The 72,089-nt window shown below is 42.5% G+C and overlaps 2 protein-coding genes and 1 long non-coding RNA gene across 3 annotated transcripts in view; all 3 read right to left on the bottom strand.

Moving 5' to 3' along the window:
• LOC124265538 (glutamine synthetase-like) overlaps window positions 1–6,840 on the bottom strand; it is a 9,408-nt gene extending 2,568 nt beyond the window's left edge. Inside the window, exons 1-6 of the mRNA XM_046700324.1 lie at window positions 6,724–6,840; window positions 3,056–3,224; window positions 2,467–2,628; window positions 2,176–2,322; window positions 790–917; window positions 302–501 (exon numbers count right to left, since the gene is read on the bottom strand). Of these exons, the coding sequence (XP_046556280.1) occupies window positions 302–501; window positions 790–917; window positions 2,176–2,322; window positions 2,467–2,628; window positions 3,056–3,215 (797 nt within the window). The 5' untranslated portion in view covers window positions 3,216–3,224; window positions 6,724–6,840. The remainder of the gene's footprint in view (window positions 1–301; window positions 502–789; window positions 918–2,175; window positions 2,323–2,466; window positions 2,629–3,055; window positions 3,225–6,723) is intronic.
• Window positions 6,841–22,154: 15,314 nt separating this feature from the next.
• LOC124265537 (glutamine synthetase-like) lies at window positions 22,155–53,585 on the bottom strand. The gene is made up of 7 exons (XM_046700323.1): window positions 53,447–53,585; window positions 34,430–34,593; window positions 32,393–32,554; window positions 26,854–27,000; window positions 25,985–26,112; window positions 25,140–25,339; window positions 22,155–23,589 (listed from the first exon to the last, which is right to left on the bottom strand). Exons 2-7 carry the CDS (start codon window positions 34,590–34,592, stop codon window positions 23,301–23,303), a joined length of 1,089 nt encoding a protein of 362 aa, XP_046556279.1. The 5' UTR covers window position 34,593; window positions 53,447–53,585; the 3' UTR covers window positions 22,155–23,300.
• LOC124265539 lies at window positions 28,298–29,666 on the bottom strand. Its single transcript, XR_006895475.1, has 2 exons — window positions 29,316–29,666; window positions 28,298–28,803 (listed from the first exon to the last, which is right to left on the bottom strand). It is a non-coding gene; the product is annotated as an uncharacterized LOC124265539 (long non-coding RNA).
• Window positions 53,586–72,089: the final 18,504 nt, after the last annotated feature.

The following is a 72,089-nucleotide window of genomic DNA, read 5'->3' as shown; positions in this document are numbered from 1 at the left end:
AAATGGATTTTCAGATTTTGTGAACGCAAATTATGATTTTTTTATTTTATTTTGCAAAGCCCTCTTGAATTTGAACACGATTTTCAGAATATTTTAAAGATCATAGTGAATTCTACCACGAGATAACTCACTGATTATATCACTTTGAGGTATAACATTTCCGACTGAAACCTCTGTCGAAATAAACATTTTCACGCACGCGCACACGCGCTCGCAAACACATACGTAATCGTTCGTCCTTTACAAATAATGAATTCTCTTGTCGAAAATACTGTATCAATTTGTTTAATAGTATACATACTTGAGGCCGCCTTTGTTTCTCATGGACAGGGTGCTGTAGTTGGTGTGAGCGCCAGCGCCGTTCCAGTCGCCCTCCATGGGTTTCGGATCAAGGGTAACAACAACCCCAAACTCTTCTGCGACTCTGTGGAGGAGGTACCTGCCTACCCATAGGTGGTCTCCCATGGATATACCCTCACAGGGCCCCACTTGGAACTCCCACTGGAAAGTGGTGAAGCATGGGGGTTATTGGGATCGTAATTGCATAACCTCAACAGGGCCGCATGGCAATACCAGTGATAGGACATCGTGACTAGAGATTAACCTAAAACCTTAGGATTGGAAACCTTATTTGACTTCTTTTATTTGATTATGATATTAAGGGATGCAGACAAAACAGAATAGGGTGATCGTGTCGGTTTTTCGAAATATGTGATTCATTAGGGGAAACGTTCCGGCAATCATGAGGGTAAAAAGGGGTGGGTCGAGAACCGCTTTATGTTTACTGACCTGTCCAGGCATAACCTCCGCGTTACATCCGGCAATCTTGACTCCTGCATACAGACACGCCCTGTAGTGAGCCTCAACTACGTCACGGCCGTACACCTTGTTGGCTCCGACACCACAGTAGTAGGGACCTGGAAACAAGAGCGAGTGAGTCAGTGAGGTTTTACTCAGCCCTTAGCAATATTCTAACGATACCACGGGTACCACAAATGGGATTTACATATTGCACCCGTGTGGAGGTGGACACAAGCGGTTACAATGTATCAGAACTGAACCGTTCAGTTCACAAAGACAGGTCTACCACTGCAGACAGTTAATCTAAACTTGACCCATGTTCACGAACTGAAGGTGGTTTGTGAATTTATTTATATTCACGTTAGCTATATCCCTGCAATATCACGACAGTTTCAAATAAATTGAAGTCTGAACTTGGTAAACCCGAGGCTCAAAACATGTGCACGTTCATCACTCCACCATGAAAAACAACAACCTCACACACTGCAATGCTGATGCTATGGCAAACAGACAAGCATGCAGCACCGCAGGGCTGTTCTACTGAGGAAGCGCTTAGGGTGCTCGAGGTCTGTGTTCTCGTAGGTGAGGTGAAATTGGGTTTAACGTCGCGCTGGAGAATATTTCGCTCATATGACGACGTGCATGCGTGTGTATGTGTATGTGCAGCTGCTTGTACTAGCCCAGACTGAAGCTGGTTTTATAGTGCTAGCCCACTGAGATACCATGCCGCAGTGAAGCATGAATACCCCACTCAGACACAGTATACTGACTCCGAGCCGATCAGTCCTTGTTGTACCAATTAATGCCGAGCGCCAGGCAGGGACCAACAAGTACCATATTTTAACGACTTTTGGTATGACGCGGTCGGGGATCGAACCCGCGACCTTCCGCTCTCCGGGCGGACGCTCTAACCACTACACCACGGAGGCGGTCTGTTCCCCTAGGAGAGTCCAGGGTTGGGTACTGGTAACCTGTTGTTCATTTTGGAGACAAGGGTAGGTACAAAGGACGGGGCAGACATGGGTACTGGGGATGACTGACATGGGGTGCGGGGGACCTGTAATGGGGACCAGCAGAGTGAGTGAGTGAGTTTAGTTTTACGCCGCACTATTCCAGCTATATGGCGGCGGTCTGTAAATAATCGAGTCTGGACCAGACAATCCAGTGATCAACAGCATGAGCATCGATCTGCGCAACTGGGAACCGATGACATGTGTCAACCAAGTCAGCGAGCCTGACCACCCGATCCCGTTAGTCGCCTCTTAGGACAAGCATGGGTTACTGAAGATCAATATTCTAGCCCGGACCTTCACTGATGGGACCAGCAGAAATGCTGTACTGGGAAACTGTTCACTGGAATGCTGAGAGACTGACCTTGGGGACCAGGGAAGCCGTTCTTAGGCCAACCAAATGGGTGGCCATCATAGTCTAGCAGAGTGTATTCCTGCTCAATACCGAACCAGGGGTAATCCTGTAGCGCCCTCTCCATCGCCTGGTTACACGTCATGCGACGGTTGGTTTCTGAAACAGACACGGTGATAATTGAGAGTTGCAGCAAAGGGAGGCAACTCAGTACATCTATTTCATTTTCTTTTCGCCACTGGGAACGATACAAGACGTGGTTGCAAAGACATTTTGTTTCAGATAGTGGAAATATTCAATTACCTGCTGGCTTTTTGTTGTATTTGTAGACTTCACACAGCACCAATTTGTTCTTGCCGCGACGGAAGGGGTCTCTGAACAACGCCACCGGCGTGAGGTACATGTCGGAGTTGGACCCCTCAGCCTGATACGTGCTGGACCCATCGAAGTTCCACTCTGGGCAGTCTGAAGTACATCAAGTATAACCATTAACATGTGGGGATGGCGTGGGACAGATTTCAGACTAACATTTTGTTTCTTATATGAAACTTCTTTTTTTTTAAAAATCTTCTGTGTTTTATAATATAAAACAGAAATGCCGAAAATACTTTACTTTCAACTGATAATTAAAAAGTGCACACTTGCCAAAGAATCGAGGATCATATTTTATTTAAAGGTCACTATGCCAAACTAAACCGCTATTTCAATATGTCCATCGTATTTCAGCATGTATGTAGGACCTCGATGTCTGCTAAAGGAAGCAAGTCTAGATCTCCTCAGGTTCAGCCTGACTCTCCCATCTCACAGGGGCTCCTTTTCAATTTAAATGGGTTTACTTGTTTCTCTAAAAATTATATATATTCAGATACTAAGAGTTAGTCTACCGATCTACCTTTGGGAGATTTGGGTTCGTAGTCCAGTGTCCGGCACTTTGACCGGATGCCCTCCCCTGTGCCGTCTATCCATAAGTATTCTGCCATGACCCGGTCATCTGGCTGGTCAAGTTTGAGAAACTTTTCAAGAGTTTGCTTGTCGGTGAGTGATGTCGTCATCTTGGCTAGCTGGAACAATAGACAACGATTGATAAAGACTGGCTTCACCTCTTTCCTCAACAAGCCCTGTTAACAGCTCATCCCAAAATATTGACTTTGATTTCTCATATTAAAATAACCCATAAAAATCCGGGTTAGAATTGGTCTTCGGCAACCCATGCTTGTCGTAAGAGACGAATAACGGGATCGGGTGGTCAGGCTCGCTGACTTGGTTGACACATGTTATCGTATCCCAATTGCGTAGATCGATGCTCTTACTGCTAAACAATTGATTGTCTGGTCGAGACTCGATTATTTACAGACTGCCGCCATATAGCTTGAGTATTGCTGAGTGCGGCGTCAAACTACAAAGCAAAACATATTGGCATAAGCAGATATGCACGATAGCACGCAAATGCCATTGCCTGAAAAACACAAAACATTTTCCCATTTTTCTTGAGCGAATGACATGAATTTTAACACAGCTTTGAAAATATTCCAGTCAGATCACTTCCCTATTTCACCGAGTGACATCACGTGGTACACTCATCATGTTGAGTATGACATACGGTAATGTAATAATTATCCTCGTGTGTTTCGGTGAGATAAATACCGTTTTATTTCTGATATGTGATATTTGTGACAGATAAATAAACTTGGCTACTCATCTCTGTTATAACATCTTATCATCCTATATACTTCGGCGATAACCCAAAAGCTTGATGCTCGTGTATATATTACGCCTACATGCAGACTATATATATGCATTATGCATCGTCTGTAACGACCGTCAGCTGCCATGGTGCATGATGTCACGACAGTTCGTACATTCTGAGCGGCAATTCACTACTCAATCTCAGACTCAGACAACAGAGGCTCAATATTAAAAATTACATAGAAATAATACAGCAACTAAGTTAACAGCAGGTTTAGATACAGAGATACAAATCCCTATTAATTCCAAAAGAAGAACTATAGACTGTATGGAGCAAGCGCAGCGTACCTTGCGATCTTGATTTTTGCAATATTCCAGCATTATCAATGCGGGGGACACCAGAAATGGGCTCCACACATTGTACCCATGTGGGGAATCGAACCCGGGTCTTCGGCGTGACAAGCGAACACTTTAACCACTAGGCTACCACATCACCTCAGGCTCACACAAACTAGGATAAAACTATTAACCAGTACGAGGTTATATTCACTGAAAAAATACAGACATCAAAAACGGACATAACTTATACACAGATGCATAATTTTTTGTGTGGTTAAAACAAAGAAAAAGAAGGGCTGACCAAACCGAACACACCACAGGGTCATGTGACTGAGTATGGTTTTATGCCGCTTCTAGCAATATGCCAGCAATATTCCAGCAGTATCAAGTCGGGGGACCTCGGAACTGGGCCTCACATATTACGACCATGTTGGGAAACGAACCCGGATCTTTGGCGTGACGAGGGAACGCTGTAACCACTCGACCACCCCACCCAGTAACTTACACGTAATATTCTCCACTAACAAACTCGCACCTGTGTTGGCTTTATTCATTAGTTACCTGATCCAATTGCCAGGTATGATTCAATATGGCACAACCTGAATAATTACATTGACTGGAGCCCGGATTTTTCCACTGGAGATTTAGTGGTTTTGACATTTTAACTTGACATATTCTACATTGCAATCTAAACCAGACTTGTTTCACTCTAGCACGGCCTCGTTGGAGTCAGGTTCTGGTGTATCATCTTTGACACATATATACTATTGCAGCGCGAACTCGCATCTCGGTCACATAAAGTTCACCCTGTAGCAAACTTTAAGTGAACACACAAACCGAACCACGCGGTCGCCTCTCCGCGGTAGCGCACAACCACTATCCTTGATCGGGGCATGAACAAATATCGCTTTTACCTCGTCAGATTCGTCCTAAAGATCTGCTACCGCGAGCCCCAAACTAGCGTATATAATATAACGGCGGTTGTCCAGCTGTCAGGCACGATCAGCTGGTGTGCCTGGCGACCTTCACCTTCAGGAATCGATACTCCTTTGTGCACAGATTATGCTGAGTGCACACAGATCTGTGGAGCTTACATTAGGGGCAACCACTCGCAATGAAAAATACGTTTGCAATATATGCACGTCCTGCACGTGATTTCCGTATGTGCTTTGTACAACATCAGTTTGTCAAGCTGGGTAGTAATATACCGAAAGATACAGCTTTGACCAGAGATTATATATTATCTATTATATGGTCTCTGCTTTGACCGACATTGATTTCTAGAAATTACGCACCTGGGTTCATGTGTGATAACAACGGGTTCAAGGTTCTCCGCGACAGCAGGGTTATATGAGCGTTGAATAACACATGATTAGATCGGGTTTGAATTAAATCACGAAAACAAAAACTTTTGTACTGGATTTAATTTAGCTTCCCATACCAAGTTGCCTATCACAGAAGAAACAGGAGGTCGAGTTCACCTTTTCCGCGTGCGATGAGGTAATATTTTATATGGCAACACATTTTTGGTTACAGAACAATAACATTCACCCCTCACTCGTATTGCAACAAATATTCTACAGATAACTTGTCTTGTTTGGAAACAGGAAATTGTAAGATTTGTCAGATAACAGCTATTCTTGATTAACCCCCGGTGTACCAGTATTTAGATTTTTCAAAAGGAAGATAAAAGCACTTATTTATATTTTTGCGTGTGCGTTGGAATGCGTGTGCGTTCGAGTCCAGACGGATGTAGGTTTTACAGTGACTGCCAACTGAGAAATTATGTCACAGTTTAATATGAATATACCACACATTGCAAACCGAATGTCAGCCTACTTCTCCTTGTTCTATTCCTGTAATGACTAGCGTCAGGCAGGGTAAGAACAAGTACCATTTTTAACATCTTTATCGTATGACGTGGCCGAAGGATCGAATACGCCAGCTTGGGAGTGGGATGCCAGCCAGTACAGTTGAAGTAGGCGAAAAGTAATCAATGAGGATGAATTCCGTCCACATCCCATGCTTCAAAGTTTGCCCGTGTTAGGGCAACCTGCCTTTACATGGGCGATTTTTATTAATTCTTACATGAGTTTAAATATTTTTAAAAAATCGAGGAAGAGTCACGGGGTAACATTTTACAATCAATAGTGTTGCGTCATAATACCAGAGCTTGGGCAGGCCGTTGACGAGGGTGATGTAACAGTTGGAACAATAATTCACCTGAACTGTGGTTACAATAGAAACTGTCCATAAACACAATTCACTGATACATTCATTTGAATAATACATAAAAGTCGTAGAAAAAGAACCCTATACGTATATTTTTGCATTGTTTTCAACACACAGCGCTGTGTTGGCCGATCTGTCAAACGCCGACTGCGCGAACAGCTCGACTCTACGGTTTGGTCCAGGTTGAATCAGCAATCAGCTGTTCGCGAACAAAGCTTACAATCATCACCCACCATTGAGGTAACACTGAAGCTTAGTCTATGAATAATTATATCACGTCGGTCATAATATAAGTGTACTTACCTCTGCATATGCGATATTCCCCTGTGATAGTTTGCTGGACAGTAGGCCGCAGTACTATGCCTTGTCGATCGACCCAAGCATTTTTATTTCCTTCACCTCGCAGTAATAGCATTTCATTGGTCAGCGTCCGAGAGAGACGTTTGATTGGCTGGCTAAATTTAGCCGCGTGTCTCGATCATGTGACACTGTCTCTGTGGCTTTCCGAAGCACTGCGATTCTCGGTGAGTTCGGATAGTTTGTAGGTCACATTGACACACATAGGCTTCACGCACTTGACAAGTGAGAGAACATGTTTTTTTAACACTTAACTTTGTTGTAGTAGCACAATATTGAAAATGAGCTTGTTCTAAATTACCTGTTTGTGTAAGAGTGCCGTAAAATGTAAAATGACACCAGAATTTTAATGCCCTCTTGTGTTCATTTAGAAAAGACACGGGACTATCCTTGTCAAGTCCAAGGCCACTTAGCTTCCTCCACCATACCTTAAACGAGGGGTGAAACTGAGAGGTGAAATTGCGATTGAATTTATTTAATACTTTATCTTTATCTGAGTGCATGTTTTGTTTGTATTGTTTGTTGTTTAAAGCCACAATACAGCTAGATCACGACGGTTGAGTGAGTGTGGTTTTACGCCGCTTTTATAGTCCGTTTGGCTCAAAAGCGGACCGATGAATTGCAATCTAACTCGAAAACTCATAAAAATATAATACTCAATGAAACGCTGATCATAATCAAAACATCAGACCAACTCTGTGATTTGTTTGCAGAATTTATGTTCTAAAGTTTAAAAAGTTGTTTAACAAACTATCATTAAAATTTTGACACAGTTCACCATTTGTTACGAGGGAGGAGTGCAGAGAAAGGGGCAGCCAGGTGTTAGAGAAGCACGTGCACAAGTGCCAACAACGTTATTGATTCATTAACCTGTGCTGTGCCGTCTCCATCCTTTCTCGCACACCTGGCTGTCCCTTTCTCTGCACTCGTCCCTCGTAACATATAGTGAATTGTGTCGATATTTTAATGATAGTTTGTTAAACAACTTTTTAATTTTTAGGACATAAATTCTGCAAAAACCTCACAGAGTTGGTCTGAGGTTTTGATTATGATCAGTGTTTCATTGAGTATTTTATGTTCATTAGTCTTCGAGTTAGATTGCAATTCATCGGTCCGCTTTTGAGCCAAACGGACTATAGCAATGTTCCAGCAAAATAACAGCGTGGGACACCAGAAATGGGCTTCAAGCAATGCGCCCATGTGGCGAATCGAATCCTTGTCTACAGAGTGACCTAGTTAAATGTAAGATATTCCAGCATTGTTGGTGATTGGCATTGTCAGGAATACAGCGTTACATGTCGCTTGTCAACTTTAAGTATTTTTTCTATGCTGTGACTCACTCACTCACTCACTCACTCACTCACTCACTATGCCCTCTAGACTAATGCTCAGTCCCAGAATATATATAATTTTGATAGTAACAAATAAACCCATATAAACTGAAATGAACCCCCGGGAGACCAGAGATTCAGAACCTGAGGAAATCTAGACTTGCTTCATTTAGGGCTTTAACATTGCAGGGAGGGCTAGGCTGTAGGGAAAATATTGTGGTTCAGGGACTGTGAGACAGACTAAAATGCCCTCCAGCTTTGGCTTGAATTGGAGTGAACTGTTTGAAGGTCGAGGACACGTTGTAGTGCATATGGACTGACCCAATATACCACCTACACCGCCATTGACATTAGAGCCGTCTATCAGCCAGTGTGTGCATGCAGTTGCTCAACATGTACTGTAGCTCACATGCAAATATTAATACTGTCTGACCCACATGTATGTTGTTGCTATAAATGGACAAAACTATACACATCAATGCAGAACGCTCAGTGTAATGTGAAATTCAATTAGCGCCCATTTTGATTTAATCAGACTCTAGAAATCTTCACCTGAATGACGAACTAATATTTAAAAAAAGTATTTCTTTGATTTTCTTTTTTTCCGGCCTGGTTGGCTTAAATATCTGCCTGAGATTTTTAAAATGTAAATATGTCATCATCAGAAGCAAGTGTTTAGCGATCAGTTAAACTGCAGGAGTTTTCCATTTGTCTGATGTACTGGATTTAGTGAGTGAGGTAGATTTTACGCCGCTTTTAGCATTAATCCATCAATATCGCTTCGAAGTGTGTGTCAATGAGTATGGTAACAGATAGTCTCCCATACAAACCCTGAACCAAATATAGCCAAGAAAACCCATGCATGTCTAAAATATGTGGCAAGACCAGATTACCAGTTTCAGGCTGAAAATGAAGTCTATCCCCCTCCTTTTCATTATATTTTATGATTATTTTTTCTGAACTGTTTTTCTTTTCTTCTGTAAATATGTTCATTTCATAGACTTGATATTAGTCTAGGTAGCAGGCTGGCTTAAAGAAATTTTCCTGAAGTATCGTCGAGGGGTGGAAGTACCTAGTTGTATCGAGTGACCTTCACGCCAAAGATCTCAGAACTGGGCCACACTGACTTAATGAAAAGGTCATTGTAAAAAATCGGTCACAACATACGTGTGTAGCTCCAGTATGTGGTGTCTGTATCACCTGTGTCGTGAGACCGGTGTCTTTCTACATCAGCAACCAAGTGATGTTCCAGAAGGGTGATACCCGTACCTACTACGATGACTCGGGTGGCCTCTTTTCCGCTATTCTCATCGTTAGTTTATAATTCGAAATCATCCTACTCTGAAAAATATGCACCTCTAAAAATATACACCAACAAATTTAATTTAAAATACTTGGTGTGTACATACTGTACAAATTGGTTCGATCCTGGGGTGCATTAAATGATGATACTTGTTGTTACCCTGGCTCTAGGAATTGACGGGATAAAACACGGACTGGTAGTTCGGAATTAGTTTACCGTTGAATGGGTTATTCATGTTAAGGGGTGGCGGGTAGCCTAGTGGTTAAACCGTCCGCTCGTCACGCCGAAGACCCGGGTTCGATTCCCCGCATGAGTACAATGTGTGAAGCCCATTTCTGGTGTCCCCGCTGTGATATTGCTGGAATACTGCTAAAGGCGGCGTAAAACAAACTCACTCACTCACTATTCATGTTAAACTGCGACATGGTATCTCAGTGGGCAAGCACGAGTGAGTGAGTGAGTGATTTTAGTTTTACGCCGCACTAAGCAATATTCCAGCTGTATATGGCGGCGGTCTGTAAATAATCGAGTCTGGACCAGACAATCCAGTGATCAACAGCATGAGCATCGATCTGCGCAATTGGGGACCGATGACATGTGTCAACCAAGTCAGCGAGCCTGACCACCCGATCCCGTTAGTCGCCTCTTACGACAAGCATGGGTTACTGAAGATCAATACTCTAACCAGGACCTTCACGGGTGGGCAAGCACGATAAACCAGATGAAGTCTGGTTAACTGAGCGAGTGAGTGAGTGAGATAAAGGTTCACGTAGCATCAACATTATTTCACCCACATGTCGATAAGACCAAGTTCACAGGTAAACTGACACTAACTGCTTAAATCCACACAATTTTAGGATGGCTCGATCAGTCAGTTTAATCTGAAGGCCACAAAACCAAACAGTTGAGAAAATGCTACATAAATAGATCTTATTGGTTCACCCATGAGTGAATTTGGTTTTACGCCGCTTTTAGCAATATTCCAGCAATATCAGAGCGGGAGCACCAGAAATGGGCTTCACACATTGAACCCATGTGGGGAATCGAACCCGGTAGACGAGATAAAGCTTTAACCACACCGCTACCCCACCGCCCCACGTATGTCTTTGTCCTCATCGGTAACATTATCAATGTGGGGCGGTGGGGTAGCCAAGTGGTCAAAGCTTTTTCTCGTCACGTCGAAGACCCGGGTTCGATTCCCCCTATAGGTACAATGTGTGGAGCCCATTTCTGGTGTTCCCCGCCGTGATATTGGTGGAATATTGCTAAAAGCGGCGTAAAACAACACTCACACTCACTCACTCACTTTGCATATACTACTGAAAAGAACACGAAGAACGTCTAATTCATTCATGCTATGATTAGTTATCATGCCATAATTCTGCGGAGGAAGTACAGTATTGTTTTGTTAAAATTCAATGCATATATTTGTCACAAAACACCACTCGATAAAGTAAACAGCTTATTTGTTACATTTATTCAATATACTTGGGAATTTACCGACCGTTTCAGACTCGGTCTATGTATTGCCTGAGCTAAATGTTCGTATATGGTTTGGGTGCAAATGAAAATTGTATCATCTGTAAACATCTTTATATTTTCCATATCTTTTTACCCTTTGTTGACGAATTCTGTCTCCGCGGCTCTTTAAATCTAAACTGACGTACAAAAGAAAGTATACATTTGTAAGTCACAATAAAAACACGTTTCAAAATAATTTAAGTTTTGTTTAAAAGTGATAATCCAAAAACAGGTGTTTACTTTCTTTTGTGCGTCAGTTTATTTGTACTATAAACTAATATTCAAACAGATGTTCACATATAATGTGTACATTTCACATGTCGTCGACAAGGTCAGACAGTGCGAGAATGTTGAGAAATGTCCTTCTGCTGCCATTTCGAATCAAAGACTCCAAGACTATTAAAGACGCGTGATTTGTGTAGTGTCTATGATTAAACAACATGACGCTGGCCCAAGGACACAGTTGTCAGACACTACACTCGTGTCAAGGCAACAGTACTTTCCATTATTTATGGAACGCGCGTGTTTACAATGTACTTTATCTTTGACCAGAAAGGGTGGAGACACTTTCCGGTAAGTTTAAAGTCCATGTCCAAGTTACCTACTTACCACGCCTTGGCGCTGATCCAGACAAACTTATCTCCATTTTATATACTGTAAGGAAGTTTCCGTACCACGTGAGGGTCATGTCATTTGAAACGGGAAACAGAATATATTGGGTGAGTGAGTTTAGTTTTACGCTGCACTCAGCAATATTCCAGCTACCATAGTGTTTAGCGGTCTGTAAATAATCGTGTTTAGACCAGACAATACAGTGTTCAACAGCATGAGCATCGATCTGCGCAACTGGGATACGGTGACATGTGTCAATCAAGTCAGCGAGCCTGACCACCCGATCCCGTTAGTCGCCTCTTATGACAAGCATTGGTTACTGAAGATCAGTTCTAACCCGGACCTTCACGGGTATATTGGAATTATCTTGCTTATGTAAATGCATAGATGTTGGTTTGCTCAATGTTAGAGTGAGTGAGTTGGGTTTTACTCCGCTTTCAGCAACATTCTCGTAATATCACTACAGGGGACACCCGAAATGGGCTTCACATCTTGTACCCATGAGGCGAAACCGGGTCACAGAATGACGAGCGGACGCGTTAAACGCCCCACCGCTCGATTAAGCACCGCAATACGCTGCGTGGAGTTGCGTCCCTTTGGCACGCTAGGAACCTATGATTGTTGGTTCGTATCACAGTTCATTTCTATCATTTATCTAGGTTTGTCAGCACTAAACCTGTACTCGGAGAGATCGGACAACTGAATCAGTTAGTGGCAGTGAGAGCGGTTGGATGGATTGGTTGCTTGGTTGGTGTATTGTTTTACGCCGCACTCACCAATATTCCAGCTATATGGCGGTGGTCTGTAAATAATCGAGTCTGGACCAGACAATCCAGTGATCAACAATATTAGCATCGATCTACGCAATTGGGATACGATGACAAGTGTCATCCAGGTCGGCGAGCCTGACCACCCGATCCCGTTAGTCGCCGTCGGAAGCAGAGGATGAGAATAACTAGTAAAGGTGTGGTTGTGAAGCCGATCCTTTCAAAAGAATTCCGTACACGTGCCCAGATAGACCTGACAGATGTGCAGTCTTTGAGACAAGTGGATAATGAATTATCATGATCACCTGTGTTCTACTGAGTGTAACTGACCAGTCCTTTAGTAACCAACAAGACATGTTTGTTGATCAAACTGACCATGTATCTTCATTAATAAAGTGAACAAGCAAACATATCGTTTATATTGCATTCTTGATCAGACCTTGATTTCAGTAAATATATATAATGAATCAGTGTAGATTTCAGTAAATATAGTATGTATATTTCCTGAAATCTTCAGTAAATATACATAATTTATGACGGAATCACTGATGATACATAATCACTGAAAAAAATCAGTAAATATAATAATTGCGGGTGAACATTGCAAAGAACAGGGTTGTTATGATAAGTATAAACCCGTGAAGATCCGGATTTAAATTTTACTTCAGCAACCCATGCTTTTCTTAAGAGTCGACTAACGGGATCGGGTGGGTGATGCATGCGAACATATCCCATTTGAGTAGATCGATGTTATAATGTGTCAATCACTGGATTGTCTGGTCCACACTCGATTATATATAGATCTTCATATACTAGTAGCTGGATATTGCTGAGTGCGGCGTTAAACAACATGAAAAGAAGAAAAGGCCAAGCGTGGAACTCACACAACGTCAGCACGCTCGCAAAGCCGGGGGAGGAGATAGGGAGATTTTACGTCCGCATCAGTGTATGAGCACCAATTTGAGCCGCCGAATGCAAGCTTTCTTCAATAATTCATTTGCTGGAAATCTATGTAGTGTCACTACCCGTCCTTCTATCTCCTTTCCTCCATAGTTGGAGCAGACGGTGCAGTTATGTCGCTGTTTCGTGTTCGTTCCGTTCAGAACTTATTGGGGTCTATACGATGATAATACGATGATATCGGGTTTGATTTAAACATATTTATTCAAGAGAATGGATTGGGTACAAGTTATGCCAACTTAGTGAAACCCTCTTCTATCGGGTAAAGTATTTACCGTTAGTTCAATATCAACATTTCAAGGTGATTTCAGTAACATATAGGACAAGATTTGTCACTCTTAATCTGAACAAAATTCACGAAGATATGGGGTAGAATTGGTCTTCAGCAACCTATGCTTGTTGTAAGAGGCGTCTAACGGGATGGGGTAATCAGAATGTCTGCCTTGGTTGACACATATGTCATCGAGTCCCATCTGTGTAGATCGATGTTCATTATGTCAATCACTGGATTGTCTAGTCCAGACTCGTTTATTTGCAGATGGCCTTCACATGGCTGTTAAAGTACCAAATAAACACACATTCCAATCCGAAAAGAGGCGTTTCATGGCAGGAATTTCAAGGTAACTGAAACAGTACCGAAATGTTCTCTTTATCGGTCGCCTGCATATCCGATGTGCACTGTCAAAACTATGGAACCCAAGAAGGGACATTGGAATCAGTTGCTTTCGCCAAAACTGTAGACTTCCAGGAGGGAGTTTGGCATCATATAGTATGCTGCGGTGATATCTTAGCTTAAACAATCAATCCATGGACTTAAATTTTCACATTGATTTTATTTGTTCTGGAAAGACGACGTTGTCCTTTTTAGAATTCCATACAAAATGCTTGACGTCAAGAATGTATCTTTCGTTGTCTTTTGTATCTCAGGGGCGGATACAGCTTTTTGAGAAAGGAGGGGGTGCACACTATTGAGAAAAGGAGGGGTGCTCATTTCACTTTCACCCGAGTTTCAATGGTCATTTAACAAACTTTCAGCACCAAAGGGGCGGTGCGCACCCCTGCAAAACACCCCCACCCCCCACGGACCCGCCTATGTATCTACATTTATTTTTGGGGCGGTGAGGGATCCTAGTGGTTACGGCGTTCGCTCGTTATGCGGAAGTCCCCGGTTCGATTCTCTACATGGGTACAATGTGTGAAGCTCATTCCTGGTGTCCCCCCGTCGTGATGTTGCTGGAATATTGCTCAAAGCTGAGTAAAACCATACACACTCACTCTACATTATTTTTGAAAGAATTTGGTATTTGTCTAATATTTGCTCTCACCAATAACTCAATTAACTGTATTCATCAACTACAAGTGTACAGTGCAAGCATGGATACCAGATATCACAGGATTTACACCTGGCGCCAGGTACAGCTGAGCCTTCAGCTGTAGGTACGCTGGCTAGATCACATATTGTACGGGTATGGAACTCGAACTTCGACATAAAGAGGCATGGCTTTAACCAATGGGCTATCCCCTACTCATGTGTACGTAAAGCCACACATGTAACGAGTGCACAGGGAAGTTGTGCTGTCATTTCGGAGCACACGCAAACAAATATAGCCAAGTCATGATGGCGTCCTTTAAAGGGAGACAACTCCGTGCGTCTTCTTTCATAAAGCGAGCACAGATAGTCTTCGCTGATGTCGCTTGCGTTCCTCGTGAAAGCCTTCATCACTTAGTGGCCGCTATATTGTATAGCCTGTTTGCGGTGAAAACGTACCGATGAATTTCACTTTAAACAAAAAAGTAAATCAAATAAAGTGAAAATAAGATTGCGGATCCTCATAATTTTTACCTTGCGATTTGAAAATTTAAATCTCAGAATTTTATTCAACTTGGGATGAAAGTTGTTTAACAAACGATCATAGTTTCAAATCGGTATTATTGGTTTGTATTACAAGGGGGTATGCACATAAAATGAAACACCGAGATCAAGTAGGGTTGGTCTAAGTTAACGCTCATCACGTACCGCACGTGCATTTGTTTCACTGTTCCAACTACTGCGCTTACCCCCTTGTAATACAAACCAATATAAGTGATGTGAAACTATGATCGTTTGTTAAACAACTTTTTTCATAAGTTGAATAAAAATCTAAGATTTTAAATGTTCAATTGGCAAGGTAGAATTATGACGATTCGCAATCTTATTTTCACTTTATTCGATTTACATTTTTGTTTAAAGTGCAATTCACCGGTACGTTTTCACTGCAAACAGACTATAGGAGTACTCTGTGTTCTAATGCTGTTCGATCTAAGAACAAATATGTCTGACAGAGGGCCATCGTCAATCGATAGCGTAGCAAAAGGTATGGCTGACCAATACACTTGTCTCAACGTCTTTTGGTATAATCGGGTTTGGGATCGAATCAAAAACTTTCCAACCTCCTGACAGATACTGTGTCTATTTGAGCACCTGGGTAATGGGCCTGGTCATGCTATTGTGTTCCGGTTCGTGTGATTACCCTACGTTGTTATCGCCCAACCGAGGCCTAGACTAATGCTTAGTCTGAGAATATATTTTAAACAAGCAACTCTAATTCATTTGACAAATTTAGGGGTCCAGTGGACGGGATATTCTAAACCTGGGGTAATTCTAGACTTGCTTCATTTAGGTGTTTGAGTACGGACAAGGCTTAGCGTAAGGGAAAACAGTTTGGTTCAGGACTGTGACACAGACTAGCTGAGAGAGGAAGTGAGGTTTTACGCCGCTTTTAGCAATATTCCACCAATATCACGGCGGGGGACACCAGCAATGGGCTTCACACATTGTACCCTAATGGGGGGATTCGAACCCGGGTCCTCGGCGTGACGAGCGAACGCTTTAACCGCTAGGCTACCCAACCGCCCCAGTATTGAATGCGTTAAGATGTATGTGTGATAGTTGCGGGCAGCCGTACGCAGCTGAATTATGACAATTGCGACCAGTGCATCCGTTAAGTATATCCGAAGAGGTGTTGCTGGAATTCTGCATTCATTCAAACCGTCTAGGATAGAGGGTTTCAGGTCACACTGATTATCCCTGTTCGAGGAAGTGGTGTGCAGGAGATATTTTGTCATAGCGTATACTTATGTGACGTAATCATCGTCACGTGGAGAACGCCTTAACCTCTTGGCTATTCCCCTTGGCTATTCCACCGCCCCCGGAGTAGCGGAGGTCCAGTCATGGGACATTCATCCTTCATGGTATATGTTGGTGTGGCTAATCCGTCCCATTATCCCTCTGGGTCAGAGTTTACGTTTATTGTTTCAGGATTTAAACTGAGTCGAAAAATTGCGTGTTTCTAGCGAATAGTTCTGACACAGACCCTGTTCATTAAGTGGGATACGATGACATGTGTCAACCAAGTCAGCGAGCTTGACGACCCAATCCTGTTAGTCAGCGAGCTTGACGACCCAATCCTGTTAGTCGCCTCTTACAACAAGCATGTGCTGCTGAAGACCAATTCTAACCCTGATCTTCACAGGTAATTTAGTTAAGCTGTATGTTAGGCTGTAATGAATTTGAAACAACGCCGAGCGGTAATCCAGCTCGACATTGATGACACAGCATGTTTCTCCATTCTACCTTGAACAAACCTGTCCACTTAAACTAATATATTTCGAGTGAAGCGGTATTGTTTGCATTAAATGTGCTTGGTGGGTTGTCTCGCCCAGTAAAGTATGCACCGACAATGACCTTCCTGGTTGCTTTTCTTGCAGTATAAACTTAAACATTCATGAATAATTATAGAGTACTAAGCCACAAGGTCGTTTATATACTCTCCCCAAAAAGAAACGCATACAGGAATTTCAGCTGTATTTTTATGTTTATTATGAAACATCTTGTAGGCTTTATGAGTCAATGAAATATAGCGAAATTGCACACTGGGAATGCAGACTTATCCGTCTTTGGCACCAACTCGAGGAAAGTCAGTTTGAGTGTCACATGGAGACGTGTGGTGGCGCTGAAGTCAATACCTCGTGTGACCACCGTGGGCATCCCGAACTGCACGGCATCGCCTCGGCATCGAACGAATAAGTCTCAGAATCTCGTGTTTCCCAATCGCAGCCCATTCTGCCTGTAGTGCCTGTGCGAGTTGCTGAAGTGTCTGTGGCTGAGGGTTACGGCGTCGCACCCGTCTGTCCAGAGCATCCCACAGATGTTCGATCGGGTTTAAGTCCGGTGATCTTGAGGGCCAGGGGAGCACATTGATGTTGTGGTTCTGGAGGAAGTCTCTAGTGTGACGTGCTGTGTGGGGCCTGGCATTGTCCTGTTGAAACAACTCCCTCTCGCGATCAATGATTTGAAGGAGGTGTGGGCGTAGGATTTCGTCACAGTACCGTTGAGCTGTCAGGTTGCCCTGGATCATCACCAAATCACTTCTCCTATGGCAGGTGATCGCTCCCCACATCATAACACTTTCCCGGCCGAATCTGTCCACCTGGGGAACGCAAGCGTCGGCGAAACGTTCACGTCGACGCCTGTACGACCGTATTCTTCCATCGCGTCGTTCCAATAGAAATCGTGATTCATCACTGAACCAGATTCTACGCCAATTTGGTAGGTTCCAGGCCTGAACGTTGGTGCACCATTGAACTCGATGTCGACGATGTTGTTGTCGAAGCACAGGGCCAAAATGTGGTGTTCTGGCACGTAAACCAGCCTCTCTGAACCTGTTCCTGACGGTCTGTGCAGAAAGCCTCCTCAATCCGGGTATTTGTCGAGCGGTACTGGTCGCCGTAGCTGTTCGATGACGCAGGTGATGTACCCGGATGTAGCGATCCTGCGCCGCAGTGGTCGCTCGAGATCGCCCACTACGAGGGGCATCTGCTACCGCATTCTGCCGGCGATATCTCTCCCAGAGCCGTGAAATGGTGTTTTGGTGAACATTCATGCGTCGGGCAACTGCACGTTGAGACTGGTCAGCTTCAAGCAAACCAATGGCGATATGACGGTTGGCTTCACTTAGACGTGGCATTTTGCGTTCGTCAACAATATTCCAAATACAGTGAATAATCGACAGACAGCGATCAACCTTTTATACCCATCATTGAGACTATCTGATCCCCAACTTTCACGTGCATTGCATGTGAATTGTGTATTCTGTGACACTACACGCCGAAATTGAAAATCATGCTGTTAAATACGGGTATTTTACGGATGGTGCGTTTTGTTGTGATGTTTCGAAACATAAACACCATAGGAATCATAAACAGAGCAAAACCTTTTGTAAAATGAATCACGTTTTAATTCATTGCTACATGAAATTGCTATTTTCATGATGCGTTTCTTTCTTGGGAGAGTATATTACCATCTTGCAAAACCTTTTCGTTTGCCAACATATGCAGGACCCTGATAAGAATCCAACTAAGTAAGTTTTCTTTGTTTAACGCATGCAGTTTTCCAGCTATATGCCGGCGTTCTGATCCAGTCCAGGTCCTTGATTGTCCAATCCAGTGGTTGATAACATGAGCATCGATCTACGATACTGTGACATGTGTCAGCGAGCCTGACCACCCGATCCCGTTAGTCGCCTCGACAAACATGGGTTTCTGAAGACCAGTTCTAACTTGAATCTTCACGGGTGTGTTGTAACGTACGTGTGGTTAGTTGTATTCTGCACGTGACGAAGATGATGTCACATAGATACACGTTATTAGTGTGACCTGAAACCCGCTATCGTAGACAGTTTGAATGAAAGTAGAATTCCAGCAACACCACTTCGGATATACTTAACGGATGCACTAGTCGCAATTGTCATAATTCAGTTGCCTACGGCTGGCCGCAACTATCACACATACGTCTTAACGCATTCAATACTGGGGAGGTTGGGTAGCCTAGCGGTTAAAGCGTTCGCTCGTCACGCCGAGGACCCGGGTTCGATTCCCACCTGGGTACTGAATGTGTGAAGCCCATTTTTGGTGTCTCCCGAAATGATATTGGTGGAATATTGCTAAAAGCGGCGTAAAACCACACTCACTCACTCTCACTTACGAGCGTGAAACTGATTTACGTGAATCAGGTGATTCAGTATGAATCATCTCTCTAAAGTAATAAAATAACTATATTACTGCCAGATTCAGGTGCTTTTCGAACATTAGCCTCGTCTGGCTGCTTTGATCACTGTTGCGAGATGTCATAAAACTTTCCTAAACCTGGTGTTGTTGTAAACTGACTGACTGACTGACTGAGTTTGGTTTTACGCCGCTTTTAGCAATATTCCAGCAATATCACGGCGGGGGACACCAGAAATGGGCTTCACTCATTGTACCCATGTGGGGATTCGAACCCGGGTCTTCGGCGTGACGAGCCAACGCTTTAACCACTAGACTACACCACCGCCCCTTGTTGTAAACAACTATTCCACGAGTCTATTCGACATGAGCGTAATGGCATTAGAGAGACACACGCATCTCTTCACAAGTATAGAGAGCATTTTGTCAGAATTTCAGAGACATTTGATGGTGTTATTCGCACCACAGGTATAATTATTGTTTGACCTTAAAATGTTTTAACATTTGGGGGGCATTGAAGCGTCGTCTTTTATCCCAAATATGTGAATATCTTGGATGACTGTGAATGGGAACTTCACGATTGATGGGCTCAATATACAAAGACGTTTTGTAATCACAATACAACCCATGCAGATAAACACATTCGGGACACATTAACCTGCCTATACTGCGACAAACTCGACAGTCAGTATATGTCAATACTAACCTATCTGGGTAAGCCTGAGTTACACAAGGTAGCTCTTAGTACGTCCTGCCCCGTTGTAAATCGGGCTCAAACGGGATAAAACGTGTAACTTTTGTAAAAATTGCCCGTTCACCCTGTGTGGACAACGTTTTCAAGCAGTTTAATCCGGTCCTTAGGTTATATCCATTCTGAACTAGACCTATCTCGTTCTTAATACGCACAACCCCGTTCTAACTCATTATTAACTCGACCAACTTGTTTCGCACTCATTCCGTTCTTGTGCGTGCAATCACGTCCTGGTCCGATTTCTATAAGTACCCAGTACGTTCTTGTCCATTCTCATTCCCATTCCCGTCCTGTTTTAAGGTGGAAACATCGACATCACCATGCCTACAAGGAAGAAGAATGATGGACCAAGAAAGACAGGTCGTTTTAATGAAGGGGGTGATGCGTTCAAGAAGTTCATCAAACATGGGCAATGGCGGATCCAGTGGGGGGTGGGGGTGGTTTCGGGGTCTTTCCCCCCCCCCCGAAAATGACTTATGACCCCATTGAAGATATTGTGTGCGTTGGCGGAGCCCACTTTCAAAATTCCTGGATCCGCCCATGATGGGTGGGATGATTCTCAAGACATTGTAGAAGACTCATGATCATCAAGGCGGAGCTCCTCCATCAGTTAATGATAACGTCCCACAGCTTTTCGCCTCTCAGGTTTAAGCCAGTTCTTCATCTAACACGTTCTTGTTACCCTCTACCCTAAATGACGAACTAGTTAAAAACGCCTGTATTTATACCCTACTTCGTCATATCGTATTGCACACGGCGTTGATAAACTAGTGGTTGATAGCTTAAGCACCAACGAACGCTGACATATAATCAAGACATTGAAACCTTCCGAGCTCTTTAGAAACACGCGTCGTCTTGAGGACATGGTGTAACCCGGAATCTTCACGGAGTACCAGATCCAAAAGGCGTGAGTGAGTGAGTGAGCTGGTTTTCACGCCAGTTGTAGCAACATTCCAGCAACATCACGGCGGGGGACACCAGAAACAGGCTTCAAACATTGTACCCATATAGGGAATTGAACCCGGTCTTCGGTGTGAGGCGCGAACGCCTTGACCACTTGGCTACCCCTGTCCACTGTGGACTAGGAATACCATGCGTGATGAAAATCCACTGGTGTGTCAACACAAGGAAAGAGCAGCATGACTTTAATTAAGTTCAATGTCAGAAAAACCCTGAAGTTTAAGAATCAACTATAACAATTAATACAATAAAATGCTGAATCAACATCTCATTAGAATCCAACAATCCGTGCAAGTATAGGTCACCACCTCATTCAGACCAATCTAACCCCAAATATCCCTACCTTGACCTTTACTGAAAGGTCACTGGGACAAAGCAGAGGAACGTGACGGTTGTATAAATCTTTAACAACGTAGGTCAATATTCGAGTAAGGCATTCCCTGATATCGGTTTATCTTAATCTCTTCGTGATATATACACATCGTTTCTTTGTTAACCATGGGGCATGTTTTGGTGAATGATATACACGGTGTATGTACATAGAAGCTTTGCTGACATGCACTGTTTGATTGTACTGGTGTGCGGACATCACACGATGTAAAGTTGTCAGTTACAGGTAGTTTTATTTTTAGAATCTTTTCATGGAACAGGTAGGATCGTGTTTTCACGCCAGCACGGATCGTCCTCTTGACATGTGAAGGTTTCACATAGACACAGGCGGGCCACTCAGGAGCGATTTGCTTCAACCCGCAACCTGAATCAACGATTACAAAGTTTATCGAAAATATTTGTTTTTTAAATTATTAAACGTTCACGTTCATGGAAGGTCAGATGAAAGTTTTGTTCTAGAGAAAGGATGACAAGAGACATATTTGAAAGTGGCTGTATAAGATCCGAGTTATGACGTCGATCTCAAAATAATCAAGAGATAATCAGACATCCAGTGATCAACAGCATGAGCATCGATCTACGCAACTTGGATACGATGACATGTGTCAACCAAGTCAGCGAGCCTGACCACCCGATCCCGTTAGTCGCCTCTTTCGACAAGCATGAGTTGCTGAAGACCAATTCTAACCCGGATCTTCACGGGTACCATTGGGGTGAAACCAGACATAACAAGACGTGTGTAATTAGTTCAAATTTAATAAGACTTCACCATGTTAAAATAGTTTATTTTTTTTAAACATATATTTCATATAACGTGTCTAAAATATGAGGACAGATATATCAGTCTATAAACATCGAGACATTTAACCGGGTCTCGGGAACATATATCATTCATCATGTAACATAATATGTACATTGCGGTAAAAACTATGGCAGATTAGGTGTTTTGTTGTCGTTCTGTAAACCTGTGTTATTCTACTTGCATAGACACGACATATTCAAAAAGACACATGACAATTACCGTATATTGTTACGATATCTACATCAACATTAAACCTCATCTGCAAGCCTGGCGCCATGATGGTTAATGTTTTGCCCCGGATGTAAGACGGATGACCTTTGAAAAGTATTACAGTTTCATGAAGACTTAATGTGAAAGGAAAGCCCAAACCGGGTTTGAGAGATCAATGAGTCCGATCATGTGAAAAAACAGGATATTGTTTTGGTCTCCTGAAGTCAAAATCTTGACGTGCAGTTCAAGGTCACCTGTGACGTCAGTCTCAATTGGCAGCTATATCGAACTCAAAGCTTTTAAAGTAATATAACGCGACTGAATAAGATGATGCATGAAATATCAAGTTTGAGCGGATAGTGCATTGTTTCAGTGTGGACAGAACAATGTGTTCCACGTTTTCAAGGACAGATCGATATACATAAAATGACGCATGTCTGAATTTAAATATGAATTATCAAAGAAACAACATATAAATGTTAATCTAATGTTGACAACCACCTACTACACTCAAGTGAGAGTTTGGTGTCACCCGTTGAACAGCATTTCAGCTTTATCGCGATGAACCATCTCAATGAGACAAGAGCTCTAAGCGATGTAGACGTTTTAACGTTTATCACTTACTGAAACCCATGAGAGTTGGATGTCGACAAACAAAGGATTATAATCTCGGCGAATTAGGATTCGAACCCACGCCTAACATATAACTGCAGGGCTTCAGGAACGTACATTGTCACCCAACACCTCCGTTTTCTAACCACTTGTTCTACGCCTTAATATTTAAAGGAAAATTAAAGAAAGGCTACATATATTTTTAAAAAGGGAATAGTCTCTAGTCTAAAGGTGCTGTCAGATGACGATATCAGGTCCACTATCACTCGTCCAACACTGTTGTTCTAACGATGACCTCAGTGACGGAGTAGGGGTCACAGTTGGACGATGGGCGTCTGTCTTCGAGGTAACCCTTTTTGTCTTCCGCCACCTGGCGGGGAATACGGATACTTGCTCCTCGGTTAGCGACACCTGCCGAGAAGTCGTGAATGGATGAAGTCTCGTGGTGTCCCGTGAGACGTCTCTCGTTGTCCTTGCCTTCCTTTGGGTCATAGGCCTTTATGTGGCGGACGTGTTTCTTTGAGAGTTTGTCGATGGCTTCCTCAATAGCTCTGAAAGATTCAATGTTTGAAATTACTTCGACGTCTGCGCTCATGTCTTACCGTCTGCAAAGGTAACTGACACATCAATGTCGTCTGCCTACTTTGACGTTAACCATCTTAACAGCTTAAAGGCACAATGCCACACATTTTCGACAATATCTTGGCCTATACATTATATTTGGACATTTGCACTCATTTTAGCTTACTATTGATGCAATAAAAGACATATTATCTCTTACGACTTGCCTGAAACCGATAATTGAAACTTCGAGGCGAACAGCTTCTAAACAGAGGCCATGTATGGAATGTAAACAATTGCTCCGTACATCGAGAACTGTAGCACGCGGTGTTGTCGGTGTTTGCCGAGCTGGTTTCAATCACATATTCGATTTCAAACAGGATGTTCGTAAAGAGCGCTCCAAGGGACATTACTCTATGGGGTTCGCTTAAAAAAATGTTCGGCGGGAATCTAAATACGTAATTGTGGGGGGAATAATTTATATGGTAGCTTCCCTGAGGGCTGATAGTATTATTCAGATAAATGCATTATTTATTTTTAGAGTGGTGTGGTGTGACATAGTGCCTTTAAGCGTCTATAAACATATTTCGTCAACTGTCTGCAATACATTTACAGCAACAGTTACCACGTTTCACGTCTACATGAACATATTATGTCGACTGTTTCCAACGTCTCCAACAACGCTTATAGTCTACACCAACGTCTACAATTTACCACGGTCAGTGTCTTCACCAAGTTACGTCTACGTTAACACATTCTGTCTGTCTACAACTTACTATACTATTCACACTTTGCTAAGGATCAAATCATGGGTTCAACAGAAAACTATGATGTGGTGTCTAATTTTGTTTCAATATCTAAGTTTATTACAAGCATGGATCCTAGGTTTCAGTATGTCATTGCATCTTGTGTATCCCATACTTGCTATTGACATGTGTTGTGTACTTGTCAGTGACTCGTTCCATGATTTGCAAAATGGCTGACTGGTGCCATGAAAACCATTTTTTATGGTTACTCATGTATCAGGTGCATAAGGTTAGATTAAAGTGACTGTTTGCCTATTTAAAGAGGGGTTACCATATTATAATTTATTCAGATTTAAATGGATACAATTTCAAGTTATGAATCTACGTTTAAGTAAAGTTGTGAATTTTTGACATCCTAAGCAAAGTGTGAGTAGTATAGTTCACCATCTCCCACGTTAACTGAGAGGTGTCTAAACGGGATCAGGTGGTCAGGCTCGCGCTCTTGGTTGATGCATGTCATCGCGGATCGTATCCAAATTGCATGGATCTATACCCATGATGTCAGTCACTGGATTGTCTGGTCCAGACTAGATTATTTACAGACTGCCGTTATATATAGCGGGAAAATTGCTGAGGGCGGCGTTAAACTGTATTAGAAAAACATGTTATTGTCTTCAAAAATGGCTTCCGTTTCCGTTACCCAAGTTTTGCAGTTGACATCAATGTTTAGAGACTAATGGGTACACACCGACGTTTACCGTCTACCACTGTGTGTACTGTCTAAGTGAACTCACTGAATGCCTCCATCTTCTCTCATTGCCTTCGTGCTGTAGTTGGTGTGAGCGCCTGCACCGTTCCAGTCGCCGCTCATTGGCTTAGGGTCAAAGGTCACAACGATTCCGAACTCTTCCGCCACTCTGTGGAGGAGGTACCTGGCCACCCAGAGATGGTCACCCATGGCGATACCTTCAGTGGGTCCGACTTGGAACTCCCACTGAAATACAGTAAAAAGAACTTAGTTTTGACGTACAAGGTTTTGTGATTATGTAACGTGCTCTTGACCTATTACAAGATGGCGGAGAGACCCACGTGGTCAGTTACCCGTTTGCTGGTACGTCATGTTCTGAACTGAGTACCAGCATCAACGTCAACAACACTGCCCTTGCAACTTCCCGGCGTCCAGTTCAGAGCGTAACGTACCAGGAAACAACTAACCTAGCTATTACAGCTTTGCACACTCCATCTTGACATAGGTCTTCCCAAATTAGAGTAAGTTAGATGTCAGGCAAATTGTCACAGGTTGACATCACTCAAAATACAGAAAAATATTCCAGTTTAGACTAAACTGCGTAGTTCAAAAGAATTCCAAAGGGAAGGTGCTTTGACTTGCCATTACTGTTTTCATTAACCTTTATTCTGTCACTCTATTGGCATTCCTCTTCAAGCCCACTTTTATACTTTTAGTTGTATTTCTACCACTGACAGCAAAATATTACCGCAAAATAAACAAACCACATTTTGCTTTATTTCACCTTTGTCCACTCTTTTCTCTTCATACCTGGGCTAGTCTAGTACCTCCGCCGTGATATTGCTGGAATATTGCTGAACGCGGCGTAAAACTAAACTCACTCACGCATACCTGGGCTGGCATGACCTCGGCGTTACAACCGGCAATGTCTATCCCCGCATACAGACACGCCCTGTAGTGAGCCTCGACGATATCGCGGCCGTACACCTTGTCGCAGCCCACGCCGCAGTAGTAGGGACCTGCATTGCAAAGTGCAACGTTGTTTAGAAAGGTATGTACACATCAGGGAGTGTATCTAGGATCACACTGTATCTATCTGGGTCTCTACCACAAGGTCACCTGCTGTTACACAAAGCCTAAATGTCGTTAGGATTGAGTTTACTTTTTTGTTTGCTGTCGCACGCAGCAATATTCCAGCTATATGGCGGCGGTTTGGAAATAATCGAGTCTGGACCAGACAATCCAGTGATCAACAACATGATACAAACTTCAAAGCAGTTGGGATACGATAACATGTGTCAAGCAAGTGAGTGCTCCTGACCACCAGATCCCGCTGGTCACCTCTTACGACAAGCATGTGTAGCTGATGACCAATTATAATCCGGATCTTCACGGGTTGTTGTATACAATACAATTTGTAATCATTAATTACGATGCACGTATGTATCTCACTGTCTTCATTTACTTAACTCAAGGTGCTCAGTTAAACTATTTTTTGAAGAAGATCATGTCGTATAAGGAATAATATATGATATATAATATTTTATTAGTAATTACCTTTTACCAATTCCCCAGAAATGAGTACAGATGTAATGAGGTACCACTCACCAACAGATTCTACTCGGTAATTTGGCACCAATGACCCCTTTTTCCAGTAACCACCTTTGACCAAGTCCTCCAGGGAAGATGCCTATTCTACCGAAATTGAGGTACTGGTTGATTACATATAGCTAGGAATAGCATACAATAGTGTCACCTACCCTGGGGTCCAGGGAATCCATTCTTCGGCCAGCCAAACGGATGTCCATCTGTGTCCAGTAGCGTATATTCCTGCTCAATGCCGAACCAAGGGTGCGAGGACTTCGCCTTCTCCATGACGGCAAGACAGGAATGACGACGGTTTGTTTCTGAGGAAAACAGGGTAAAGGTCTGAGGCATTTAAAAACAACAACAACTTGACCAGTTGAAGGCACCTGTGTTCTTAGTTTAAGGCAACAATTTTATGGGCTGAGGGCACAATGTTCCTGGTTTAAGGCAACAATTTGACCAGCTGAGGACACAATGTTACTAGTTTAAGGCAACAATTTGATGAGGTGAGGGCACAATGTTACTAGTTTAAGGCAACAATTTGATGAGGTGAGGACACAATGTTACTAGTTTAAGGCAACAATTTGATGAGGTGAGGGCACAATGTTACTAGTTTAAGGCAACAATTTGTCCAGCTGAGGGCACAATGTTGCTAGTTTAAGGCAACAATTTGACCAGCTGAGGGCACAATGTTACTAGTTTAAGGCAACAATTTGACCAGCTGAGGGTACAATGTTCCTACTTGAGGCACCCATGAAACCAGCTGCAGAATATGGTAACAACAGTTACAAGGCAACATTGCGACTCGAATAAGGCAACCATTTAACATTTAGCATCACGAATGCCATTATTTACGACTTAACCTCAATATAACCATGGAGATAATTCACTGAAATCTGGCAGTACTGGCCAAAGCCTCGACTTTTATGACAATTAACATATTCAATCTTAGAAAATCGTATAATTTTCACATAAATTGCAGTTCCAGGTACTCAACCGTGATGGGTACCCGGTGGGATAAGTCATATGACTTGTAACCTTCAAGCGCATCACAGGTAGCTTGGGATAACCGGGGTAAGGATGTCTTAGCGCCTTGGGCATGCATAAAGTATGTTGAAACAGGCCCTTTCTTAGTCTGTCTCACAGTCCCTGAACCATATTATTTTCCCTACAGCCTAGCCCTCCATGCAGTGCTAAAGCCCTAATGAAGCAAGTCTAGATATCCCCAGGTTCTGAATCTCTGGTCTGCCTTGGACTCCTTTTCAATTTAAATGGGTTTATTTGTTGCAATCAATATTATATATTCAGAGACTAAGCGTACTAGCCCTTTATAAATAGCCATTATTGTTATTTTTATTATCATTATTATAACCTAACTACTTCGGTTGCACATATCGACTGGAGTTCGGATGTAGTCTGACCCTGAGCTGACTTCAGACGCCGGTTCATGTCAACCACAGCGGCGTGGCCACCACAGCGTGACCACGGACGACATCACATACACTCTCTAAACCGAGACCTTAAGCCAATAAATCTTATCTACTTGACACCTGGCAATCAATGTAGCCTTTATTACTGTTTTATTTGCAACAATTTTTGTAGTTCAAGGCTTATTTCACGCGATCACAATCTTACTGATTATCATTTCTATGAGTCGTCTCGTGACCTGGAGCTATGGATAGTTACTGTCTACTCGGCCATGAAGTGTATCAAGACCGACATTGAGGGACGTAACAGGGGTGCCCACACGGAGAGATGGGTTGTAATCACATCCTGCACTATTTCCTTTGCTTAACTAAAACAACGAATGATCAATAACCGTGGTACACTATGCCGTGGCATCCAGTGGACCGTAGCTCCGTAGTCCGACATAACGCCAGACTACTACAAGTAGATTGAGTGAGTGAGTTGGGTTTACGTCGCTTTTAGCAATGGTCCGGCAATATCACGGCGGGGGAGACCAGAAATGGGCTTCACGAATTGTACCCATGTGGGGAATCGAACCCTTGTCTTTAGTGTGATCTAGTCAAATGTAAGATATTCCAGAATTGTTGGTGATTGGCATTGTCAGGAATCAAGCGTTACATGTCGCTTGTCAACTTCACGTCGCTTTAACCACTAACCTACCCCACCGCCCCTACTACAAGTAGACTATCATCTACTCTCTGTAATGTCCATATTTTACAGAAAAATCAGTTCATAAATTGTCTTCACAAAAGTTAACGAAAAAGAGCCAAGAGATGTTTTTAGCAATCTAGAAGTGGCACATATTCTACACTCGCATGGTTTGTATTGGGTATATTTGTATGACAGACGAAAGTCAGTGTATGAAATAATCCAAAAACCCAGCCAGATTTCATAGCTGGTAACTTCAAAATGTTACCAGCCCAAAATGGATTTAACCAGACCAGACACCAAGATAAAGTGACTTTACTCAGGTGTATGGACCAAGCTGTAAATTTAGACCGTCCGTCAGAAATCTAGACCGTCTCGGGCGGTCGGACGGGCCTTATTTCATACACTGATGCCACAGTACAAACTCACTGTTGCATCCACGTCGCTGTACTATGGTATTGAACGAGGCAAGTTACGACAGCTGACGTGGTTCAACACGTCTCTCACGACATTCCAACACTACCCGGATGAAGGCCATGAACTGGCTACGTATTTGCCGCAGCATCACAGTTCATTGTAATAAAGATGTCAACCAGTACGCACGAACCGGTTTCCATGCCGTGTTGCTATTTATTGAATACAGGACAAGGCAATTTTATACCTTTTCAAATAGTTCTCGAGATAATTGCAGTACCAAATGATATTTTCAAATGAGCACCGAATGGTTGCTTTTGAAGGATTGGTGGCATTGTATCGCGGCTATTAAATGTCTGGTCACAAGGAGGGTGCAGCAGATGTGTGCGTTTGTTTGTTGTTTAACGCCGCACTCAGCAATAGTTCCTCTATACAGCGGCGGTCTGTAAATAATCGAGTCTGGACCAGACAATCCAGTGATCAACAGCATCGATCTACACAATTAGGATACGAAGGCATGTGTGAACAAATTCAGCGAGCCTGACCACCCGATCCCGTTAGTCATCTCTTACGACAGTGGTGGGTTGCTGAAGACCAGTTGTAACCCGGATCTTCATCGGTGCAGCAGGTAACAAGTCAAAGGTCAAGCTATTACGTCAGGGCTCGACGAGACACTATCAAGCATAGGAACATATGCAAACGGCTCTTACTCCAGGCATGGTACACCCAGTCCCACTACACCTTGGTCGGCCCAGGTACCCCAAGTACTGAGGACAAACTCACTGACAAATAAACGTCAATGCCAGACAATAACCAGTCTCGACTATCTGTTTATTAAGTTTACGTGGCGGGTGAGTGACTGAGTTTTATGCCGCTTTTAGCAATATTCTAGCAATATCACGGCGGAGGACACTAGAAATGGGCTCCACACGAACCCGGATCTTCGGCGTGATGAGAGAACGCTTTAACCACTGGGCTACCCAACCACCCTAACACAGCAAAGATCTAATCTCACTCTGCAACCACTGGGCCACCACCCTAACACAACAAAGATCTAATCTCACTCTGCAAGCTGACTCTTGCGTAAGCACACAGGTGTTTGATCACTACGATCAGCTACTAAACTTTCCAGCACATTACAAAATAGCTCATAAACCAGACATAAGGTTAAATATTCACGAGTTTATCACACATCTAACCGGTCTAAACGACATCTTGCGTAAGCGGTTCTATACAAACCACGTGTCACTCGTTCCGTGTCATGTGACTTACGTCAGTTCTGAAAATTCGCCTTTTGTTGATATAAACGGCCATGTTGTAGATAAACGGTTAGATTTTCCAGAATCACACATACATACCCGCTGTATGTTGTACTAAATGAATGGAAACGTTTTAAGAAACTATCATTAAAATTTTGACACAGTTCACTATTTGTTACGAGGGAGGAGTGCAGAGAAAGGGACAGACAGGTGTGCGAGAAAGGATGGAGACGGCACAGCACAGGCTAATGAATCAATAACTTGGTGGGCACTTGTGCACGTGCTTCTCTAACACCTGGCTGTCCCTTTCTCTGCACTCCTCCCTCGTAACAAATAGTGAACTGTGTCAAAATTTTAATGATAGTTTCTTAAAGAACTGTTCTGGTGGAGTCCGGAAAATTTTCAAATATAAGAAAGCTGTTGGGTATTAGTAAATGATAAACATGTGTACTATTTATATTTATGTGGCAATTTTGTACAATGATAAAATTTGCAATTCATCGGTCCGTTTCTGACTCAAACGGACTGTAGACTGTTAAAAGCAACTCCTGGCAATCAGCACTAGCAGGGGTCTTCGTATCACAGAATGCATCTCAATACGTTTTCATTATTCTCTATCTAAGTACAGCATTAATTGTTTCTGAGGATTTATTTGTTCTTATTGTGCCTTCTCCCGCATAAATGTGCGAGACTAAAATGGTTTTGCGATCATAACACGACTGGACTGAAAACCCTGCATCCACACGAATCTTGGTCATTGGCGTAACTTGCTTTGCGAAGCATGTCCACCCAAATACGTGACTATTACTTACACAACACAGTACACTTGAGTGAGTGAGTTAGGTTTTACGCCGCTTTTAGCAATATTCCAGCAATATCACAGCGGGGGACACCAGAAATGGGCTTCACACATTGTACCCATGTGGGGAATTGAACCCGGGTCTTCGGCGTGACAAGCGAACGGTTTAACCACAAGGCCACCCCACCGCCCCTATCACAGTAAAGTTGACTGTGGTTGAACAGTATTCCAGTCACATTACGGCTTGTCAGATTAATATGGGTTAGGTTTGGTTGTTGTTCAACGCTGCGCTCAGCAATATTCCAGCTTTATGGCGGCGGTCTGTAAATAATCAAGTGACATTACACTACATTACATTACGGTGACAAATTACAACAGATGTCCGTTTAAACTTGCCTGTAGAGTGTTCCATCATTTCAATCAGTGAGTGAGTTTAGTTTTACGCCGCACTCCAGTTATATGGCGGCGGTCTGTAAATAATCGAATCTGGACCAGACAATCCAGTGATCAACAGCATCATCATCGATCTACACAATTGGGATGCGATGACATGTGTCAACCAAGTCAGCGAGCCTGACCACCCGATCCCGTTAGTCGCCTGTTACGGCAAGTATGGGTTACTGAAGATCAATTCTTCACGCGTCAGCTTAACGTGGGAGGAAAGCTTGAATTGGTGCATATCTTTGACGTTTAACACTTGGAGAAATCTAAGAGCATAGTATGGTACAGACGAACCTTGAAACATAATTCGGGATTCGAACCCACAACTATATTGACGTGATCAGCGAGTGCGACCAATATTTGGTGACGGACTGACTGACTGAGTTTGGTTTTACGCCGCTTTAAGCAATATTCCAGCAACATCACGGCGGGGGACACCAGAAATGGGCTTCACTCATTGTACCCATGTGGGGATTCGAACCCGGGTCTTCGGCATGACGAACCAACGCTTTAACCACCAGACGACCCCACCGCCCCCAATATCTAGTGGCGAAAGAAACAATTATAAGGGTTTCACACAGTATATACAGATATGGAGACTCGAACCGGGTCTTAGGAGTGAGGAGCTAGCACCACTGGGCTAGTCCTGCGTTAATTACGACGACGACGACGACGACCACGTACCAGCAGGCAGCATGTTATACTTGTACACGTCGCATAACACCAGCTTGTTCTTGCCGCGGCGGAAGGGGTCCCTGAACAGCGCCACTGGCTTGACGTACATGTCGGAGTTCGAGCCTTCAGCTTGGTAGGTGCTGGAGCCATCGTAGTTCCAGATTGGGCAGTCTGCAATGTATGAATACAAATACTTTGCCAGGTTTGTTTGTTTCTTGTTTAAAGCCACACTCAGCAATATTCCAGCTATACGGTCTGTAAATAATGGAGTCAGGACCAGACAATCCAGTGATTGATGTCATAAGCATCGATCGGCGAGTCTGACCACCCGATCCAGTTAGTCGCCTCGTACGACAAGCATGGGCTCCTGAAGATCAATTCTAACCCAGATTTTCACGGGTATTGCATGGTTGATCAAATTCGAAGCCTAATGGGTATATTAAACACAGTTGTTTTGGCAAGACCCTGAATCAAGCTACAGTTGCCTTGTATCAACGTGAAAACATCACCACAGGTGACACTGTCAAGCCTTATTGTTTGGAGAGTTACTTGTTATGATCATCACGTAGCGTATTCATACTGTGATTATATATTACCAGTGCCAGTCATATCTGACCAGCGTCTGCATTACACGATCAGCACGTGTACTGCATGATAAACAAGTAGGCCTATATTGTGTGATCAGCACGTGTACTGCATGATAAACAAGTATATTGCGTGATAAGCACGTGTACTGCATGATAAACAAGTATATTGCGTGATAAGCACATGTAGTGGATGTTCCACATGTGTTGAAAGTGGGTCTCTTCTGGTCAGTAAGTGTAGGTATGGGTTTGCTGTAACATCAGCAAGAGTATGTATTATAAGTGTACTGTTTGTGTATTGTACCTTTATTGTGTTCGACACGTGTATTGTGTTCAGTAATTGTATTGTATGTCTATTGTGTTCGACATCTGTATTATATGTGTATTGTGTTCAGTAAGTGTATTGCATGTCTATTGTGTTCGACATCTGTATTATATGTGTATTGTGTTCAGTAAGTGTATAGCATGTCTATTGTGATTGATACGTGTATTTCATGTCTATTGTGTTCGACATCTGTATTATATGTCTGTTGTGTTCATTAAGTGTATTGCATGTCTATTGTGTTCGACATGTGTATTATATGTGTATTGTGTTCAGTAAGTGTATTGCATGTCTATTTTGTTTGACGTGTATTATATGTGTATTGAGTTCAGTAGGTGTATTTTATGTCTATTGTGTTCGTCGTGTGTATTATATGTGTATTGTGTTCAGTAAGTGTATTGCATGCCTATTGTGTTCGACATCTGTATTATATGTGTATTGTGTTTAGTAAGTGTATTGCATGAGTATTGTGTTTGACACGTGTATTGTATGTCTATTGTGTTCAGTAAATGTATTGTATGTCTATTGTGTTTGACACGTGTATTGTATGTGTATTGTGTTCAGTAAGTGTATTGCATGTCTATTTTGTTTGACACGTGTATTATATGTGTATTGTGTTCAGTAAGTGTATTGTGTGTGTATTGTATTCAGTAAGTATATTGTATGTCTATTGTGCTCGACACGTGTATTGTATGTGCATTGCTTGTATATTGTGTTCATTAGGTGTATTGTATGTCTACTGAGTTCGACATGTGAATTGTGAGTGTATTGCATGTGTACTTTGCTCGTATACAGTATGTGCATTGTATGGTCAACAAGTGTAATGTTTGCATATTGTGTTCAGAACGTTATTGAAGGGTTGACAAGTATATTGTATGCGGATTATGTTCAGCACGTGAAATATGTATTATATGTTCGTGGAGTTGGACTTTACGTCACATCGGCATTATTCCAGACATGTAGTGACGACATCATATATGTTCGAGGAGTGTATTGTATGTGTGTACTGTATGCTCAATACATACTGTATGTGTATCGTTTGATCAACGAGTGTAATACATGTATACTATATGCGTATTGTATGGTCGACGAGTGTATAATATGTGTATCATATGGTCAACACGCGTGTTGCACGCCTACCTTCCGGGCACTTGGGTTCTGAATCGAGGGTCCTGCACTTGGTCCTGATGCCCTCCCCTGTCCCGTCTATCCAGATGTACTCCGCCTGGACCAAGTCAGCAGGTTGTTCCAGATCCAGGAACTTGGCCAACACAGCCTTGTTGGTCCCATATTTGTCGGCCATTCTGTTGGAAGTGACGTCCACCGTGCCTAATTATAGTTTCCACTTCTGCCATTCTCCATCATGTAGACATACAGGAAGTGACGTCATACACCGTGCCTAATTATACGCGCGGAAAAGTCCCATGGTTCCATACTTTAATTATATCGCGAAATGGTTCCACTACATTGTCCATGGATGAAAGTCCCATGTAGACATACAGGAAGTGACCACTCATACATGGATGAAAGTCATGCATACATGCTTAATTATATCATGCTTAATTATATCGCGAAATGGTTCCACTACGCCAGATTGTCCATGGATGAAAGTCCCATGTAGACACACTCGACTAACATCTCTCGATTATCAAGTGATGTGAAGAATTATTCATAGAACGTGATGATTCATTTGTCATCTATACATATATTGTGCTCCTCGGCTTGTTTTAAACCACCAGCATCGCGATCCGTTAAGTTTGTATATTGAAATAACCGTTAGTAACCGTTTATGTTTTCTGGCTAATAACTGATACATAGTTCATTTACATCACTGAATATTCCCAAATGACTCCGAGTAGATCAGATCATCGTCCGTGCACGATGTTATTTCTGCCGAAGTTACTGGCGTGTGAAGGTAGACGAATACATTTATGCAATCACATGTACACCTGGTGTATTGTATATGGTTTACACTGAATTGAGACTTGTATTTTTCTTGTTCGCGTCAGCGTGAGTTTCTGGCAATATTCCAGCAATTTGAAATATTGAATTGTCTAATGTCTTTATAATAATTACGCAAATTAATACAGGATTTATATAATTTTCTGAATGATCTCGTTTGGTCATTTTATGATATTGTAAAAAGAGCTCTGTACATAGCGATTTCTGCGTCTAAACATTATAATTATATCAGTGTACTTAGTATAAAATATATCCTGGAATGCTCGCTAAGCCTACACAGACGAGAACGGCAAGTGACCTGAATCACCCGAGGTACGTAAACAGGATTAGGCGGAACTGCTATCATACAGGTATATCACAGTTTTCTCGTCGCAGTATGGCAACAGGTACCAACATTTTCAGCCGGTGTTGCAAGATGTCTGGCTTCTGAGATATTCAGTTGCAATGATTTCAGTATTGTGACGAGTGAACGCTTTAAAACTTGACTACCGGAACGACCTACTGTCTACCAACCAAAACTAAGATTTGCCTTGTAACCAAACGTTAGGACTGCGCAATATAACCGGTTTACAGGTATTTACCGGTTCAGACCACACTCCGGCACAGCGATGACTTAACATAACATCACTGCCACAGGCTAATTTGCGTATCACGTGACCGGACTTTTCTCTTGTTTGTAGTCAAACGCGCATATTCATAATAAGAAGAGACTGGACTCACGAAAGCTTTTCGACGCTCTCTTCATAACGTTTTACATTGTTACATATATATTCTTCCACAACAGCGACAGTAAGGTCTATGACAGTAAATATTTAGATATCAAAGTGGCTGCATCGTTTGCTCTCCATCAGCTTCGATGACAGCACGTGGAGCCGTACAACCTATGTAAACAAAGGATCGCTACGCAAATCGAAATAGTGTTACATGTTTTAGGATATTTTCTCAGTGAAACTAAACCATTCTATTAAAGATGTTTAGTTAGATGTGTAGACTCGTCAAAAATAAAACAGTTAAAGTAATCTGTACATTATATTGAATGGACATTGCAAGATGTGACGAATCGTCACATTTTTCTGGCCTGTGGCAGAGATACTATGCTGGCTTGCCGCATGGAACTCTGGGTAGGAGAGTGGGTTCAGACATGAAAACGATACGTATTGCGATACGCTGATCGAAAACCGGTATTTTGACATGCATTCGGAAAAGTTCGTAACACTCGGAAATCTTCGGATATTTTCTTGTTTCATTTGTGCCAAATATTATTCACATTTTTATTTTATCATGATTAAAATTTGTTATTAAAGCTTAATCAAGCATAGTGATTTTGTTGTGTTTTTGCTCTATAAATCAAACAGTAACTCGATTATAAGTACTTTTCTGTTTAAAAATACTTCATGCAATATATTGCAATGCATATCGCAATACATGCTTTCGCATCGCAATATATCGCAATATGAAAATTCTCTGCAATACCCACCCCTACCAAACATATACCTTAAAGTGGCACTAAATATGCTCAGCCAAACAGAAGATACTCAAGTGTCCCAACATGACAACAGTTACCATACACACGGCTGGTGTGTTGATGTTCTGTTTTGACGTTGTGTCGTAAGCTCCGATGAAGTGCGTGAACTGGTGCTGGAGTCCGTGACCTAATTACTTAGTTCAGCGCCCTGATTTTAGTCATTACGTTCTCGGTTTATGGGCGTAATCAGTGCGTGGCGGTAACGCGCAGGTCATGCTCGTGCAACACACATGATCTGGTCTATTATTAATCATCTGCGAACATTGACCGGCAAAAGAACGATTATTAACCCTTGCTGGTACAAGGAGAGGGAAACACAATGTCGGTCATTTTGAACAGGGATGAGTAAACAAGCCTTTAAACCATCCCACGGTAACTTGTTCAAGACACTGACGGCGGGGAGCGGGAGACTACAGCGGAGGTCGAGTGATTTGTTTATTTGTTTGTCGTTTAACGCCGCAATATAGTGTCGAGTGATTACAACGGAAATGGGGTGACTACAACGGGGATGCGATGACTGCAACTGAAAGCGGGTGACTGCAACGTTCATCGGATGACTACAACGTGGAAAGGGCGACTACAACGGAGAGCGGTTTTTTACAACGTGTATCGGGTGATTAGTCCTGACTACAACGGGGATGGGTCGACTACAACGGGGATGGGTCGACTACAAAGAGGATGGGTCAACTACAACGAGGATGGGTCAGCTACAACGAGGATGGGTCAGGACTACAACGGGGATGGGTCGACTACAACGGGGATGGGTGGACTACAACGGGGATGGGTGACTACAACGGGGATTGGGTGACTACAACGGGGATGGGGTGACTACAACGTGGATGGGGTGACTACATCGGTGATTGAGTGACTACAACGGGGAGCGGGGATGGGTCGACTCCAACGGGGATGGGTGGACTACAACGGGGATGGGTGACGACTACAATGGGGATGGGGTGACTACAACGGGGATGGGGTGACTACAACGTGGATGGGGTGACTACATCGGTGATTGAGTGACTACAACGGGGAGCGGGGATGGGTCGACTCCAACGGTTATAGGGTGACTCCAACGGTTATAGGGTGACTCCAACGGAGATGGGTCGACTCTAACCGTTATAGGGTGACTCGAACGGGATGGGTCGACTCCAAAGGTTATAGGGTGAATGCAACAGGGATGCGGTGATTACAACGGCGTGTGATGACTACAACGGGGGTGTAATGACTACAACAGGTTTCGGGTGACTGCAACGAGGGTCGGTGACTACAGCAGAGAACGGTTGACAGGGAGAAGGAGGTTCATGAACAGTGTTACTAGCGGCCTATAAATATTAGTAAAACAGAGTTTCATTTTGAAAAGAAAGTCCCTTTTGACATGGAACATTTCAAGTTGAAAAGGTCAAAGGCTTATTGACGATTGTTGTTGACCGGAATTATTTACGTAAAGGTCAAATGAGTTGTTTATGAGTTGCCAGCTGGGCAGGTCATTTATGGAGGTCATGAGAAGGGTCGGCTCTCTCCTTCATGAAACAAGCACAAACATGCTTCTAAATGCCAACTGTTGCAATCGGCCACCAGCTGTCTGAGCAGCGGCATGGATTGACATAGGTAAGTACACATATATATAAGGCTTGAATGGAAGCCATATAGAGGGTAAGTCGTTATTCAGAATTAATACGATGAATTAGAAAAATATAATACCAGCTTTCGTCATCTGTATAAACATTACATGTTAACGAATTCCGACTTCCTATGAACAACCTATCTGTAGAACAACCACCCACTCCTCATACAGTCAACCCCTCTTCTCTATAAACACCCACGCTCTTCAACCAACCCATCTCCCCTACAACCACTCCACTGCAACCAACCCATCTCCCCTACAACCACTCCATCTCGTCTACAACCACCCCACTGCAACCAACCCTTCTCCCCTACAACCACCCCACTGCATCCAACCCCTCTCCCCTACAACCACACCACTGGAACCAACCCCTCTCCCCTACAACCACAGCACTGGAACCAACCCCTCTCCCCTACAACCACACCACTGCAACCAACCCATCTCCCCTACAACCACCCCACTGCAACCAACCCCTCTCCCCTACAACCACACCACTGGAACCAACCCCTCTCCCCTACAACCACCCCACTGCAACCAACCCATCTCCCCTAACCACACCACTGCCACTGCAACCAACCCATCTCTCCTACAACCACACCACTGCTACCAACCCATCTCTCCTTCAACCACACCACTGCAACCAACCCATCTCTCCTTCAACCACACCACTGCAACCAACCCATCTCTCCTTCAACCACACCACTGCAACCAACCCATCTCTCCTACAACCACCCCCTCTACCCTACCCTACAACTCCCACCCCAACAACAAGTCCCCGTTTCCCCCAATATCCAGCGCCTCTCAGCTACAAGCAACACCCCTACAACCACCCACACAACCCCCACCCCTTACCCTATAATTACATCCCCAACACAAAATTCCGTAAATCTTGCCATGTAAGGAAATGACATCACCCAACATTTCCATCCACAATTGTTGAATCTCATGTCATGTGTGTTCACAATGGATATATATTCTCTTGTATATTTAACATGCACCACTGAGAAAATGACCGCGGCCTGTGCGGGTCAGATGACCCAGTGATTGTTATTGTGAACGGTCGGGGTGCAATTACACGCACCATGTCGCCGTGCATATACTAGCCTATCCATTTGGGTGCCGTTGTACACAGCAACGTAAACAATTCGACTGTCGTAATTCAATATTAAGGTATGGGCGTCACCTTGGCACTAAGATCGCTTTGTACAACGGCACCCACACCTAGCATACCATTCCAGCTGGGAATCCAAATAGGGTGTTTCTAATGTATGTTGTTTTACGCCTCACACAGCAATATTCCAGCTATATGGCGGCGGTCTGTACATAATCGAGTCTGGACCAGACAATCCAGTGATCAACAGCATGAGCATCGATCTACGCAACTGGGATACGATGACATGTGTCAAACCAGTCAGCAAACCTGACCATCCGATTCCAGTTATATGGCGGCGGTCTGTACATAATCGAGTCTGGCTGTTCACAGCATGAGCATGGGTTGACTGAAACCAGTCACCACCTGACCACCCGATCACCCTGTTACAAGCATGCGTTACTGAAGACCAGTTCTAACCCGGATCTTCGCGGGTACCACAGGGGTGAAACCAGGAATGACAAGACGTGTGTATTTGGTTCAAAACCAACAGCTATTCTCCAGTGATGAACTGTGTGACGTCAGATCCAGGACACTGCTAACGGCGGTATTCAGGCGCCAGCGTGTCAACATCGTTGTTGCTGGTTTTACATAGCAAGAAAACAAGGCCATCCATGCAATGTTGCTAAGTTATGAAACTGAAAACAGCAGGACTATACTCGTAATATCGATGTAATCTGAATGTATCACACGAAACCAGCTATAAAACCAGCCAGTTTATATTCTCCGCGCCAGTAAACATACAATTTTCCTGTCACACTGTCACACACCCACCCAACATGTATTCCGGCACTTCCCCCCGCCCCCACCCTCCCCTAGCACTACCCCCAGGTTATCAACAGGGGTGCATGTAGACAACTAGTAAGACAGGTTTTCAGGTGGTCGTTTAACCCGAGCCTATGTTCACATCCTTACAACCTGATATATTTAGCTATATCATCAATTATATATTCTTTTATTCCTCCAAAGGAGAGTACAAGGACATGGCGAAAGAATATTTACATAGATTTACAGTTAGATTTGGATGTTTTAAGCACTTTGCTATGCACTACAGAAAATAGAGGTGAAGATAGAAAAGTCTTTTATGACACTCCTGGCGTATAGTTGGCTGGTTTCTGCATCGGTCTGCATTGGTGGGTTGCACGACAGCAGGCATGCAACAATGTCTACATCTGGCTTCTCGTGAAGGCATACGCTGATCTCAAGGGGCCCAACACAACTGATGTCAGACCACAGGGTATCCCTCAGGCTGGTAGCTGGCTCACATTGACATACACCATGAGTCAGGAGGTCTGCACATACTCTGTCACACAGTTTGCACACCCCTGTGTCTCTCCCTGGTCTCCATGAAGCACATTTTCTGATGATGGATACTGCTGCTCTCTTCAGTTCAGGATAGTCTTTGGAGATCAGCCAAGCTGTATGAGGTCGCAGTGTTGGGTGGATGGTCTTGAAGTGTTGAAGGTCAGGGTCAGAGTTGAGACGTGTGTTCCAGTTGGTGATCTCTGTGTTGTGAACTGCTGTCTTTACCTCTCTTTTCCATTTCTGTTGTTTTTTCGAATAGGCCTGAATTTAGAATATGTGCCAATAGTTTATGTTTTCCGAGGATTCTGTAAATGTCTGGGATGAAACCAGCACTGGGTCTTCCGCAGTTATGTTTGTGTAAATACAACCTGGTCCTGAGGATCTGGCGTGGTAGGAGATGCTTCTTGTTATTACACAGCTGTCCAAGAAAGAGGAGCTTCTTAACATCAATATGTGCTTCCAGTGAAGTCCAGCTTTTCACACACACAGACACACACATACAAACTCGCCGATCAACACATGTAGGTCCACATAGCCCACACATTAGAACACGTGACAATGAGTTCCGATAACCATTGGAATTGAACACGTCGATATCACAACAGCATATCAAAGATTAAATCTATTTGAGAACATGCTAACCACTGTGTCAAGACAGAAATTGTTGTCGTTTAATGCCGAATGTCTTCAGCTGACGAACAGCGGTATTCAGTACTATTTCAGGGTGGTTCCGAGTGACTGACTGGCACATTTTAGTTTGTTTTACGTCGCTTTCAGCAATATTCCAGCAATATCACGGCGGGGGACACCAGACATGGGCTTCTCACACTGTACCCATGTGGGGAATCGAACCCGGGTTTCATCGTGACGAGCGAATGGTTCGACCACTAGGCTACCTCACCACCCATCAAGATGGTTCCGTTGACAGTTTGTGTCAGCAGGCTGATTTCCACTAGTAAATCCAAGATTCGTTTCGGTTTGCCCCGTTCACTGCGGGGCACCTCAAGTGGGAGATTTGTGCCGTTGTGAAATAATTTCAGGACATGTCAGTAACCGGAGTGTTTTGTATGACGACACCTGAACAGTATTTCAGTTTTATCACGGCTTGATGTATGATAAAGGCAGTCAGGACAACCCCAATCTCAACAGGAGTTAACCACTGTATTCCCATTTTTACAACAAAGCGGATCGGGTGTAGCCCTGCCTTTAACCAACATGTCACCCCTACCTGAATTGTGTAGAGGGAGCAGAACTGATAATCAAGGGACTATTAAGGTCTTTTGTGGTACCAAAGGTTGAAGGTGTCCTATTAAAGGTTTATTTGAGGAGCATAATTGTAATAAATTTCACAGTATACATGGGGGAAATAACTCATGAAAGGATTTTTCCTGACGCCTTCCAGGTAAACGCACGGTATAATATATGTTGCAATACAGGGACTGACATAAAGTTCGTGTCCTGACGTAGCTTGACTCGCGACCACTCAGCTGTAAAGTCTGCTTGCACACACACGTTTAAAATATCGTTTGTGGGTAAAACGTGAGCATTTTCCAATATATGCCGGTATATTATGACGCTACATGAACAGGTCTTTTGACAGGTCCCTACCACTACCGGAAAACTCACCCATCACTACCATTGGTCGTGATCACTGTTAGAGGTTTCTTTAGAACAGTGGGTCACAAGTACACTGCTCAAAAGAACCTAAGGACATTACTTCAGTTTATCTGGCATAGCCCATCTATGGTTAACTAAAGCAATATAAAGTTCTCGTGGCCTTTTATTCATTTTAAGCAGTATATATATTTCAATAACTCGTTTCATTCGAAAAGAAGTGCAACAGACAGAAGTGCCTTAAAACTGAACAGAGTAAGTGAATGTTGTTGAGTGAGTGAGTGTAGTTTTACGCCGGTTTCAGCAATATTCCAGCAATATAGAGAAAAACCTTGTTTATAGTGACATTATGGCTGATCATGAAACACTGTCGATGTGGCTTAAAACACCAAATCACTCGCTCCTGAAGTAAAGAATGACTATAAAGAAGCTTCGGGCCACTGGATTCATTCCGGTTACACAATCGACAGGTGCTGTGACACCAGTGAGCTTCGCAACAGATGTCACGTTCATATGTTGTCAGGAGTGCACAAAGCGACGACTACGTCATTAGCATGACTAAATTAATCTCAATAGAGTGACATTACACTACATTAATAATAATAATAGCGGATTTGTATTGCGCTTTTCCATACTTGGATATTATGCTCTAAGCGCATAACATTACATTACGATTACAAATTACAACAGATGTCCGTTTAAAATTGCCTGTCGAGTGTTCCATCATTTAAATCAGTGAGTGAGTGAGTTTAGTTTTACGCCCCACTCAGCAACATTCGAGCTATATGACGGCGGTCTGTAAATAATCGCGTCAGGACCAGACAATCCAGTGATCAACAGCATGAGCATCGATCTGCGCAATTGGGAACCGATGACATGTGTCAACCAAGTCAGCGAGCCTGACCACCCGATCCCGTTAGTCGTCTCTTACAACAAGCATGGATTACTGAAGATCACGGGTCTCATTTCAATTAGAGAATCAGAACATTAAAATCCAACAAGGAAAACTATTACCGATTGAGTGAGTATGGTTTTAGGCCGCTTTAGCACTATTCAAGCAAAATCACGGCGGGGGACACCGGAAACGGGCTTCACACATTGTACCAAAAACGTATTACTATTTTGTATATAAGCTCAAACATCCTACAGACGGACGAGAAAAACACGAAATTCATTAGAGAGATCCAAGATTGTGCTTCCAAAATATACAATCCATTTATGTCAGCAAATTAAATATGATCAGTAATAAGTTTTTGTTTTATTTTTGTGAGTTTAGTTTTACGACGCACTCGGCAATATTCCAGCTATATGGCGGCGATCTGTAAATAATCGAGTCTGGACCAGGTAATCCAGTGATCAACAGCATGAGCATCGATTTACGCAACTGGGATACAATCACATGTGTCAACCAAGTCAGTGAGCCTGACCACCCGATCCCGTTAGTCGCCTCTTACGACAAGCATGGGCTACTGAAGATCCATTCTAACCCGGATCTTCTCGGGTCTCGGTCAAGTGAGTGAGTTTTAGTTTAACGCTGCTTCTAGCAATATTCCAGCAATATCACGGCGGAGGACACCAGAAATGTCCTCGACACATTGTTCCCATGTAGGGAATCGAACGCGGGTCTTTGGCGTGACGAGCGAACGGTTTAACCACTAGGCTACCCCACCGCCCCTCATGCGTTAAAATACATGCACATGCAAATACATACAGTGGCATTGACCTTGGCGCATTGATTTTACATGTTTTTATCTGAAATATTGATATGTATTCAAGAGCTCATTTAGCGCTATCATGCGTCTTTGATCTGAGCGTCGTACGTTGTGGCGTGAAACGACTCCTTTAAGTCATCCTAGGTATTTGTTTGTTGCTTATAAATGTTCCAGCTGTATGAGAGCTGTCCAAATAATCGAGTCTGGACCAGACAATCCTGTGACTGACATCATGACCATCGATCTCCGCAATCGAGATTCGATGACATGTGTCAAAGTCAGCCACCCTGGCCACCTGATCCCGTTAGTCGCCTCTGACAAGCATGGATTGCTGAATATCAATGGGGGTAGAGGCAGTCGACTTTGAACGACGGCCCGGGTCAAAGTGACCTCACATCTAACGACGTGGTGGGACGAACGAGGAGGCTGTTATTGTTTGCATATGTTGGTGAATGAATGCCTCGCGCTGAGCAACTGGTGTACATGAGCTTATGAAACTTTTCAAGGACAGTTTATTCATTCCTGCATGAAATCATTCATTGAACACGAGAGGTGCTGAGTGCGTGTGTATGGCGTGGCCTGGATATGCGTGTGTTGTGTGGGTATTAGTGTGCTGGGCGTGACGTAGTGCGAACAATGCTGTGACACAAGTCCCCTACAAACCCCGAAAGTGCATGTCACCGCAGGCTATTAGTACAGTCACTATGAGTGAGTGGGTGAGTTTAGTTTTACGCCGCTTTTAGCAATATTCCAGCAATATCACAGCGGGGGACACCAGAAATGGGCTTCACACATTGTACCCATGTGGGGAATCGAACCGGAGTCTTCGGCGTGACGAGCAAACGCTTTAACCACAAGGCTATCTCACCGCCCATGAACTTTCAGGGAATCGTGTTAAAATACACGACAACATATTTAAAATAGGTTACATCTATGCTATTCGGACATTTCGTTCTTAAATTCGGACAAAGTGAGTTTAGTTTTACGCCACACATACGGCGGCGGTACAAATAATCGAACAAAAGCAAAGTAATGAGACTAACGCTTTTTTCTCTAAATAATTAGAAATATACGATTCTTATACCGTCAATCTAGAGTGTTGATGGTCCTGATTGCCTCGCCTCCATGTAGACGGCGGATGATCTGTTTCATTGGCATTTTAGAAGTTGAAGAATGATAAGAAATATACGATACTTTATGGATAACACTCTTGTTTGACAACGGTATAAGAATCTATACCGATACGTCGCATATATAAAACGTCATAATATAATATAGAAGTTGTTGTCCATAAATTATCGTATCTTTCGTATATTCATCAACTTCTAAAATGAACGAGGAGAGTTCTATGGATATACAACTTCCTTAATATAATATGAGTGTACAGTCCTGAATATAATATGGGTGTACAGTCCGTTTGACTCAAAACGGACCGATGAATTGTAATTTATCATTTATCAAGCGAGTGATCAATAGTCCGTATTAGTAAATGACGGCGTTTGTGTACTGTTTATATTTAGAAGCAATGGAAGATGATAATAATTTGGTTTCATCGGTCCGTTTCTGACTCAAACGTATTCATACCGTTATCAAGCAAGATCACTTGCTTGCCGATAACAACGTTTAGCACAGCAGAATGGAGGGAAATAATGTGGTTCAGGGTCTGTGAGTATTCATATTTCCCCAGCAAGGTTTCCGGTGCCGACAACAACCAGCATTAGGTCAGTCCCTACGGGCAACATATGTTGCCGATATCCATGATCATGACGGAAGATAAATATATTCAACAACTAGAAGTAATTAATGTTCCTGATTCACAAACATTTAAACACCGGATCCACGATTGTCGTAAAAACTGACTAGCGGGATGGGACAATCGGGTGATCGGGTGACCAGGCTCCCAAACTGGGTTGATCCATGCTGTAAACGCGTATGACCACAGAGCTTTGTCGGGAAACAAATGCAACATCTTCTTCATTGTTCCGAAATATTTAATACACACGATTTACATCAACAGGCGGAATACACGCTCGGAAGTAACAAGGATAGCAATGAGCGGTGAGTGAGTATGCTTTTAGGACGCTGTTAGCAATATTACAGCAGAGGCACACCAGAAATGGGCTTCACACACAGTACCCATGTGGGGAATCAAACCCGGGTCTTAGGCATGACGGGCGAACGCTTTAACCACTAGCCTACCCGACCGCACCGATGTAAATTTAACACGTAAATAGAAATGGACAGATAAAGAGAAAATGACGTTGCCATGGACATTGATACTTGTGGACATGATAACTGACAGAGCCAACGGAATATTCAGTAAATCCATTTGTCAGATTATATATATAACAGTAATTAATGAACGTGACAGTCATACGGATTGGCTGACAAGTCAATTTACAATGCAATAGTGATCAGGATTCAAAATGGAGATTAGCGTCATATAAATGATTGCAGTTAAGTTGTACATGTCTTGGTTAAGTAATATTTGGCCACTGGAATATATATGTGTATTCGGACAACGGCTGTCCCGAATCAGTTGACATGACAAGGTCATCGTGTCCAGAAGAGTATATTGAAGCTCATGATCGACTGTTTAAAGGCCGACGTGAAACAGCTGGTAAGCTGCTGAGTGAGGCGTTTAAGAAACAAACCTGAGATCCATGTATATTGTAAACAGCTACATACACAACACCAAAAATAAAATAATAGTGAGTGAGTTTAGTTTTACGCCGCTTTTAGCAATAGTCCAGCAATATCACGGTGGGGGAGACACAAGAAATGGGCCTCACACATTGTACCCATGTGGGAAATCGAACCCGGGTCTTCGTTGTGACGAGTGAATGCTTTAACCACTAGGCTACTAGACCCCCAGATGGGGTAATAACCCTGTTTTACTGTACATGGAGTAACAAAGTAATGTAAAGTATATAACTTTTTGAAACGTTTACACTGTAAGTAGCTCCTGTCAGAACTAAGGGACACAACTCCACATAATTAACAATTATACAATTACCCTGTGAGTACGAGGACGCTAATTGGGTGACTTTCACTGCATAGTTATAACAAAATCTATAACATAACAGCGGGCGAAGCCATTCACAAATAAAATTTCGTGATATTAGCCACACTAAACCCAGCTTTCACATTCAAAGTTTCGTGATATTAGCAAAACTAAACCTAGCTTTCACATCCCAAACTTCGTGATATTAGCGACACTAAACCTAGCTTTCACATCCCAAACTTCGTGATATTAGCGACACTAAACCTAGCTTTCACATCCCAAACTTCGTGATATTAGCGACACTAAACCTAGCTTTCACATCCCAAACTTCGTGATATTAGCGACACTAAACCCAGCTTTCACATCCGAAACTTCGTGATATTAGCGACACTAAACCCAGCTTTCACATCCCAAATTTCGTGAAAGGTTCGTGATATTAGCCACACTAAACCTAGCTTTCACATCCAAAGGTTCGTGATATTAGCGACACTAAACCTAGCTTTCACATCCCAAACTTCGTGATATTAGCGACACTAAACCTAGCTTTCACATTCAAAGGTTCGTGATATTAGCGACACTAAACCTAGCTTTCACATCCCAAATTTCGTGATATTAGCGACACTAAACCCAGCTTTCACATTCAAAGGTTCGTGATATTAGTGACACTAAACCCAGCTTTCACATCCCAAACTTCGTGATGTTAGCGACACTAAACCTAGCGTTCACATTCAAAGGTTCGTGATATTAGCGACACTAAACCTAGCTTTCACATTCAAAGGTTCGTGATATTAGCGACACTAAACCTAGCTTTCACATCCAAATTTCGTGATATTAGCGACACTAAACCTTCGTGCTTTCACACTAAACCTAGCTTTCACATTCAAAGGTTCGTGATATAACCGACACTAAACCTAGCTTTCACATTCAAAGGTCCGTGATATTAGCCACACTAAAGCGAGCAGCTCACACACCATGACACCGAATATTCACTGATTGTTAGAAGGCAGACAAGCACGTATATGTTCAGTTCAACCAGACCGTGACAGTCAGTCACGCTCTTACCTATCGAAATGTCCACATATCATACACTGGCAAATAGAGCTGAGTCTGCAATAACAGCTGAATATAATCAATAAATATGACACAAACATGAGATAAAGATTGTCCATACCGAATTTCATGTGACTCACGGATAATATAATTGAATGAATCTTCAGGTGGGCAAAGCGATATAGGATGATATTCAACGCACATCAGCAGTGTCTAACTATACTATTGGAAATTGTTAATCAGGTCATTGTAATAGCCATTACAGGTGAGGTGAGGTGAAATTGGGTTTTACGTCGTGCTTGAGAATATTTCGCTCATATGACGACGTGCATGCGTGTGTATGTGTATGTGCGGCTGCTTGTACTAGCTCAGACTTAAGCTGGTTTTATAGTGCTAGCCCAGACTGAATCTGGTTTTATAGTGCTAGCCCACTGAGATACCATGCCGCAGTGAAACATAAATACCCCACCCAGACACATTATACTGACTCCCGAGACGGCGAGTCCTTGTATTACCCATTAATGCCGAGCGCCAGGCAGGGACCAACAAGTACCATATTTTAACGTCTTTTGGTATGACGCGGTTGGGGATCGAACCTGCGACCTTCCGCTCTCCGGGCGGACGCTCTAACCACTACACCACGGAGGTGGTCAATAGCCATTACAGACGTTACTGATATGCTTAAATGTCTAACTACAGAGTCGTGCAAACAGTATTCCGACACTTGACGTAATTTCCATAGACTTACATGTTAAGTTAGTGTAGTGCATAAATAATTTTCATGAATTTAATTTAGGTAAGATCCAAGTCAAATTCTCAACATTTGTGAGGAATCATCTTACCTACAATCACATAATTTCTGTTTTATTTTCCGTTGCTTATTTACCAAACGGCAACAATTTAATCAACATATGTACAGTGCCGTACATGGCGACCTATGGGATTGTGCATTGTGGAACCGTACGTAAGCTGATAAGTGCGATGTCATTAGTTGGTCGGAAGTGGTCGGAAGATTTTACTGAAATTATTAGTCTGTCTCACAGTCCCTGAACCACATTAATTTCCCTACTGCCAAGCCCTCTCTCCAGTGCTGAAGCCCTAAATAAAGTAAGTCTAGATTTCCTCAGGTTCTAGAATCTCTGGTCTCCCTAGGGCTCCTTTTCAATATAAATGGGCTTGTTTGTTACTATCAAAATTATATATATTCAGAGACTAAGCCTTAGTCTATGAAATTATGTGCGCAGAGCAGAGCTGATTTCAAATTTGCCTCATACCGGGGACACCAGAAATGGGCTTCACACATTGTGCCCACATTGTGGAGAACCGAACCCGGTCTTCAGCGTGACGAGCGAACGCTTTACCCACTATGCTACCCCACCGCCCAGGTTGAATCCGAATGGGGGGAATGCCACAACATATCTGTGCCCAGTACCAGGAGACTTGCTAGAGTCTTTGGAATATACATTGTATCCAAAAGGATATTTTTACATATTGCTGACGGGGTAGAATAGGTCTTCAGCAACCCATGTCTTTAAAAGGCGACTTTGTCGTAAATATAACGGGATCGGGTGGTCAGTCGCTGACTTGGTTGAACATGTCATCGGTTCCCATATTGCTCATGCTGTTGATCACTGGATTGTCTGGTCCAGACTCGATTATTTACAGACATATAGAGCTGGAATATTGCTGAGTGCGGCGTAAAACTCAACTCACTCACTCACATATTGCTGAAGAACATTCGAGATATATTTTGAAAAATTCACATTTTAGATTGTTGCATACCAAATGCAAAGTCTGCACTGAAAACTGTCTTCAATAAACTGACATTTAAAAAATAATCCGAAGCGATAATTTACTTCATGGGTGAGTGATTTGGGGATTTAAGTCCATCGGCAGTGTTTCAGCCATAATGTGACCATAAAAAGGTTTTTCTCTTACATCACTGAGAAAGAACGAAGGAGTGTCTTAATTTCACTTTTCACATGCCCGTGAAGATCCGGGTTTGAACCGGTCATCAGTAACTCATGATTGGCGTAAGAGGCGACTAACGGGATCGGGTGGTCAGGCTCGCTAACTTGGCTGACACATGTCATCGCATCCCAATTGCGCAGATCGATGCTCATGCTGGTGAACACTGGATTTTCTGGTCCAGACTCGATTGTTTACAGACTGCAGCCATATAGCTGGAATATTGCTAAGTGTGGCGTTAAATAACAAACAAAACAATAAAACAACTTTTTACGCTTCTGGGGTTCGTTTAAGGTAAATAATTCAGCGCTGACGAGCACCAACATTAAATACAACCAACGGCGCCTGTTTTGAAATGACATCGGTTGGTTGCACATGCAGCTCGAGATGTCGTGTGTACGATACATAATGCACGAAGTTCACGAACCACTCGGAGATGCGCGATGAGAGTGGGATAGTCTGTGTCGATAGGTTTCAACTATGAAAACGGAAATGTTCGCGTAATACACGGTAAGAACAAAACTATTTAGGGCACAAGAACTATTTATATCCAGCAAGACAGCTCTCCTCAGCAACGTGCAAGCCCGGAGTCATGAAGTACAAGTTCCTGTGTTGAATGCGTCGACACTGTTTATTGATTAAGGTGGGCGTGGTGTGTCAGCTGTTGTAAAGTCCCGTTATGTCACCACTCAGCCTTAGCAGATCGGAAAACAGGCCACGTGGAACCCTTGCTATTCTTTCCATATTTTACGCCGCTTTTAGCAATATTCCAACAATGTCACGGCGGGGGGACACCAGAAGTGTGCTTCACACATTGTACCCATGTGGGGATTCGAACACGGGTCTTCGGCGTGACGAGCGAACGCTTTAACCTCAAGGCTACCCCATCGCCTCATGTGTTAGTCTCACTGTTGACATACAATTTAATTTCAAACGTTTGTTCACATAAATATTTACTTTCATTACCACACGCTCTTTTCTGAGTGAGATTGGCTGTACACTGCGTTTAATAACATCCCAGTAATATCACACATGGACACAGTCCTCTTCAAACTTATTTTTCATTTGAGATTCGAACACAGTCTTCGGCCTGACACGTATTGATTTAACCGCGAGGCTTCAACTTACAGACACAACGCTAATCTGAATATCAAGTATATTACGTTTTCCCTCTTTTGTTCACCACAAAGTCCATGTATATAAAACTATACACTGGTTTAGTGCGTGTTAAGTAATTATCTGGACTACTGAGCTAAGGCATAAATATATATAAGGTTTGATGTTTCTGTGCAGCGTTCATCGACAGCCAGGCAGTTTACACTCTATGACATACTGGCGAACAAGGCCAATAACAATCCTTGACTGATATGTTGGAAAATTGCTAGAAGATTACTGGAGCAGAGAGATAAAATAATTATCAGAAAGTATTTAGGTGCAATATTCATGGCCTAGGCGGCATATAAAAACAAATTAGACCTCATTGGCACATTATAGCGACATTTAAACCGACCTTGATGTATACTACACACAGTGCACTTGTTACAACACGTCTGTCATAGTATATACACACTATACACCCTCAACCCTTATACAACACGTCTGTCACAGTACATGTATATACACACTACACACCGTGCACCCTCAACCCTTATACAACACGTCTGTCATAGTATATACACACTATACACCCTCAACCCTTATACAACACGTCTGTCATAGTATATACACACTACACACCGTGCACCCTCAACCCTTATACAACACGTCTGTCATAGTATATACACACTACACACCGTGCACCCTCAACCCTTATACAACACGTCTGTCATAGTATATACACACTACACACCGTGCACCCTCAACCCTTATACAACACGTCTGTCATAGTATATACACACTACACACCGTGCACCCTCACACCACTACACCGTGCACCCTCAACCCTTATACAACACGCCTGTCATAGTATATACACACTACACACCGTGCACCCTCAACCCTTATACAACACGTCTGTCATAGTATATACACACTACACACCGTGCACCCTCAACCCTTATACAACACGTCTGTCATAGTATATACACACTATACACCGTGCACCCTCAACCCTTATACAACACGTCTGTCATAGTATATACACACTACACACCGTGCACCCTCAACCCTAATACAACACGTCTGTCATAGTATATACACACTACACACCGTGCACCCTCAACCCTCATACAACACGTCTGTCACAGTATATACACACTACACACCCTGCACCCTCAACCCTTATACAACACGTTTGTCACAGTATATACACACTACACACCCTCAACCCTTGTTATAACACGCATGCCATAGTTTATACACTAACCACGCCCATGACATTTATAGCGCTAGATAAAAACCACCAAATATACACTACACACAGTGCAGTACTCTCCCTAGACTAAGGCTTAGTCTCTGAATATATATAATTTTGATAGTAACAAACAAGCCCATTTATATTGAAAAGGAGCCCTAGGGAGACCAGAGATTCAGAACCTGAGGAAATCTAGACTTGCTTTATTTAGGGCTTTAGCACAGCAGAGAGGGCTTGGCAGTAGGGGAAATAATTTGGTTCAGGGACTGTGAGACAGACTATACTCTCCCTCAAACCCAACCTAGGATCAATATACGATATACACCATGAATCGGTTTCTGTTTCAAGAGTGTTTCAGAATTCTGTGTGGAGAAAATAATCGTGTTTGGTTTAAACTTTTTGAAAAACGTGTTACGGTAAAATTGGCTATATTTTTTCAGCAGTTCACCTTCAAATCTCACATTTTTATACCCAGGAAATAGTCGTTCGGTTTCAGTATATGAGACATGCTGTCAGACAATACTGACGTGATTTTCAGATTTGTGATTTAACTAGCGTTTGTTAGTCAGGGGCCAGCAAATAAAACTCGCGATAAAATCTTGATGGAGAACGGGATGGGGACATTGGATAGATCGGTAGCCTCTCATAATGCTTACGAACAACATGCACTAAAACAAATAACTGTGGAGTCAGCTGATTCAAGGGGCGATTTTGGAAATGAAGTATTAACTCGATGGCGAGTTTGAACTGGTGTTACGTGTCGGTTCAATCGTCTCGTCTTTCGCACATAAGTCGATGAGATTCAGCCTTGTGTTTCTAAGACATGTAAGCAACAAGTAATGACACTAATGAATATCTTTTTAAAGAACCCGCTGAAATGCTAGATGACTTACCTGAGAAGATAAATCCACTGCTAGGATAACTCGAGAGTGCGACTGTGCTTAAAGTTGTGTTGGATGCTGACAACACACACCTATCGCTGTCACATGTGTGATGTCACTCCCAAACACTCACCCATGCAACGAGTCCTATGACTGGCTTTGCAACCAACGCTCGTTGGAAACCGGGTCACGATTGGCTGGTGCGCTTCGCCATGCACATGGAGCTGTCACGTGATGCGTATTGTTGTCAATCACGAAGTTTGCACGTGGTGAGCGCTTCGATGCGTGTCGTGAGTATGTGCAGGTTTGTGGCGGTGAAGGTGTTTCGAAGGGTGGTGGGGCCTGCTGTGTTTAATCTTGGTACGTTTAATGTCACCTACCCTGATCGCCAACGCTATTATGCTTTTCTAAATAAAGCATGGGTGATTTTGTTCGGTGACCTGTGGGTTGTCTGAGAGAAAGGGATAGTAAAATGCTTAATGTATTTCTGGTTGGTGTGCCACTGCGTACTGTGCTGTTGTGGTTTGTGGCTGATGTTGCTGAAGACCCATATGTTCACGTTTTTTTTGTAAGATTGGAATAATATCTTAGCAGCAGCAGAATGTAAACAACAAACAAACGAATACCTAGGAATCGTTTCACGATCTTGCAGCCTCTGCCCCTCAAGGGACACAATTGTTTTGAAGTGTTTAGAGGATCATGGGCATTGTTTTTATTGCTTTAATCAAAATATCGCTCATTCCTGGTTTTTAAATCGTATTATCCAGATCGGGTCGTGACATGCCAGTAGTATTTAGAAAGGTTTCATGCTTCACACAAACCGTACAGTTTAGATTTAAGGTCAAGGCTTCATATGCATGTGCATGTAAACGGTTCACCACCCCCAAACTCACCTCAGCTCGAGTGGTGACGATTGGATAATCACTTGAAACTACCATTCGTGACCAACTCGTGTTATTCCGGGACAAGCCGAATATCATCTTGGTGGTTACGGAAAGGGGCGAGTGGTGACGAATGTTGAAACTACCAATATGAACTTCCTGACCCCGACAAAAACTACGCGGTCACTGACCCGGCAGCATACGCGCTTAGCAGTAGAAGAAGCCAGTGTGAATACGACTCAAAGTACACAGCAGGGGAGGGCTGGGAGCAGGTCGGGCATTAACTGTTATTTCACTCAGCGTGAAAACTAAAGTCCTCTGAGAGCTGCGGGGCAATTGCTAACATAAATAGTGTGCAAAGCGGTTCAACGGTAACCAAAGTATGTTGGTAGTGCTGAGTATCATCGCCTCTAGGCCATCACTGGATTAACGCTTAGTCTCTGATAATATATAATTTTGATAGAAACAATTCACGACATCTCAGTTGAAATGGGGCCCAAGTGAGGTGGGTGACTCAGGAACATCCAGACTTGCTTCATTTAGACCGTTGCATATTAGAAATCGTATTATATTATCGTATTTCCCCCCTCGGCTGGGCAGAAGGGGAAAATAATATGATTCAGGGACTATCATAGGCGGATCCAGAAATTTTCAAAGGGGAGGGGGGGATTTAGGGGGTTCGAACCCCTGAACCCCACCTTGGCTCTGCCATTGCAAAACATTAACCTCAATGTTGGTCTAGAAGCCAGACCCCCCAAATGGTGAAAATGTGGTGCAGTTCTGGCGACCAAACGGGATGTGATTTTTCACAACCAGGAATGATTTAGCTTTGATTTAAAGCGGGTTGTCATCAGCTACCGTGCGTGACTACCGTACAGGGGCCCTTTTAAGGTGCAACATGTCATGTCAGTTTTGGCAATATTTTAACCGATAACTGGGTGGTTTTATTTAATAACTTTGGTTTGGAGTGACCGATTGTCATCAAAATAGTAGTTGGGAATGCTCAGATCATGATTTAAAATTGTGGACAATAATATTACATATATGCTCATCGCAAAAAATATTTTGGTAAGGTCAAAGGTCAATTTTAATAGAAAGGGCATTTGATGAGAAAATATGAGTTGAACTTTACTAATCAAAGGTAATTGTTTCCAAAATTATGTTTTTCTAATTCCGCTATATCATTTGAAGATCATATATACCTTTGGTATGCACTGTGGGCATAAAAAAACCATTACAAGGAAACAAATGTTGGTACTTTGTATTGAGATCAGCAAAATATTCTTTAATGTCTATTCAACAGTAACAGCTCCATGCTTTACATAGTCAACGATACCAAATATGTCGATGATACTGTCGGACTATCTCTAAAATCACACAACATAACAGAAAGCTCTTAAATGTAAAATTCTATTATTCCAGGTGTCTTTCTTTGCTCATCAAAGAATGATGAGTCAGCCATGTCATCATAACACAAGCAACATTTCCTTCATATCAATTCGTGTCTATTGCTCCTAATAGTCATAGTGTATTCCTAGTTGACATGTTAGTCAATGTCAACAATGTCAAGATCACGGGAACATGTTTCAAGTCCACATCCACATGCCGAAGTACACAACAGGTTCAACCTCTTTGACACCTTCCTGTGCATTGACTTTTACATGCACAGTTATGAAGTTGAAGAAGGTCCACGGAAACCATTTAGTCATAACTTATTTGCAACTTTATCAATTTTACAAAGTTAAGGTAATTTTACCAAAATTATGTTTTAATAATTCAGCTATATCATTTGAAGATCATACATATCTTTGGTTGGCACTGCATGCATGAAACACAACAACTCAACTGATGTCAGATTATGTTTTGATAAGTGTCAATATTGTTTATATATGTGTCACTTCACGCTCCAGCTGCACTGACATGCTGTGAAACCCTTAAAGTTGATGGATAATAATATGACATCCTAATGAAAGGTTTACAAGTGACATTATGGTGTTCCATTTTTTCTGTTTACAATGTGAAATATTACGACTTGGTTTTATTTATTTATTTTACACCGGCAAAAGTTATGACACACTGATCAGAAAGGCGTTATGGTATCTTACCACCAAATATACACACCGTCATATACCTCTGAAATACACAGTATTTCCAATACATTCCTTTTGATTGTAATATAGGTGATGTAATTTCCGACTCTTTTCTAAGTTTACTTGGGTTCGAAATATGAATATTTCCTTAGGTGGGAAAACATTTGTAAATTTGCAAGTTTTCAAATGTTTTCATGGCTTAACACCTTGTGCATCATTCCGGATATCAAGGGTATGTATTTGAACACTTTTTATATGCTCATGTTACCAGTACTAAAACAAAATGGTCACAGAAAATCTGGGTTCACATTGTGTTATTCACATTGTGTTATTCACATTGAGGTTTGATAGTTGTTTAGGCTATGCAATATGTTTTTACTCTCTCCTGGTTTATTGGGAGTTGACTGACAACAACATTACAGTTTGCAACATGTTTCGCATCCATGCATTATACAATGCAGTTCTTGATTCATGATTCATGCATTCAATCAAAAACAAAACATCTGTAAAAATACTTGTGATCGGAATCTGCTTAAAACTGCATTACTCACAGGTACTTTCACACGGTGTTGTTTTACTTTTCAAAGTTCTTTTAGGTAGCTTGTTTTCAAATGTATTGATTTAGTATTTGAAGCAACGCTGCAGGTTATCTGGATGTCTGGACGTATCAACGCATTAACGCCTTGAACATATACCTCCCGTCTTTCCTCTATTTCCACTACCCCATGGATAAAAGAGATCGCACAAGCAATCGTACATACAATGTACTTGGATTAACCTTTCCATATTCCATAAAATATCAAGCAAAATATTCATTATCATAAATACACAACGTTTCTCGGCTACTAAGAAGCAGCCTACAAACGTTGTGTTGTAAATAATAAAGAAGTTGTAAATCCATAAGATACGTTGTTATGTTATCTTCCAACTTCTAAATGCCCATAAAGCATCTACATGTTGATCAGTTTACAGTGCAAACATAATAAAAATTTACCCATGAATAAATATAGTGATTAGGATGTAGTTGTGTGGCATTTCACCAATCAGAACACACACACACACACGCACGCACGCACGCACGCACGCACACACACACACACACACACACACACACACACTGACGTAACCGGGAGCTTATGGTACAAACAAAACGTAGGTCTCTTCATTCGCTACTCACTGTGTTAGTGAGAAAATAGTCAATTAATCCTGCTTAGGTGGATTTCATCTTGAATAGCCCCAGCCCATACAAATGCAACAAAGAAAATAATAAACAAACGCACGCACACAACCCAATGCCATAAAAAGGCAACACAGCGTGCAAGTTTAATGTTGGATCTAACAACAGTTGTTTAATGTGGGAGAAATTCAGAAACATAGATATGGCCTTGAAAATCCAATAAGCATATCCGGAGCATGTTTGGGTCCATAATCACAGGATCCTGGCACGTTATACCAAGCGGAAGCCTCTGAAAATAGGACATTTTGATAGCAATACATAACTCCGTATATACTGAATTAGCCCCGGAGATTCAGAACCAGTAGGGGTCTAGACTGGCTTCATTTTGGACTATTGCATTACAGAAGGGGTTGGGCCGAAAGTTTGGAGTATGAAACAGACTTCTGGCATGTGTAAGGTCCCAGCGATACAGAGCGAATGTGGTTCTTATAAGGAGGGAAACGCATTTAAAAACCTTTCGTATTTTGGAAACTAAATATATAGATCTGGGCAAGCAGAAGATGTCATTCATTTGAAACACACTCTGCTGATCACAGCTGGTGGCTTCATAATATCTGTTGTTGGAACAATGCAGCTGACTACAGCTGGCTTGGTAATGTTCATCTAGGTGAGGTCTGCCAATATGTTAGAGCTGACGTTGTACTGTCGACGTGCATCAGCTGATGAAGATAGTGATTCACGTGAGCCAATTCCATGATGCGATAACTATTGTCAGTTCATTCACTCTCTGCTTGAAGGACAACGTAGTAATGCGACATATGGAAATCGGGAAAGGAAAGACAGTTGGTCTTTTAGTATCCATCTAGACGAGGTCGCTCACTACTGTCAATATGTATAGACGATTCAAGGTTTTCCGCTCAAAATATAATTCTAAAGCGTCTGTCAACGTATAATACCAACTTCTGTGCGTGTACGTAATAGCTGATAGTAATTAAATTGACACTTAGCTCTCTGAGGTACGACTTATGCAGAGACCAGAAAAGATATTGGCGACATACATTCTGTTGTCAATAATAGCATTTGGAATGATCTACAATAGATATCATGAAACTGACTATGCATTTATTCGTTAACCAGTCTGGCAGGTTCACAAATATGTTAATTGGGTCAAAATTGATCTTCAGCAACCCATGTTGTAAGAGCGAACTAATGTGATCGGTTGGTCGTTCTCACTTACTTGTTTGATGCATGCCTTAGTATCCCACAGGTGAATTATCGATGCTCCTAGTGTCATGACCATGCTATGTGTAACTCTTTTGTGTATATCATTACATATTACTAAAACCGAGGTATGCATATTTTTTTATAAACGTTACAGTAGAAGCAAGATGCTTATATGAATATTGTCTAGGAATGTATTTGAGTTGTCCACAAAACTAGGCACTTAATGTTTTGTATTTAAAGCAGTACGTTTCTTTCGTAATAGATCTCCATCAAATATTCCTCTGTTCCTCTGTGATAAGGTTGCAAATAAGTTAAGACTAAATCGTTTCCGTGGACCTTCTTCAAGATATCTGTGCATGTAAACGCCAATGTACAGGAAGGTGTAGCTGCAAGAGGTTGAACCTGTTGTGCGCTTCGGCATGTGGATGTGGACATGAAATATGTTCCCGTAATCTTGACAATGTTGACATTGACTAACATGTCAACTACGAATACACTATGACTATTTATACGAATTGATATGAAGGTAATGTTGCTTGTGTTATGATGACATGCCTGTGTGCATATTTGGTGGTAAGATACCATAACGCCTTTCTGATCAGTGTGTCATATCTTTTACAATGTATTAATGATTGCCAGTGTAAAACAAATCAAGAAAACCAAAGTCGTAATATTTCACATTGTAAACAGAAAAAATGGCACACCATAATGTCACTTGTAAACCTTTCATTAGGATGTCATATTATTATCCATCAACTTTTAAGGGTTTCACAGCATGTCAGTGCAATACTGACACTTATCAAAATCTTTCTGACATCAGCTGAATTGTTGTTTCTGCTAGAATGTCAATAAACGCAAATTTGAATGATAGTTCAACAGTATCTTCGACATATTTAGTATTGTTGATACTTTGTGTAAAGCATGGAGCTGAAATTATCTTATGTTTTGCTTGATCTAAATACAAAGTACCAACCTTTATTTCCTTGTAATAGTTTTCATGAATACAATGCCAACCAAAGGTAAATATGATCTTAAAATGATATAGCTGAATCAGAAAAACATAATTTTGGAAGCATTACCTTTAATTTGTAAAAAAGTTCAACTCACGTTTTCTCATCAAATGCCCTTTCTATTAAAACTGACCTTACCAAAATATTTTGCGATGAGCATATATGTAATATTATTGTCCACAATTTTAAATCATGGTCTGGGCATTCCAAAATTATTTTGTTATGAAAATCGGCCAAACCAAACCAGAGTTATTAAATTAAACCATCCAGTTATCGGTTAAAATATTGCCAAAACTGACATGACATGTTGCACCTTAAAAGGACCCCTGCACTGTAGTCACGCACGGTAGCTGATGACAACCGGCTTTAAATCAAAGCAAAATCATTCCTGATTGTGAAAAATCACATCCCGTTTGGTCGCCAGAACTGCACCACATTTTCACCAATTGGGGGGTCTGGCTTCTAGACCATGTGGTCTTCAGACAATTCAGACTATGCTTGTCGTTAGAGGCGACTAACGGGATCGGGTGGTCAGGCTCGCTGACTTGGTTGACCATCGGTTCCCAATTGCGCAGATCGATGCTCAGAGAGTGCGGTGTAAAACTAAACTCACTCACTCCCCTTGATCCGCCACTGGAGACTATATATATCAAAGACAGACTACATCACCCCTAGCGTTGATCGTGACTTGATTCAGCACCATTCATACAGATTGAGCAATCTTCAAGCAACATCACGTCGGGGGACACCAGAAACGGGTTTTAAACATTGAACGAATGTGGGCATCAAACCAGGTCTTTGGCGTAACGAGCGAACGCTTTAACAGCTGGCTTCTTTGAACTATGGCTTACATACTGTATTATTACACCGTATGTATATTTGAAGTACAATGCCACGCGACCACACTGGATGTGCAGATACCATTCATTCGTTACGTTGTATAGGTGGCCCTACACATTTATTAGAACGAGTGAGTGGTTAGACTAATGCTTAGTCTCTGAATATATATAATTTTGATAGTAACAAACAAGCCCATTTAAATGGAAAAGGAGCCCCAGGGAGACCAGAGATTCAGAACCTGAGGAAATCTAGACTTGCTTTATTTAGGGCTTTAGCATTGCAGGGAGTGCTTGGCTGTGGGGAAAATAATGTGGTTCAGGGACTGTGAGACGGACTAAGAGGGCTTGGCTGTGGGGAAAATAATGTGGTTCAGGAACTGTGAGACAGACTAGGAGGGCTTGGCTGTGGGGAAAATAATGTGGTTCAGGGACTGTGAGACGGACTAGGAGGGCTTGGCTGTAGGGACAATAATGTGGTTCAGGGACTGCTGTGGGGAAAATAATGTGGTTCAGGGACTGTGAGACAGACTAGGAGGGCTTGGCTGTAGGGAAAATAATGTGGTTCAGGGACTGTGAGACAGACTAGTGGATGGTTTAACACGGAACGAACACGGATATGGTTCTGACAAACCTAGAGCACTTATCATAGGTTTCTGCCGAGTCCAAGGGACGCAACTCTGAACAGTGAATTATGGCGCACTAGAACTGGATCAGTCGAGCCCTCGTGCATGTATTCGAACTCTATGTAGAATAACTAATACGTTGGTTTACAACTTCGATCCTAGACTAACAACTAGTCTCTGAAATGAACATATCTTACTGAAACAAGTTCATAGTAAAAAAATATAAAATATAATGAAAAGGAGCCCTGAGACCTTCTTCATTTTCAGAGACTAAACAAATCTGCAGAGGGATAATTTCGTGGAATTTCACAACACATGCAAAGATTCTTATCACCCATTACTGCTTTAATTGTGTGTGACAGGAATATTTACTGCCCCCACCGCCTCCTGGTCCTACTGCCAGTGGTGTGGGCTGATTTGGGGTAATGAGTATCAAGTGTCGCCAAATCTATTTTGAGAGCAAGCAGGGATACCAGCTTAGGGTAGTATCTCTTGATATTCCTATAGCTGGACAACTGGATCTTACCAAAAAAATCCAAAGTTATTTATATTCTCCAAAATCCAAAGGTTGTGTCTGCACTATATGTGGAAGTTTAATTGATGTCGCATATATATAATCAAACAAGCAGAAAAAGTCATCAATATCCCCCGCAATGGCAAAATACTCGTCATGTATATGTCAGTTAGTTATGACTATGTCAAATGTTTTGGTATGTATATAGCAGTGAGTGAGTGAGTTTAGTTTTATGCCACACTCAGCAATAGTCCAGCTGTCTGTAAATAATAGAATCTTGACCAGATAATGTAGTGATCAACAGCATGAGCATCGATCTACACAAATGGGATGCAATGATATGTGTCAACCAAGTCTGTGACTATATTACAAAGTGGAAGGAGAGTATTGAAAGGTTTTTAAGTTCTGCTCCGGAAAAGAGCCTTACCACCAATTTCAGTCAAAGTCAAACTTGTTGCCATGGAAACACAAAATATGTTTTATTCAGAAATCTAAAACTACCAAAAGGCACCAGTATATCACCAGGCCTATCTATGTGCCAAGTTTGGTGAAGAAAAATTCAACAGTTTTAAAGTTCTGTTCTGGACAAGATTACATCCTCATAGCCACAGCCTCCATGGAAAGTTACGTTTCCAAGGAAACCGGAAAAATAAAGTCATATCTTGGTCTAAACCCCAAAAGGCACATCTATGGATCATACTTGACATATGTTCCAAGTTTGATGAAGCTTGCATGTATAGTTTGGAAGATCTGCTCCCGACAAGATGACATCCTCATAGTCACAGCCTAAGCAAAAATATAAACTTCATATCTGGGTCTAACCATCACATGGCACATTTATGGATCATGCTTGATATGTGTACCAAGTTTACCATGTATACCAAGTCACGTTTCCATGGAAACTGCAAAAAATAAAATTCATATCTGGGTCTAATCATCACATGGCACATTTATGGATCATGCTTGATATGTGTACCAAGTTTGATGAAGCTAGCATGTATAATTTAGGAGATTTGCTTCGGACACGATGACATTCTCATAGTCACAGCCTAAGTCATGTTTCCATGGAAACAACAAAAAATAACATTTATATCTGGGTCTAACCCCCAAAAGGCATATCTAGGGATCATGCTTGACAGTTGTACCAAGTTTGGTTACGCTATCACATAGTTGAGGAGATATGCTTCGGACAAAGCGTGACGGACGGACGGTACTCGTTTCTATATTCCCTGCAACTTCGTTGTTGTTGGGGATAACAATATGCCATCAGATCCCCATGACAATGTCTTTTCAAAGTTTATGGTAAAGTCACAAATGCCTACATCGTTGAGGTACACTGCTTTGAGCCTAATGATTTATATTTCTCTGTTACTCTCTTCATGATGCAAATCAAGGATGACACAACAATAACAGTAGCATGGCTTGTATTTTCTACTGACTTGCCTGAATAGGGAGAATTTCGAATGTCAGTGATTTTCCACTCCTGGATGGAGAACAAAACAACACATCTTCACCACTTAATTAAGTACTTTTCAATCATCGTATTCTGATTTGGACGATTGCTATGTATATTTTCTTTCATCCTCATCAAAGTTCCAATTCATTTTTACCCTGAGATGGAAAACTTTTCGAAATGATCCCCTTTTCTCGCCAGTGTAAAATGAAACAGTTAAAGAAAATACTTAAAGTCATCAGATCTTTAGTGTAATCACACATGTTGTTTGTCTGGAGTGAGAGGACAGGCAGAAGCAGGAGGTCTTGGCTCAGCGTGGGGTCTTGGGGAGTGGTGGAGGAGACTCCCCATGAGTTAATATTAAACACTAGTGACAGCTAAAGATCAACTGATAATTACAAGCCATATTCTGGCTTGTGAATTCAGCAGATTGGTACAGACCCTGAAGCTGAGGAAATCTAGACTTGCCACATTTTCTAGACTTGTGTTGGCTTTCTTGGATATATTTGCTTCAGGGTCTGTACGAGAGACTAGATTGCCGATAACGTACAGACCGATGTCACATTGCCCTGACACTGCTGACAACCACGTTAAACAACCAAACCACACAAAAGAAATATGAGCTACTGACGCCCAAACCGACAGTATAGAAAATATGTGGTATATCTATGTCCCCATTTTCTCCGTATGGCCATAACTCCAGTGAAAGTCCTTGAATTCCCCGTAACTCAACACCATGAGCAAACACCATGTCCAAATAACACACCGCTTACTTCAAGTCTTATTCAGGATGCAGCTGCTGGAATTTTGTTCAGTTTTCGGATTTTATAGCGACGAAACTAGCAAAACTTAAGAAAGGGATCTCCTTCCTGCATCCAAGACCTTGAAGCACCCTCCTGGATGGAAGATGTAGGCTATCATGCATTGGGTTGAAGTGGACAGTCGGGCGTGAACATTCATATCGGTTAAGAAAATATGATTTACGGCTTAAGTTGCCTTTAACCTGCATGGTCGGGTGAGTGTTGTTTCTCAGTAAACACGTAAAAGTGTCGAGCTGAAGATCACGTGAGGTATCTTTCCGGAGTAGGAAGGTACTCGTTATCCTGTTGACTCATGGTGTTTACTCGGGGGCAAAAGAAACGCCACCAAAAGTAAATCTGTATTCATTCACCACGACATGGTCATAAACCTGTACATTAGCTAGCAACACTCCTCAACAGCGCCACATGCATAAAGATTTAAAAAGAAAGTGTTTCACGTTTATATAGAATAAACTAAATTCACTACGTAAACGTACATGGTGTGCAGAAAACTACCCGAATGAAAATCGAGTATAAAACACGTGCAGAACTAGTTTTTTTCTTTACTGCCACCCGTTTCATACAACGAACATTCCCCGACTCAGCACAGAACAGACAGAAAGAACAATTGGGATGTTTCAGATGGGTGCAAGGCAGGACCATGTTGTACAATTACAATTATCTCCAGACGCCACCTCCAAACTGGTCGAACAGCTAGACGAACGTTCCCTGAATACATATAATTTTGATAGTAGGAAATAAACCCATTTAAATTGAAAAGGAGCCCCCGGGAGACCAGAGAACCCGCGGAAAAGTAGACTTGCTTCATTTAGGGCTTTAGCATTGCAGGGAGGGCGAAGCATTGGGGAAAATAATATGGTTCATGGACTGTGAGACAGACTGTCGAACAGCAGGTAGGCCTAATTCCGGAAGACCAAGCATAAGAACGCTACGTGAAAATTTCCGGTTGCTTCACCTGAGGAACAGATTTCTCTCTGTGATGTGATCCGCCTTGAGCATCCAGTCAGCAGAAGGACATTGTCCGGCCGTTCAAAGACACGACGTTGACGTAGACAACTGAGGTAGTGAAGGCTATAGGAACTGGTCATGGGTACTCTTCAGTGACGAGCAGCTTTCAAGTCAACAAATATGACGTTTGTGTTCCTGTCCATATGCGATGTGAGTGAGTTTAGTTTTACGCCGCTTTTAGCAATATTCCAGCAATATCACGGCGGGGGACACCAGAAATGGGCTTTACACATTGTTTCCACTTGGGGAATGGAACCCGGGTCTAAGGCGTGACAAGCGAACGCTTTAACCACTAGGCTACCCCACCGCCCCTATATGCGATGTGGTGAACGTAAGTCAAGTGAGCGTGTGATGATTTGGTGAGGCATTTGTGGCGACAGGAAGACCAATCTGCTTGTTATTGATGGGAATCTCACACTTCGTAGCTCATATTGATGAGTATTTTGAGTACATGTGCATTGTTTCAACAGGACAATGACACCCATCGTACAGCTTTTGTCACGAAGAACTTTTAAAACACCAACAACGTGAACGCCCTGCCAAGTACTGCCATGGCTAGAACGATCTCCTCCCGATAGGCACCGCTGGGAACATCTGGCGTGTCGGATTCAGCAGCGTCAACAGCCTCCTTTGACGGATCAGCTTAGGGCGGATCTTCACAGGGGAGACAAGCACGGGTTGCTGAAGACCACGTCTACCCGGGTCTTCACAGGGGAGACAAGCACGGGTTGCTGAAGACCACTTCTACCCGGATCATCACAGGGGAGACAAGCATGGGTTGCTGAAGACCACTTCTACCCGGATCATCACAGGGGAGACAAGCATGGCTTGCTGAAGACCACATCTACCCGGATCTTCACAGGGGAGACACGCATGGGTTGCTGAAGACCACTTCTACCCGGATCTTCACAGGGGAGACACACATGGGTTGCTGAAGACCACATCTACCCGGATCTTCACAGGGACTGTGAGACCGAGTACTGTTGAATCATCAATAATGACTGTGGAGGGCTGTGCCTGTGGATTGCGGATTCCTTTCTGGAACACTGCCCTGATTCTAACCACAGTCCCGCTCCTCAGCTTACGGCAACTTCAAGGCCACGTCAAAGTATTGGAGTCACGCAATACCAACAGTCAATGGAGCTCTTCTGTTAGTCTGTCTCACAGTCCCTGAACCGATTTATTTTCTCTTTTTCCAAGCCCTGTTTGCAACTCTTCAAGAGAATAGATTCCTCAGGTTCCCTTCTCACCGGGGCTCCTCTTCAGTATAAAAGGAAATGTTTGTTTCTGTCAAAATCATATATATTCAGAGACTAAGCGTTAGTCTACCCTTCTGTCGACACGAAGAGTTGTATGGTTTATCGACTGTGAGACAGAGTATCGTTAATCAATCCTGTGTCGTGTTTGTAGGGACAGTGGGTGTTGTGGATGTTCCTGATGGAACCGCGAGAAGCTGCGCAAGCAACCTCTGTAACTACAAATAGACGTTTCTCTTGGTCGTCCTTCATACATACAAGGTATACAACCTAATCACTCGACATACTGACGTTTGTCGGAAATGAACCACAACTAGCTTGCTACACCGCCATTAGCCATATTCCAGCCGTATCAAAAGGGAGGCGCCAAAAATGGGCTTAACAAGTTGAACCTATGTGGGGAATCGAACCTGGCCAAACGCTTTAACCATTAGCCTACATCCCCACACACACACACACCCCTGGCTTCAAGGCTAGATATTTAGCACATCAGAGCCTAGATTTTCCGAAGCTCTCATAGCACTAAGATAGTCGTAAGTTAATGCTAATGTATGGCACTTACGACTATCATAGCGCACAAGAAACTTCGAAAACCTAGACCCAGGTGTCTAACCTGCCTTCTGTACTGTCACCCCGACATTCACCAGTGTGTGGGGCTTCATTGGTCATGCATGGTTGTATCTATTGTCTGTGTATAGCTAGCGGCAGGTCGTGCTATCGACAAGGAAGACATCAATTTCTAAATGCTTGACCTTGACCTTCTAGCATCAGGTGGGATAAACGTGAAAGACGAATGCTGCTGCAAGGCTGTCATTAAAGAATCCACCTTAGATGTAGCTTATTTTTAACATAGCCTGACAGGGAAATATCAGGCCAGGCTCAGACGGCGATATGGCTAGCCGTAGACTAAGGCTTAGTCTCTGAATATATATAATTTTGATAGTAACAAACAAGCCCATTCATATTGAAAAGGAGCCCCAGGGAGACCAAAGATTCAGAACCTGAACCTTAGGAAATCTAGAACTTGCTTTATTTAGGGCTTTTAGCACTGCAGAGGGGCTTGGCAGTAGGAAAATTAATGTGGTTCAGGGGACTGTGAGACGAACTAGGCTAGCCGTATCAAGTGTTTGACCCACCATTCTTCACGACTCACACGTCAGTCTTTCCAACAACCACTAGGAGATGTAAACCACTATGACATGCACCCCCAGATATGTATCACCAGACATGTACCGGGGCGGTGGGGTGTAGCCTAATGGTTAAAGCGTTGGCTCGTAACGCCGAAGACCCGGGTTCGAATCCCCACATGGGTACAATGTGTGAAGCCCATTTCTGGTTGTCCCCACGTGATGTTGCTGGAAAATTGCTAAAAAGCGGCGTAAAACCAAAATTCAGTCAGTCAGACATGTACCCAAAGCGTGTATCTCCAGAGATGTACCTCGGGACGTGTATCCCTAACCGTGTACCATCAGATATGTACTTCCAAGACATGTACCCCAGAGATGTATCTTAGACATGTACCATGTAGGAGACGTGTACCATCAGATATGTATCCGTAGACATGTACCCCAGAGATGTAGCCAAGGCATATACCATCAGACTTGTACTCCCCAGAGATGTACCCCAGACATTTACCCCTAGACGTGTACCATCACACATGTACCGCCATATATGTCCCAAAGACATGTACATTCACACATGTACCCTCAGACATGGTACCTCTACATGGTACCCCTCATACCTGTAGCCTCGAAGATGTTGCTATGGAGATGGGACCCGGATGTGCACCCTCAGACATGGTACCTCCTACATGGTACCCTCATACCCTGCAGCCTCGAAGATGTTGCTATGGAGATGGGACCCAAGATGGGCACCCTCAGACATGGTACCTCCTACATGGTACCCTCATACCTGTAGCCTCGAAGATGTTGCTATGGAGATGGGACCCAAGATGGGCACCCTCAGACATGGTACCTCCTACATGTATCCCCACACTGATCCAATGTGTTTGTTCATTTTCAGAAAGGCGGCACGGGTGGCCCAGTCAGTCATCTAAGGTTGATCGCTGATCCTGGGTTCGAGTCCCGGGTCGCTCAGACAATGTTTCCAGTTTGTCAGCAACTATCTCACCATACCAAACTGGCAAATGTTAACGATCTGCATCCCTTTTACTTTCAACCCACGCCACATGGCTGTAATATTGCGGCGTAACACTCCAACTCACTTATCATTCAACTCACTTCAAGCGGCCACGCCGTAATGTAACAGTGTTATCGTTCAAAATACAGCTCAACCAAAATTCACCCTCTCACTCACTATTACGTAGAGGTAATGTCGATAACTCTCCATTCCTTAATAATAATTGAGCTGAGGCCCCGGAGGCCCCGAGAAATACAATTTTGAAGGAATGGAGAGTTACGAGGATATTGACCTACTAAAATTACATTCAAAGTATTGGGAATATTTCTGTTATCAAAGTTATATGTCAAAATGACAAAATGAAGTCTTTAATTTGAAGCTTGTACACAACGCTCCATTCCTGAAAAGTAATGGAGCGAGCAGATAATGGAATGACGTCACAAATGTAATTTAAACGTTTAAAATTTACAGACAATTTACAATTTAAAAGTTTATTTCTATTTGTGTATACATAATAACTGAAAAAAAGAGCTTCACGTGGGGGCTGGACTGAAATACATGTATACGAACGTTAATTATGTGGTGCAGCTGTGCAGCTATGTATTGACAATTCTCAGGACAAAGACGCGAGTGATGCCGCGATATCGCGTTGACGACGCATTTAAATAGCATGTCGTCTCGCCAAACTATGGAATCCTAGCAGGACCTCTGCCGCGTTGTTGCTTTTAAATAAATAAACATGAATTTGTCTAAAATTCGCAAAAGCGCGACAATGCGACAACGCGACAACGTCTCTTCAAGAATTCCTTAGCTATTAGACACAATTCGTGGAGCCCGCATTCGACACCTCTGATTAAACGATCGCAAATAAACATAAATACTAATTAGGTAGTACTTAAATACTACTTACTGATGGATAATCATACACTGAAGGATACTAAATGGTTAACCATAACTAGCTGTGTTAGTGGTGATTTTGTGTCTCTTAACGCAATTTTACAGACAATCATCTAGGATTTTTAGTTTTGTCCCCTTATTAGATTTGATTCTAAACCAATCTCTAATAAAACACAAGGTTAGCCTTTAAATTAGGGCATCTAAGAAAAAGTAATAAAGTTTCCCCGATGTTTAATGTTAAAAAGTTTAGTTTTAGACTCCACAGTGTTGTAATGTAGATATAATGGGATGTCTTCAGCTGTTAGTTTAGTGGGTACGAGTACTGAGATAAGATTATAAAATGAGTAAATGAGTATGGTTTTACGCCGCATTAAGAACAACGCATTAAATATATATCACAGCTGGGGACTCCAGAAATCAAACCCATGCTCGAATCGAATCGAAAGCTTTAACCTCATGATTACCGTACTGCCCCTCGTGCGTTAGAATACATGCTCTTATTACAGAAATGGCATTGACCTTGACGTAATGATTTTACAACTTTTCACCTACAATACTGATATGCATTCAAGAGAGGTCATATATTTCGTGCAACCATGCGTCATTATTGATGTTAGCGCCTGAATAAACACATATGCCGTACAAACAGCCTCAAAAGCGTCATTGTGGCGTGAAACGATGCCTTCAAATCATCCTAGGTATTTGTTTGTTGTTTCCAATATAATATGCCACTGCTCCTGTAACGAAGATATTATTCCAATCTTACCAAAATACCGTGAAGATCCGAGTTAGAATTGGTCTTCAGTAACTCATGCTTATCGTAAGAGGCGACTAAAGGGATCGGGAGGTCAGGCTCGCTGACTTGGTTGACACGTCATCGGTTCCAAATTGCGTAGATCGACGCTCATGCTGTTGATGACTGATTGTCTGGTCCCCGATTCGATTATTTTACAGACCGCCGCGATATAGCTGGAATATTGCTGAGTGCGGCGTAAAACTAAACTCACTCACTCACTCACTCTGTTGTTCAAATGTGCGTTTTATTATTTCGCGCTTATAGTTGACTATATTCAACCTGAGTTAATCAAGAGTAACTAAATTACACAAATTACTACAGATCTGTAAAAATACAAACCGGCAGTCCCAGAATGAGAAACACGTCATTTATATATATATTGCTCTGACATACATTTCATTGCTTGCACAAGCTGTTATGTCACAGATATGTAAAGGTCATCGTTCATTATTGATTCAAAACAGTTCCATCAACAATGAATAGTTAAACTTCCTTCATGCATAACAGAATACATAAATACTATCAATACCCAGTTAATGATATTCATTCAAATATATTTGATATTTATACAAATAGATATTTATTCATGATTCAGTTATAAATGCAACTAATTAGTTCCAATGATGAAGGCACTCGGAGGCAGCCTACCATAATAACGCACAAAAATAGGTCAACATATCAGCACAGGACCTGCTTACACAAGCATGATTTCCACCACATATTGCACATAACCTGTTTATATTATGATCAATTTCACATCTTGCACAGGACCTACTTACATTATGAACATTTTCACCATTATCTTGCACAGAACCCGATTACTCAATGAATATTTTCACCACATCTTGCACAGAACCTCGATTACTCAATGAACATTTTCACCACATCCTGCACAGGACCTGATTACTCAATCGGAAATGTTCACCACATCTTGCACAGGAGCTGTTTAAACAATGCTAATTTTCACCACATATTGCACTGGACCTGCTCACACAACCATGTTTACACTATGATAAGTTTCACATCTTGCACAGGACCTGCTTAAAACAACGGTGATTTTCACCACATCTTGCACAGGACCTGCTCACACAACCATGTTTACACTATGATAATTTTCACATCTTGCACGGGGCCTGCTTACACAATGATAATTTTCACCTCATCTTTCAAAGGACCTGTTAACGCTGTGATAATGTTTACCACATCCTGCACAGGATCTGTTAAAACAGGATCTGTTTTAGAAACAATGATCTGTTTATACATTTCACCACATCTTTCACGGACCTGTTTAGACAGATGATAGTGTTCACATGATATCGCACGGGGTCTGCTTACACATTGAAAAATTTCAAAATAACTTGCACAGGGCCCGTTTGCAAAGGTGACAGTGTTCACATCATCTTGCACCGTCATCCTTACACAATGGAAATTTTCACCTTGCACGGTTATGCTCACACAGATGACAGTGTTCACTGCCGTCTCCTGCTATCATATGTCATATCTCACAGCTAATTTACGTCTAGACATTTCCAGAATGCAGTCAGGCGTTTACAGGTTATGCACATTGCATAATACTGTTGCTATAACAGAACATAACATTCTTATTACGTTGAGGGTGTCAGCTACCGGGGACAATTCAGGCATGCCTTGTTCGTGAGTCATACTGAGATGAAGACGACAGCGGGTATTATCCAGGCCTAAATATGATTTTAGTGTCAGCTGAAGTGTGAAAAACGCGAGTCAGTTAGAAGGCCAAGATCAACCCCTTACACAATATGTCTCCTTCCCGGTGTAGTGTTACGTTGATCAAACAAAGGCAGATACCAGCAAGTTTACACGAAAGATTTCCATATGCATACGTTACAACTATTTCCTTTGTGCCTTTAATAAAATCTTTCGAGACATATACTGCTTGCACAGATGACGT

Source organism: Haliotis rubra, unplaced genomic scaffold (genome assembly GCF_003918875.1).
Source record: "Haliotis rubra isolate DU_JTF1 unplaced genomic scaffold, ASM391887v1 Scf982, whole genome shotgun sequence".
Taxonomy (NCBI): domain Eukaryota; kingdom Metazoa; phylum Mollusca; class Gastropoda; order Lepetellida; family Haliotidae; genus Haliotis; species Haliotis rubra.
This window is presented reverse-complemented; position numbering and strand designations above follow the sequence as displayed.

Excerpts from the sequence above, each read along its gene's own strand:
- LOC124265537 (XM_046700323.1), bottom strand. The coding sequence starts at position 34,592 with ATGGCCGACAAATATGGGACCAACAAGGCTGTGTTGGCCAAGTTCCTG. Across the intron at positions 32,555-34,429 it reads AGAACCCAAGTGCCCGGAAG|ACTGCCCAATCTGGAACTAC; the intron begins GTAGGCGTGCAA and ends CATACATTGCAG. Across the intron at positions 26,113-26,853 it reads TGGATTCCCTGGACCCCAGG|GTCCCTACTACTGCGGCGTG; the intron begins GTAGGTGACACT and ends TTTGCAATGCAG.